The following is a 72,089-nucleotide window of genomic DNA, read 5'->3' as shown; positions in this document are numbered from 1 at the left end:
CCCACCTGTTCCCCTTTTCTGCACAAACATGTTGATTCCTTGTTTAGTCTTTCTTCGCTTCTCTCTCTTGCTCTTCTCTGCCCTTCCCTTCTTTTTTCCTTTCTTCGTTTTACCAACAAATAGTTTCGGAGTGCCTAGCCAGTGCTAGTCTCTGGAGATACTGGTAAGCTGAGACGCAGGTCCTGCCCTCGTGGAGCCTATGCACTGGGTTACAATTGCTTGTGTCTGTTACGTTCGTTTATGTCTCTGAGTCTTTTCTCAGTCTGTTTCATGTGCCTGAAAGCTCTCTTTTCTTTCCTCTACCCAGCTAAACTGTGTGCCTAACTCTAAGGCCTAACTCAAGCTTTACTTCTTCAGGCGCATCTCCATTTGCTTCCATGCACTTCTCTTTGTGAATGCCTTCAGTGCTCAGCCACTGCAGACTTTTTTTTTTTTTTTTAAGATAGGGTCTCACTTTGTCACCCAGGCTGAAGTGCAGTGGCACTATCTCGGCTCACCGCAACCTCGACCTCCCAGGTTCAAGCCATCTTCCTGCCTCAGTCCTCCAGGTTGCTGGGACTACGGGTGCATGCCATGAAGCCCAGCTAATTTTTGTATTTTTAGTAGAGACAGCGTTTCGCCATGTTGGCCAGGCTGGTCTCAAACTCCTGACCTGAATTGATTCACCTGGCTTGACCTCCCAAAGTGCTAAGATTACAAGTGTCAGCCACTGTGCCCAGCCTACTGCAGAATTGTTCTTTTTCATGGTGAGCTAATGGTGTGAGACTCTTGAGAGCAGGAAAAATATGCCTTATCTATATTGATATTCATATATAGCGGCATATAGACCCCTGTTTCTTTCTGTGTGTCTAACAACCTTGACATCCCGGATCTTTCAGAATTCTCTAATTTGTAAAAGTGGAGTTGTTTTTGTTCAGGCTCCTCACCTATTCCGATGTGTATTCCATTCAGAGCCAAGTGTAATCTTTGTGTGTACTCATACCACAAATAGATCTTTCTTTCAGCATTCACTAAAGGTATCTCTAGCACTTAGTTAGTGCCATTTTCCACGTGGCAACAACATTCTGATGGCTTCATGACCATTGCTGTGTGCCCTGAAGTGAGGAGAGAATGACACAGGAGGGAGAATTGAGATGGTTAACTGCTTGACCTTTGGAGTAAGACAGACCTGGGACCAAATTCCTGCTCAGCTAGCCCCAATCATGCTAACTCTGTGATCGCTTAATCACTGTAACTAGCTCTGTGATCTTGCTCAAATCACACCAAATAGCTATGTGATCTTAATCACACTAACTATAACAGCTATGTGATTTTAATCACACTAGCTCTATGGTCTTGCTCAATCACATTGACTAGGTGTATCATCTTGAGCAAATTTCTTAACCTCTGAATCTGTTTTCTCACCTATAAAATGGGAATGAAGTTGCTATAATCATGGCTAAGTGAGATAACATAGAGGCCATAATTAGTATAGTACCTGGCATGTGGCAAACTGGAAAAAATAATTATAACATTGTGATTTTAGAATAGCTAACTAGGGACCGGGCGTGATGGCTCATGCCTTTAATCCCAGCACTCTGGGAGGCCGAGGTGGGCAGATCACCTGAGGCCAGGAGTACGAGACCAGCCTGGCCAACATGGCAAAACCCCGTCTGTACTAAAAATAGAAAGAGCAGCCGGGCATGCAAAAAGTGGTGGGCACTTGTAATCCCAGCTACTTGAGAGGCTGAGGCAGGAGAGTTGCTTGAACCTGGAAGGCGGAGGTTGCGGTGAGCTGAGATTGTGCCACTGCACTCCAGCCTGTGTGACAGAGTGAGACTGTGTCTCAAAAAAAAAGCTAACTAGGCCAACTAGGCTACTTACCAAGTAATTGCCTCCCACCAGTGTTGAACACTGGTGTTATGGTGTTCAACATTCAAATTTGAGTCTCAGCAAAAGACAAATTGCTATAGGTCATGGGTCTTTGGGACCACTGTGAATGCTAAATCCATGAATACCAGAGGTTTGGTAAGCTCTGTGGTCCCTCAGCTTCTTCATGGTGTTGGGTCTTTAGAGAGGCTCAGCATATGATTTATTGATTCATGATGGGGGATAATTAGGTAGGATAAGAATTAGAGTAGACAGACAGAGTAGTTAGAAAGACAGACTGTTCAGGGCCCTTATAGCCACCTGCATCCAAATGAAACTATATTCTGGGTTGGAGCACAACTTGATCCTCTCTGTGAGAAAGCAGCACGTGGCCTTCTCTAAAGATTTTATGAATGGGAGTGAGAAATGGAGGAGAGCCAAAGATAGCAGCTGGGCTATTCTCTTGGACCATGCAACATAAAAAATCTTTTATGGAATAGGTTCTACGTTTGTCTGGCACAGTACAGGAAGGGTAAATGTTCTCTTGTGGCATTCTCCACTCCCTCCCCCATGCCTGCTCTCCTTTGTGATCCCTGGGAGAGTGCAATTCTCCAAGCACAAGCCGAGGAGTAAATGGTGCAGGCAGAGAAAAAGAATCCTCCCCTCCCCTGCAAGCCCCTCTGGAGGTTGCCGGCCCAGACAGGGCAGGACACAAGGCAGTTGCACAGAGAATAAAGGTATGCACATGTGGCTCAGGGATCTGAACAAAGCTCCAGTGGTGACAAGCGTCACAGGAAACCAGACTGAGAGCTAGTCACAGGCCCACAGTGTACGCCAAAGTGTAGCAAATCTGTGGCAGGAGAATATGTGTGGTTGCATGGAAGCAAAGCTCAGATGATCCAGTTATGTAGTCATCCATGGGAAGGCCGGGTAAGAGCGGTGTGAGCTGTGGACCATTGGAGTTCTGCGGGTCGGAAACAGGCACCAACAGGAATTAGGGAAGCTGCCCTGCTATGAGGCCAGGTGGTTTAATTTAATTTTTTTTTTTTTTAATAGAGACAGGATCTCACTGTGTTGCCCAGGCTGGTTTTGAACTCCTGGGCTGAAGCAATCCTCCTGTCTCAGCCTCCCAAAAGTGCTGGGATTACAAGCATGAGCCACTGCACCCAGCCTAAATTAAAACAAAAACAAAAACTAAATCCACTAGCAGAGTCAGAGGAATTGGTTCTGAGATTTTTTGGTTGGGAGGACCCCCACCCCCTGCCCGCCGAATACCTTGAGAACCAATTTGTGTTATGAAGCCCAAAAGACTCATTTCCAGGTTCCTTACTAATGTAATCCTATGTAACCCTATACCCTTTTCCTGACCCTCAGTCACTTTTCTTCCTGGCTGAGAGCTGACCTATCACCTTTGGAAGAGCACGCAGGCAAAGGAGGAACAGCAGAGGGGGCTGGGGGTGGGGCTGGGGCTGGGATGTCTGGTACACACACCATCTCAGGGTGGCTGGTGGCTGTGTGCGTGTGGGGTGCGCTCTGACCCTCGCCTGCAGGCCACTTTTTCATACCATTGCGATCTATGCCTTTGAAGCAGAAAAGAGATCCCACTTTCCTCTGAGGCCCCTTTTGTAATAGGGCTTTCCTCTGGCTGGTTGGATTAGTTAAAATTTCATCAGCTTCCTTTAAAAAAAATTGCATATCATGAAAAGTGAGGGTATCTCTTGAAGATGTTTGCCACCTTCAAGAAATAAAAGAATCTGATGTGCTCTTCTTCTAGAAACTTAGTCTCTCTTATAAGCTTAAACCAGTCAGATGATGTGCTTTAGAACTGTATAGATACATTTGTGGTTGTTCAGTGGTTGCATTAAAAGAAAAAAATGAGATTCCCACTCCCTTCTCCACCATCCCAATGTTCTGTGTTCTTCGGGGTGTGAGAGTGGGCAGGTTTACAGACCCTGGCAAAAAAAACACACATCCTGAAAACCGACTCAAAATAATAGCAGCCAGCATGTGATGCTGAGACCAGAGCAGTAGGGGGCAGTGTGACACAATTGAACAGAGGTTGCTAGTCTAGTAAAACATCAGAAACAAGGCTCTTTGAGACAACAAAGGCAAAAATTGTGCTAAGAGCTGTAAATCTTGCATGCTAAATTCTGGTGCAAGAGACAGTCGTGGTTGTATCATAATTAAACATGCTAGTAAAACATAAATTTCTTACTGATAACTTCCTCTTAGTGGCCTCATTTCCCAAGGAGTGAAACAGAGCTGGTCACCCATTAGCATTAATTGGAAAGATTTCTGGTGTCTTCAGCACAGATTTGCCTTTTGTGTACCAGAAACGACAAAGGAAAAATAAATCACTATTGTCATAGCCATCAGTGTTCCCTAATCATCTTTATGAATATGAGGCTGTGTTAGTGCTGAAGGACGGGGTTTGTTGGTTGACTCCAGCATCCTCCAACCTTGGAAGGCAGTGGGTGGAGAAGAAGGACCATTTATAGGTACTGTATTGGTTTCTTTGGGCTGCTATAACAGAGTACTACAAACAGAGAGGCCTTAAACCACAGAAATTTATTCTCTCACTTTAGGAGGCTAGAAGTCCAAAATCAAGGTGCTGGTAGGGCTGTGCCTTCTTCAAGTCCTGTGGGGGTGATACTTGGTTGCCTCTTCTTGGCTCCTGGTGGTGGCCGTAGATCCTTGGTGTTCCTTGGCTTGTGGCAGCATAACTCTGATCTCTTCCTCTGTCTTCATATGGTGTTCTCACTGTGTCTGTCTTTACATGGCTCTCTTCTTATGAGGACACCATCTGTATTGGATTAGGGGCCCACCCTAATCCAGTATGACCTCATCTTAACTAATTATATTTATAAGGATCCCATTTCCAAATAATGTCACTGATATGGTTTGGCTCTGTGTCCCCACCCAAATCTCATCTTGTAACTCCCATAATTCCCATGTGTTGTGGGAGGGACCCAGTGGGAGATGACTGAATCATGGGGGCAGGTCTTTCCCATGCTGTTCTCATGATAGTAAGTCTTATGAGATCTGATGGTTATTATAAAGGGGGTTTTCCTACACAAGCTCTCTTCTCTTGCCTGCTGCCATATGAGATGTGCCTTTCACCTTCCGCCATGATTGTGAGGTCTCTCCAGCCATGTGAAACTGTAAGTCCAATAAACCTCTTGCTTTTGTAAATATCCCAGTCTCAGGTATGTCTTCATCAGCAGTGTGAAAATGGACTAATATAGTCACCTTGTGGGGTACTGGGGATTAGTCTTTTTTTCTGAGACAGAATCTTGTTCTGTTGCCCAGGCTGGAGTGCAGTGGCATGATCTCAACTCACTGCAACCTCTGCCTCCTGGGTTCAAGTGATTCTCCTGCCTCAGCCTCCCGAGTAGCTGAGATTACAGGCAGCCACCACCATAGCTGGCTAATTTTTGTATTTTTAGTAGAGACGGGGTTTCACCATGTTGGCCAGGCTAGTCTTGAACTCCTGACCTCAAGTGATCTGCCCACCTAGGCCTTCTAAAATGCTGGAATGATGAGTGTGAGCTACCGCACCGGGCCAAGGCTTTTGATATATTTTTTTTGGGGGTGACGTAATTTATCCCAACAGGTCATAGATATTTTTGAGTTGTTTGGATTCTGCCACCTGATCTGACCTGTTATTATATCATAGCATCTCTCCAACAGGGCCAGTCAATTCTGGCTGCCTACCAGCCTACTATATCTTCCTATAGACTATTTGCTAAACAGCTACTTGAGTAATCCTTTTAAAATGCAAATTGATCAACACAAGCTCCGCTCAAAACCCTCCAATGGCTTCCTATTCCTTTTAGAATCTCCAGGCTTAAGCTTAAGTGATTTGGCCCCTGGTGTTTCTCTGATCTTTCCTTTTTTTTCGGAGACAGGGTCTCGCTTTGTCACCCAGGCTGGAGTTCAGTGGCATGAACATGGCTCGCTTCACTACAGCTTCGACCTCCCAGGCTCAAGTGATCCTCCCACCTCAGTCACATACGTAGCTGGGACTATGAGGATGCACCACCATGTGTGGCTACTTTTTGTATTTTTTTGTAGAGATGGGGTTTTGCCATGCCCAGGCTGGTTTCAAACTCCTGAATTTAAGCAATTTGCCCACCTCAGCCTCCCAAAGTGCTAGGATTATAGGCATGAGCCACTGCACCTGGCCTCTTTCACCTCTTTTAACTTCCCTTTCTCCAGCACTTTACTTCAGGTACTTCTCCTTTGATATGACAGGCTCATTTCACCTGGGCCTTTGCCCTGCTGTCCCTTTTGTCCAGAATGCTCTTGCCAGAAATGTGCATGGCTCCCTCCCTCATTTCCTTAAGGGCAATGCTTATATATCACCATTTCAAAAACAACACACTCTCTTTTCCCTGCCTTTTTTCTCTTCACTTATCCCAGTGTGGGAGTTTGTCATATATCTATTTGTTTATTATCTGTTTCCTCACTATAGTATAATCTCTATTAGGAGTGAAACTTTGTTTTGTCCACTGCTATATCCTCAGTGTCTAGAACAGAGCCTGGCACACAGTAGGTACCCAATAATTGTCTATTGAATGAATGAATGAATATATCTCATTTAAACCTCAACCTATTTCTCAAGCTATGTCACATAGCAAAAGACCTATCAGCTACTTGAAGGAAAAGCCAGAAATCAAACCCAGGTTGGCCTGACTCTTTCCAAGATGCAAGAATATCGAATATTTTGCTTATTATTACTGTTATTGTAAAAACGATAATAACTACCATTGATCAGTTGTTTACTTTGTGCAAGGTTGTATTCTAAGCCCTTTGCATGTGTTACTTTATTATACTCAGGATACCTCTCTCAAGTAGTTTTTATTTTCCTCATTTTACACACGAGGAAATTGCCACTAAGGAAGTTTGAATAATTTTCCAAATTCATACAGTAAGTGGGGAAAAAGAATTCACATCCAGTCAGGCTGGCTTCATAATGTTACTGGTGGCAAGTCTGGGCAGGCTCCACAGTCCTTGATCCTTGTCTTCTTGGGAAAAAGAATTCGGCCAAGAGACAGAGTAGATTTAAGGCAGAAAGGAGAGTTTATTGAAGCAAAGAAAAGTACACTTGGAAGGAACCAAGTAGGCAACTCGAAAGATTAGGTGCCTTGCCTGATCATTTGTTCAGGGCTCTATAGATTTACCATTTTCTGTTTTTTTTCCCCTGGTCTCTTCCTTTCATCCCGCCCTCCGGGCAGGCTGTTGGCTAATCAGTGCCTACACAGTGTTTTGCCATTATCTGGGTGGGGCCACATAAGCCATTTGGTGGCTGAAGTTATGCACATGCTCTCTTAGGGCAATTTTGCCTTACAGGTCTAGTGTTCCCGGAGGAAGGTCATATCCAGGTCAAACTCTGCCACTTTGCCCCTTTCTGTGCATGCCTGGACATGTCCCCAGAGGAAAGTCAAACTCTACTATTTGTAGTTCTTATTAGGAAGTTCTTGCCCGTAAGCTCAAGATATGTCCTGTTAGGAAATTTCCCTCTCCCTCTTGCCAGCTGTCTGATAATTGCCTGACAGTCACCTGACATTCTTTGGGGCCCTATCCTGCCCTGCTCATATCTGCCTATCTACCTACTCTAACATTAAACATCTCATATCCCCATAATGACACTAGCTATGTCTGTCTCCCTGTCTATCATTTATAAATTTATCCTGCCATTATTGAGCTCCTATCCCATACAGAGGACAATTTCAGGTGGACAGGTTTTCAGAGAGTGATTCTTTTTACAGGGAGAGGTTAACATGTATTTACGATATACATCTTGATTTTGGTGGTGGTCACTCAACTCTATACATTTGTCAAAGCTCATTGTCCTGCCCACCTAAAAAGAGTGAATTTTACTATATATAAATTATATTTTAATAAGCCTAACTTTTAAAAAAGTTAATTGTGACCTCCTCTCCCCTAACTAAATGATGTTTACAGAAATTTTAATGCTTATGTAGAAAGGTAAATGAGTCAGGATAATAAATACTATACTTTAATAAAAATATTAATGATCATTGTCTCCTGGAGGTGGGATCATGAATGGTTATTTTTATCTCTCTCATGAACACATCGTACTTTCATAAAAAAGAAAATTAAATATTTTTACAAGAAATATTTATAAAAATTAAAAATCCAGTATCTTTTAAGGTTGTGAAAATGTACAGAAAAAAACTAGAAAGAAGAATATTAAAATGGGCTGGGCACAGTGGCTCACACGTGTAATCCCAGCACTTTGGGAGGTTGAGGTGGGCAGATTGCTTAAGCTCAGGAGTTCAAGACCAGCCTGGCCAACATGGTGAAACCCCGTCTCTACTAAAAATACAAAAAATTAGCTGGGTGTGGTGGCGGGCGCCTGTAATCCCAGCTACTCAGGAGGCTGAGGCAGGAGAATCGCTTGAACTTGGGAGGCAGAGGCTACAGTGAGTGGAGATTGCACCATTGCACTCCAGCCCGGGTGACAGTACAAGACTCTGTCTCAAAAAAAAAAAAAAAAAAAAAATGGCAACAATAATACTAACTTTGGGTATTATTTTTTCTTGCTTCTTTATACTTTTCAGATTTTGAAAATATAAAGTAAAAAGATTAAAAAATGTTCCTATATTAAGCTTCTACTACATTTATAATCGCTAAAATACTACAAAAGTTTGAGGTGACTTTACATACTTAATATGTAAAAAATTCACTTTAAGTCTAGCCAGTCCTTTTGAAATACAAGAGACACATGATTGTGAGACGTGTGGCAGATCTGGATGTTGTAGGCAGAGGCATTGGGTGGCAACATGTTATTTTGCTGATTTGGTGGAGCATCCTGGGTTGTCATTCCTACTCAGATCAGTCACTTGCTTTCTGTGCCCTGTCAGTTATCAGAGAGGAGGTGGGCAAGTCCATCACAAAGGCTGCCACTGGGTTTTATCTGAATTCTGTCTTATACCATGGTACGGCCATGATACTGTGTGTTGGCAGCTGTTTCTGTTCTGCAAAGCAAGAAGCAGCAAGTCATGGGGACTGACTGAGACCATGCAGTTCAGACATGGTAGGATGGGACTTTCTTACCCCTTTTCTTTTCTTTCCTGTCCCACTTCCTCTCCTTTAGGTAGGGGCAAGGTCTTTGGCAAGACAGAGGAAGGGAAAATACAGAGATGTTGGATAGTAATGCTGTGACAAATTTCCAAGCTGTGAGTTGAGGAAGATTCCACTTCCCACTCTTGCTAGAAGTACCCAGTTCTTTTGGTCACAAGAGACCTCTCTGCAAAGGATCCCTCAATCCAGGAGGCGCTTCACTGCAAACAAAAGCAGTTGTTGGAAAAGACTCCTGATATGGCTTACTCAAGTCACCAATCTAGTTCTTCATATTTGTTCCACCTGAAAATATATAAAAGGGTATCCTGAAAGGACCCACAGACCCTCTGAAGGAAGCAGACTGCTCCTGCAGGACCCAGGAGACACCCCAAATACTGTGCTGGTATCCATGGCTGTGAGACCCATAGATGGTTCACATCACAGGACTCTGTGCGACAACCCTCAGTACAAGCTTGGAGCTGGGCAGACTTGCTGGGTGGCTAGACCCAGAAGAGAGACAATAATCACTGCAGTTCGGCTCACTGAGAGCCACATCCATAGGAAAAGGGGGAGAGTACTACATCAAGGGGACACCCCGTGGGACAAAAGAATCTGAGCAACAGCCTTCAGCCCTAGACCTTTCCTCCGACAGAGCCTACCCAAATGAGAAGGCACCATAAAACCAACTCTGGTAATATGACAAAACAAGGCTCTTTAACACCACCAAAAAATCACACTAGTTCATCAGCAATGGATCCAAACCAATAAATCCCTGATTTACCTGAAAAAGAATTCAGGAGGTTAGTTACTAAGCTAATCAGGGAAGCACCAGAGAAAGGTGAAGCCCAATGCAAGGAAATAAAAAAGAAAAGACACAAGAAGTGAAGGAAGAAATATTCAAAGAAATAGATAGCATAAAGAATAAATTATAAAAAATTCAGGAAACATTGGACACACTTACAGAAATGCAAAATGCTCTGGAAAGTCTCGGCAATAGAATTGAACAAGTAGAAGAAAGAAATTCAGAGCTTGAAGACAAGGTCTTTGAATTAACCCAATCCAGCAAAGACAAACAAAAGAATAAGAAAATATGAACAAAGCCTCCAGCAAGTCTGGGATTATGTTAAATCACCAAACCTAAGAATAATTAGTGTTCCTGAGGAAGAAGAGAAATCTAAAAGTTTGGAAAACATATTTGGGGGAATAATTGAAGAAGACTTCCCTAGCCTTGCTAGAGACCCAGACCTCCAAATACAAGAACCACAAAGAACACCTGGGAAATTCATCACAAAAAGATCATCACCTAGGCACATTGTCATTGGGTTATCTAAAATTAAGACGAAGGAAAGAATTTTAAGACGTGTGAGACGGAAGCACTGGGTAACCTGTAAAACAGCAACAACAACAACAACAACAAAAAACCCTATCAGATTCACAGCAGATTTCTCAGCAGAAACCCTGCAAGCTGGAAGGAACTGGGGCCCTATCTTCAGCCTCCTCAAACAAAACAATTATCAGCTAAGAATTTTGTATCCAGTGAAACTAAGCATCATATATGAAGGAAAGATACAGTCTTTTTCAGACAAACAAATGCTGAGAAAATTTGCCACTACCAAGCCACCACTACAAGAATTGCTAAAAGGAGCTCTAAATCTTGAAGCAAATCCTGGAAACACATCAAAACACAACCTCTTTAAAGCATAAATCACACAAGACCTATAAAACAAAAATACAAGTTAAAAAGCAAAACCAAAAAATCCAAGGTACACAGGCAACAAATAGCATGATGAATGCAAGGGTACCTCACATCTCAATACTAACATTGAACGTAAATGACCTAAATGCTCCACTTAAAAGATACAGAACTGCAGAATGGACAAGAACTCACCAACTAACCGTTGGCTGCCTTCAGGAGACTCACATAACACATATGGACTCACATAAACTTAAAGGGTTGGAAAAAGGAAAAATCATGCAAATGGACACCAAAAGTGAGAAGAGTAGCTATTCTTTTTTTTTTTGAGACAAAATTTTGCTCTTGTTGCCAAGGCTGGAGTGCAATGGTGCAATCTCGGCTCACTGCAAACTTTGCCTCTCAGGTTCAAGTGATTCTCCTGCCTCAGCCTCCTGAGTAGCTGGGATTACAGGTGCCCACCACTATGGCTGGCTAATTTTTTGTATTTTTAGTAGAGATGGGGTTATGTTGGCCAGGCTGGTCTTGAACTCCTGACCTCAGGTGATCCACTTGCCTCTGCCTCCCAAAGTGCTGGGATTACAGGCGTGAGCCACTGTGCCTAGCCAGGGGTAGCTATTCTTATATCAGACAAAACAAACTTTAAAGTAACAGTAGTTCAAAGAGACAAAGAGGGACACTATATAATGGTAAAAGGCTTTGTCCAACAGGAAAATATCACAATCATAAACATATATGCACCAACGCTGGAGCTCCCAAATTTATAAAACAATTACTAATTGACCTAAGAAATGAGATAGACGGCAATACAATAATAGTGGAGGACTTCAATACTCCACTGACAGCCCTAGACAGGTCATCAAGACAGAAAGTCAACAAAGGAACAATAGATTTAAACTATACCTTGGAACAAATGGGCTTAACAGATATAAACAGAACATTTCATCCAACAACCACAGAATACATATTCTATTCAAGAGTGCATGGAACTTTCTCCAAGATAGACTATATATGATAGACCATAAAACAAGCCTCAATAAATATAAGAAAATTGAATTTATATCAAACACTCTCTCAGACCACAGTGGAATAAAACTGGAAATCAACTCCAAAAGGAACCTTCAAAACCATGCAAATGCATGGAAATTACATAACCTGCTCCTGAATGAGCATTGGGTCAAAAATGAAATCAAGATGGAAATTAAAAAATTCTTCAAACTGAACGACAATAATGGCACAACCTATCAAAACCTCTGGTATATAGCAAAGGGAGTGCTAAGAGGAAAGTTTGTAACCCTAAATGCCTACATAAAAAAGACTGAAAGAGCACAAACTGGCATTCTAAGGTAACACCTCAAGGAACTAGAGAATCAAGAACAAACCGAACCCAAACCCAGCAGAAGAAGGGAAATAGCCAAGATCAAAGCAGAACTAAATGAAATTGAAACAAAAAAATACAAAAGATAAATGAAACAAAAAGCTGGTTATTTGAAAAGATAAATAAAATTGATAGACCATTAGCAAGATTAACCAAGAAAAGAAGAGAGAAAAATCCAAATAACCTCATTAAGAAATGAAACAGGAGATATTCAAATTGACATCACTGAAAGACAACAGATCATTCAAGGCAACTATGAACACCTTTATGCACATAAACTAGAAAACCTAGAAAAGATGGATACATTCCTGAAGGAATACAACCCTCTTGGCTTAAATCAGGAAGAATTAAATATCCTGAACAAACCAATAACAAGCAGCAAGATTGAAATGGTAATTAAAAAATTACCAACAAAAAAAGTCCAGGACCAGATGGATTCACAGCAGAATTCTACCAGACATTCAAAGAAGAATTGGTACCAATCCTTTTGACGCTATTCCACAGATAGAGAAAGAGGAAACCCTCCCTAATTCATTCTATGAGGCCAGCATCACCCTAATACCAAAACCAGGAAAGGACATAACCAAAAAAGAAAACTACAGACCTATATCCTTGATGAACGTAGATGCTAAAATCCTTAACAAAATACGAGCTAATTGAATCCAACAACATTTCAAAAAGATAATCCAACATGATCAAGTGGGTTTCATACCAGGGATGCAGGGATGGTTTAACATACGCAAGTCAATAAATGTGACACACCACATAAACGGAATTAAAAACAAAAATCACATGATCATCTTAATAGACGCAGAAAAAGCACTGGACAAAATCCAGCAAGACTTTATGATTAAAACTCAGCAAAATTGGCATACAAGGGACATAGCTCAATGTAATAAAAGCCATCTATGACAAACCCACAGTCAACATAATACTGAATGGGGAAAAGTTGAAAGCATTCCCTCTGAGAACTGGAAAAAGACAAGGATGCCCATTCTCACCACTATTCTTCAACAGAATACTGGAAGTTCTAGCCAGAGCAATCAGACAAGAGAAAGAAATGAAGGGCATCCAAATTGGTAAAGAGGAAGTCAAACTGTCACTTTTTGTTGACAATATGATCGTTTACCTTGAAAACCCTAAAGAGTCCTCCAGAAAGTTCCTAGAACTGGTAAAATAATTCAGCAGTTTCCAGATACAAGATTAATGTACATAAATCAGTAGCTCGTCTATAGATGAAGAGCAACCAAGCAGAGAATCAAATCAAGAACTCAAGCCCTTTTACAACAGCTGCCAAAAAAAAAAAAAAAAAAAAAAATACTCAGGGATATACCTAACCAGGGAGGTGAAAAACTTCTACAAAGAAAACTGCAAAACGCTGCTGAAAGAAATCATAGAAGACACAAATAAATGGAAACACATCCTATGCTCATGATGGGTAGAATCAATATTGTGAAAATACCATACTGCCAAAAGCAATCTGTAAATTCAACACAATCCCTATCAAAATACCACTATCATTCTTCACAGAATTAGAAAAAGCAATTCTAAAATTCATATGGAACCAAAAAAGACTCTGCATAGCCAAAGCAAGACTAAGCATAAAGAACAAATCTGGAGGCATCACACTACCTGATTTCAAACTATACTATAAGGCCGTAGTCACCAAAACAGCATGGTACTGGTATAAAAATGGGCACATAGATCAATGGAACAGAATAGAGAACCCAGAAATAAACCCAAATACTTACAGCCAACTGATCTTCAACAAAGCAAACAAAAACATAAAGTGGGGAAAAGATACCCTTTTCAACAAATGGTGCTGGGATAATTGGCTAGCCGCATGTAGAAGAGTGAAACTGGATCCTCGTCTCTCATCTTACACAAAAATCAACTCAAGATGGATTTATGACTTAAATCTAAGACTTGAAACTGTAAAAATTTCTAGAAGATAACATTGAAAAAACCCTTCTAGACATTGGCTTAGGCAAGGATTTCATGACCAAGAACCAAAAAGCAAATGCAATAAAAACAAAGATAAATAGTTGGGACTTAATTTAACTAAAGAGCTTTTGCATGGCAAAAGGAACAGTCAGCAGAGTAAACAGACAACCCACAGAGTGGGAGAAAATCTTCACAGTTGCTACATCTCACAAAGGACTAACACCCAGAATCTGCAAAGAACTCAAACAAATCAGTAAGGAAAAAACAAACACTCCCATCAAAAAGTAGGCGAAGAACATGAATAGACAATCCTCAAAAGAAAATATACAAATGGCCAACAAACATATGAAAAAATACTGAACATCACTACTGATTAGGGAAATGCAAATCAAAACCACAATGCGATACCACCTTACTCCTGCTAGAATGGCCATAATCAAAAAATCAAAAAAACAGTAGATGTTGGTGTGGATGTGGTGAACAGGGAACACTTCTGCAGTGCTGGTGGGAATGTAAACTAGTGCAACCGCTAGGGAAAACAGTGTGGACATTCCTTAAAGAACTAAAAGTAGAACTACCATTTGATCCAGCAGTCCCACTGCTGGGTATCTACCCAGAAGAAAATAAGTCATTATATTAAAAAGATACTTGCACATGCATATTTATAGCAGCACAATTTGCAATTGCAAAATCGTGGAACCAACCCAAATGCCCATCAATCAATGAGTGGATAAAGAAACTGTGGTATATTTATACAGTGGAATACTATTCAGCCATAAAAAGGAATGAATTAACGGCATTTGCAGTGACCTGGTTAAGATTGGAGACTATTATTCTAAGGGAAGTAATTCAAGAATGGAAAACCAAACATTGTATGTTCTTACTGATATATGAGAGCTAAGCTATGAGGATGCAAAGGCATAAGAATGACACAATGGACTTTGGGGATTTTGGGGGAAGTGTGGGAGTGGCGTGAGAGATAAAAGACTACAAATAGGGCGTGGTGTATACTGCTCAGGTGATGGGTGCACCAAAATCTCACAAATCACCATTAAAGAACTTATGTAACCAAATATCACCTGTACCCCAATAACTTATGGAAAAGAAGATATATAAAAGAATATTTGTTATTGAGACACTGCTGTGTGGGTGTGCTTTCTTCCTCCTCCCTGCAACTTTAGTGAACAACAGAGCCTTACTTAAAATTTTGAGTCTGTTGTCTTTATTTACAGAATAGGGTGTTTTTTAAATTGTAGTATGTGTACCACTGGGGTGATTTCAGGTGGTACATGAATGAAAATTTTTAATTTTAATAGTGATGTATTTGTTTTAGTAATCATTAGAAAAATGTAACCACAGAGGCCAGGTGCAGTGGCTCATGCCTATAATCCTAGCACTTTGTGAGGCCGAGGCAGGTGGATCACTTGAGTCCAGGAGTTTGAGACCATCCTGAACAACATGGTGATACCCTGTCTCTACAAAAAAATAAAAAAGTTAGCCGGGCGTGGTGGCACATACCTGTAGTTCCAGCTACTTGGGGGGCTAAGGTGGGAGGATTGCTTTTGTTAGAAAGATTTGATAACTTTCATTGTCAAATTTATGTCTAAGATTTGGTAGGGGGCTCACAGCTTAGGGTCAGGGTTTCCAACTGCTTCTGTTAAAGGAGGTTAAACCATAGTTTCTGTGAGAGAATTATTCTATTAAGCATTTTTATTCTGGGTGTGCATAACTTTAAAAAATACAACTTTTCAGTAATATGTCATTAAATAAATATAATATAAAAACGACTTCAAATTTAGGTATTATTTGATGATTAACTTTAAATGTGTATATTCTAATAAAAATGTGATACTCAATTAAGCAAATCTTTCATACAACTCTTACTACTACTAATAGTGCCACTATTTTACAATGCTTTAAAATTGTTTTGCATTAATAAAATGAACATTGGCAGAAAACTCTATCATATTAGGCATTAACTCTTATCTAGCCAACTCAACTTACTTGGAAAACTGAGTTATCACATTTTAATTTATGTTTCCAATTATTAATATTCAGATTGGTTTGCAATTATGATCAAACTGTGTGGCTTGAAAGGGATCCAGTAACAAAGGCCCCAGAAATAAATTCGTTCAATAATATGTATTTAGCATTGACAATGTGTGTGGTGGAAAGATACCACGCAGGGCTGAACTAGGACTTGTTGGTTTCTAATTCCAGCTTGGCGACTTGCTTAGTCTTTGCCTTAAGTTTTCTTATCTGAAAAATTCAATAAATATATGTATAATTCTGTGCTAGACATTCTGTAAAACCCCAAAATGCTTTCAAAGAAGTCACAGTGTAGAAGAAGAAATGGGTAAATACACAATTATCTACAAGATGAGGCAGCTCATGGCTATTGCCTTATGGACCAACTCAAGGAAAGTGGTTGTTAACGGCAGCAACTGGATGTAGGGGGTGAAGGGGATAGTGAGGCAGTGAGCTGGGTTCACACCTTAGCTCTGACACTTGCCAGCAGTGAAACCTGTGTAAGTTAAATAACAACCTCACAGACCCTCAGTTTTCTTTTTTTTTTTTTTTTAAATTGGAGTCTCGCTCTGTCACCCAGGCTGAAGTGCAGTGGTGCGATCTTGGCTCACCTCAACCTCTGCCTCCTGGGTTCAAGTGATTCTCCTGCCTCAGCCTTCTGAGTAGCTGGGACTACAGGCACATGCCACCATGCCCAGCTAATTTTTGTATTTTTTAGTAGACGTGGGGTTTCACCATGTTGATCAGGCTGGTCTCAAACTTCTGACCTCGTCATCTGCCCGCCTTGGCCTCCCAAAGTGCTGGGATTACAGGCGTGAGCCACCGTGCCCAGCCTGACCCTCAGTTTTCTAATCTGTAGTTTGGGAACTCATAGGTTGGCTGTGAAGAGTAAATGAGGTAGTATATTTATATGTAAACTGAGCACAGTGGTGGGCTTGTAGTACATGTGCGATAAATGTTTGCTATTATCATTATTAACATTTCTCTCATCTGGGTAATTATGGTGGAAGTAAAATTTAAACTGTGTTTTCAAAGATGGGCTAAATATTTTTTTACATATGTCTTTTGAGATGGAGTCTCACTCTGTCACCCAGGCTAGAATGCAGTGGTGCAGTCTTGGCTCACTGCAATCTCCGCCTCCTGGGTTCAAGCAATTCTCCTGCCTCAGCCTCCTGAGTAGCTGGGATTACAGGCGAGCACCACCACGCTCAGCTAATTTTTGTATTTTTGGTAGAGACAGGGTTTCGCCATGTTGACCAGGCTGGTCTCGAACTCCTGACTTCAAGTGATCTGCCCGCCTTAGCCTCCCAAAGTGCTGGGATTACAGGTGTGAGCCACTGTGGCTGGCCCAATATTTTTAAAAAATTAAAAATAGTTTAAAAAGTAGTATAAGTAATATATATTCATTACAGACAAATAAGGATTGAAAAAAAAAAAGAAAGCCAAATAAAAGAAACACATGTAACTCTAGCAGATGGGTGGGACTTTGGTAAGCAGAGATAGTAAGGAAGACTTTTAGGCAGTGGACCAGGACAGGGAGATGGAAAAGTGGTGCTCACTCTGATGGGCAGAAGCAGAGGGTCCTTCTGGGGAGTGGTTAGAGATAAAGTTGGGTCAAACGATAGAGGGCCTGAATGCTGGCCTTTATCCAGTAGGCGTTGGGGAGCCCTTGGCAATGTTTAGGCAAGAGCGACTACATGAAAGAAATATTTTAGGGAGAGCAAATGCTTTTAAAGGACACTCTTGTCTACAAAGACAACCCCTCTACAATACAAACTGGGCCTACACTACAGAAAGTTCCTTTTGCTTATACCACTCTTTCTCCCATTACTTATGAAGACCTCAAAGCAAAGATACAAGCTGTGTTAGTCAGGGTTCTCTAGAGAGAAAAACCAATGGCATATCTATATCTAGATATATAAATATATGAGAGGGGATTTATTAGGGGAATTGGCCCTCAGCCTTGATTATGGAGACTGAGAAATCCCACCACAGGCCGTCTACAAGCTGGAGAATCAGGGAAGCTGGTAGCATGGCTTAGATCAAGTTGAAGGCTCTGGAACCGGGGAAGCCAATGGTATAACTCTCAGTCCTAGGCCAAAGGCCTGAGAAATTGGGGAGCTGCCGGTGCAAGTCTCAGAGTCCAAGTCCAAAGGCTATAGAGCCTGGAGTTCTGATGTGCAAGAGCTTAAGAAGGGTGTCCCAGCCCCAGAAGAGAGAGAGTGAATTTGCCTTTTCTGTGCCATTTTGTTCTATCTGGGCTCTTGGGAGATTGGATGGTACCTGCCCACATTGGGTGAGGGCAGATCTTCATTAGTCCACTGATTCAGATAACAGTCTGATTTGGAAACACTCTGGCATACATACCCAGAAATAATGCTTTACCAGCTATGTGGATATCCCTTAATCCAGTCAAGTTGACACCTAAAATTAACCATGGCACAACCTAATCTTGCAAATGCAGTGATTCTAATTTCCTATGTGACTGGATGATTTTTCGTGAGGGCTGATTGTGGGCATAACTTTGCTTGGCCACAGGCTTGATGCATCTCCATAAAGATAGGTAGGACACTTTGTATAAGACCAAGGGAGTATGCATAATGCTAACCCTCCCTAAAGAACAATCTCTGTTTTCCTGTAACAAGATACTTGAATTCATCAGAATTCCTTTTGTGGAATGCACAGTTTGCTTGTTTGGGATAAATATGCTGATAAGACATTTGGGATAAGAACAAGGGGCCCTGTGTTTTCATTTTGCCCTGGACCCCACATATTATGAAGCAAGTCCTGGGGATACTTTTTCCTCACCTGATTTAAGACTTCTTCCCAAAGTCCTCAGTTTTACTATTGGGTTGATGCCACCTCAGGCCAATTAACAATGTAAATAACCAATCCCATCAAGGGGAAACCCCACCTTTACCTACAGGGCAAGGCTGGATCTTACGGTACCAACAAAAGAATCTTACAAAAATTTGATATTAGACACATCCCCAAATCTCAGAACCCAATCTGGATATTTTAAGAGTTCAAGAAGTCCTAGAGTCCATTTTGACCTAGGATCATTCTGTTACAATGCTATTTGTGTCAGTTTTTACTAACTTATCTTCAAGTTTAGAAGCACACCCAAGTGAGGTGTATTAGTCCACTCTCACGCTGCTATAAAGAACTGCCAGAGACTGGGTAATTTATGAAGGAAAAAGGTTTGACTCACAGTTCAACATGGCTGGAGAGGCCTCAGGAAACTTACAGTCATGGTGGTAGGGAAAGCAAATACATCCTTCTTCACATGGTGGCAGCAAGAAGTGCTGAGCAAAGGGGGGAAAAGCCGCTTGTAAAACCATCAGATCTTGTGAGAATGCATTCACTATCATGAGAACAGCATGAGGGCAACTGCCCCCATGATTAAATTACCTCCCACCAGGTCCCTCCCATGACATATGGGGATTATGGGAACTACAATTCCAGATGAGATTTGGATGGGGACACAGCCAGACCATATTATGAGGGAAATATAGAAGTACTTGCTTATACAATCAGCCTTCCCACCATATCTGAGTCCACAGATTCAACCAACTGCAGATAGAAAATATTTGGAAAAAAATCCAAGAAAACTACAATGCAACAATAAAAAATAATATAAATAAGTCAGTGTAACATTGATTTATAGAGCATTTACATTGTATTAGGCATAATAGGTAATCTACAGATGATTTAAAGTATACAGGAAGATGTGCATAGCTTGTGTTCAAATATGACACCACTTTATGGAAATAACTCAAACATCTGCAGATTTTGGTATCCAAGGTAGGTCCTGGAACCCATCCTCCATCGATTCCAAGGGACTGTATACTAGAGTGATTCAGAATTTCTATTCATTTAAATCCTAACTAGTGTAGTGCTGGGAGATACTTTACAGTTCTTCTAAGCCCAGTGGTTTTTAAGCTGAGCCCAGTTGTGTCCTAAAAATTCCATGGGGAGTATGTGAGGTGGGCACTGCAGGGGACCAGCTGGAGGCCATTGAGCTTGGGGGTTGGGGTCTCCCACCTTGACTTTCAAGAGAATTGTGCTGACTTTTTCCCCCTTTACATTTTGTACTCACACAAGGGTTCTTTTACTAAAAAGAAATCTTGATGTTGCAGGAAGTCAGGGACCCCAAATGGAGGAACTGGCTGGAGCTGTGGCAGAGGAACATAAATTGTGAAGATGTCATGGACATTTATCACTTTCCTGATAATACTCTTATAATTTCTTACTCCTGTCTTATTTTAATCTCTTAATCCTGTTATCTTAATAAGCTGAGGATATACATCACCTCAGGACCCTGTGATGATTGCGTTAACCGTACAAATTGATTGTAAAATGTGTTGGAACAATATGAAATCTGATTGAAAAACATGAGTGTTTGAACAATATGAAATCAGTGCACCTTGAAAATGAACAGAATAACAGTGATTTTAGGGAACAAGGGAAGACAACCATAAGGTCTGACTGCTTGCGGGGTCGGGCAAAAGTAGCCATATTTTTCTTCTTGCAGAGAGCCTATAAACGGATGTGCAAGTAGGAGAGATATTGCTAAATTATTTTCCTAGCAAGGAATATAATTTTAAGACCCTAGGAAAAGAATTGCATTCCTGGGGGGAGGTCTATAAATGGCTGCTCTGGGAGTGTCTCTCTTACGCGGTTGAGATAAGGACTGAAATATGCCCTGGTCTTATGTGGCTGAGATAAGGACTGGTCTCTCTCTTGCAGTACCCTCAGGCTTATTGGGGGGGTAAAAATCCTGCCCTGGTAAATTTGAGGTCAGACCAGTTCTCTGCTCTCCAACCCTGTTTTCTGATGTTTAAGATGTTTATCAAGACAATACGTGCACAGCTGAACATAGACCCTCATCAGTAATTCTTTTTTTTTTTTTTTAGGTGGAGTCTCGCTCTGTTGCCCAGGCTGGAGTGCAGTGGCATGATCTCGGCTCACTGCAAGCTCCGCCTCCCAGGTTCAGGCCGTTCTTCTACCTCAGCTTCCTGAATAGCTGGGACTACAGGCGCCTGTGACCACACCCAGCTAAGTTTTTGTATTTTTAGTAGAGACGGGGTTTCACTGTGTTAGCCAGGACGGTCTCAATCTCCTGACCTCGTGATCCACCCGCCTCGGCCTCCCAAAGTGCTGGGATTACAGGTGTGAGCCACCGTGCCCAGCCATCAGTAATTCTAATTTTGTCCTTTGCCTTGTGATCTTTGCTTTTGTCCTTGCCCTATTTCCTCAGAAGCATGTGATCTTTGTTCTCCCTTTTGCCCTTTGAAGCATGTGATCTTTGTGACCTACTCCCTGTTCGTACACCCCCTCCCCTTTTAAAATCCCTAATAAAAACTTGCTGGTTTTGTGGCTTAGCGGGGCATCATGGACCTACCGATATGTGATGTCACCCCTGGCGGCCCAGCTGTAAAATTCCTCTCTTTGTACTCTTTCTCTTTATTTCTCAGACCGGCCGACACTTAGGAAAAATAGAAAGAACCTACATTGAAATATTGGGGGCAGGTTCCCCCGATATCTTGATAACTACTGATCTGATTCATATCCTTCTACTGTCATTTGATAAAAACTACTGAAGCTTAGAGAGATTTAGTGGGTTGCCCTCAGGTAACCCAGATTATTAAATGGCAGAGCCAGATCTCAAATTTGACCTCTTGGCTTTCAGTGATATTTTGGTGTTTTATTATTATAGTTGTGTCAGACTGGTTAAATAATTTTGCAAGCATAGTGTTAGAAAAGGCAAAGGAACAGGTTTACCTGGCTTATTTTTCCAGAGGAAAACTTGAATTCATTCTCAGAAATGCCACCTCTAACTCCATCTGAACATCTCACAGATCCGTATGGTTGGTTGCAGAGGACTGAATGAGAGAGGGTGGAAGGTGCAAACTAATGGACTATCATTGCTAGAAAAACAAGTGTATGTTCCTGAGTAGCCAGCTACAGAAGAAGAAATATAAGTACCTAGTACATTTATGAAAAAGTGTTCAACTTCACTGGTAGTCAAAGACATGTAAATTTTAATCTATTGGATGATATGCTGATAATAGATATTAAAACATGAGGGTAGTTGACTAGGAGAGACTAAAACACCCTTGATGGGACTGTAAATTGATACTACATTTTTGGAGGGTATTTTGGAATATGTTTCTAGATTTTAAATAGATCTATCCTTTGATCTAGCAGTCTAGGAATTTGTCCTACAGCAAAACTCGAAAAACAACACAAATTTATTTGCACAAAGATATTCGCTATAATTGTAATAGTTTGGGATGGTGAGGGCAGAGGCCTTCTTTCTCTTGACTTTGTGCTTCCATGTGGAGGGAACTCCACCAGGCTAACATTCCTGGGTTTTTACCCCATCCCCTCATGTTTAGTTCCTTTATTCCTCTCCCTTTGGTTGGATCCACCTGCCTTCAGAGGTAGTGGTTTCATTTGCTCTTGTTTGTAGGGTGAGCTCTGTCCTTGTGGGGAAGCCTGCAGTTTTGGAGTTTAAGTTAAATTTTGGTGGTGGTGGGCATCTTCTTAGCAATCTCATTTGGCTTTCACACCTAAACTATATTCTCCCAAATCACCTTGACTAGAAATGAAAGTGATACTTAATTTTTATGTGTCTGAATCCCATGTCCTCATCTTTCAGTTTGTTCTGAAATCCAGTAGGAAAATGGAGGATATTATTGATGACCCCTTCAAACTCAGTAATACAGGAAGATTCTTTTTTTTTTTTTTTTAAATGGGGTTTTGCTTTTGTTGCCCAGGCTGAAGTACAATGGCATGATCTCGGCTCACCACAACCTCTGCCTCCTGGGTTCAAGTGATTCTCCTCCCTCAGCCTCCCGAGTAGCTAGGATTACAGGCATGCACCACCACGCCTGGCTAATTTTGTATTTTTAGTAGAGATGGGGGTTTCTCCATGTTGGTCAGGCTGGTCTCGAACTCCCAACCTCGGGTGATCTGCCCGCCTCAGCCTCTGAAAGTGTTGGGATTACAGGCGTGAGCCACTGCGCCTGGCCAGAAAAATTCTAAATAACTGTAATGTCCATTAAACAAATTGTGGTATATCCGTTCACTAGAACACCATGCTGCCATTAGAAAGAATGAGGTAAACTTATATACAGACATAGAAAAATGTCCACAATACAATGCCAAGGACGGGGGTGGTGGGAAGGAAACTTTTGTAAGAGTTTACATAGCAAGAGCTCATGTCTGTTTTAAAAAGTTTGTATATGCCCTAGTAGAATGTTTTGGAAAATGCACACGGATTTGTTAACAGTGGTTACTTGGATGGACTGGTGTGATAGGAAACATTTTCTTCTGTAAACTATTCTGTTTTGCTAGATTTTTTTCTTACTATGAGCAAGAGCTACATTTGTAAAAATAATATATTTTTTTAAAAGAAAAAGTCATAATTGTTCTGTTACTGGTGAGGATAATCCAGTTATCAGAAATTGCACTTAATTCAACAATTTTTCCTTCTCTGGCTAGATCAGTGAGGTCCTTGGAGGTGATCAATATTCATGGCCCCTAGGCTAGAAAATGATACTTGGCCATATTAACCCTGGGTTTTATTTTTGAACTGGTATATAATCTCTCAGTTTAATTCTCTGAATTCACAGGAGCCTTTTTTGGCTTTTTTGTTTCTTTTTTGATGTGGAGTTTCGCTCTTGTTGCCTAAGCTGGAGTGCAATGGGTTGATCTCAGCTCACAGCAACCTCTGCCTCCTGGGTTCAACCGATTCTCCTGCCTCAGCCTCCCAAGTAGCTGGGATTACAGGCATGTGCCACCACGCCCCATAATTTTGTGTTTTCAGTAGAGACAGGGTTTCTCCATGTTGGTCAGACTGGTCTCGAACTCACCACCTCAGATGTTCCACCCTCCTTGGCCTCCCAAAGTGCTGGGATTACAGGCATGAGCCACCATGCCTGGCGGTCTTTTTTTTTTTTTTTTTTAATAGATTGTTGCTTCTGATAATAAAAGCAATGTATGCTCTATTAGTTTGTTTTCACACTGCTATAAATATACTACCTGAGACTGGGTAATTTTTAAAGAAAGAGGTTTAATTGACTCACAGTTCCACATGGCTGGAGAGGCCTCAGGAAACTTATAATCATGGTGGAAGGTGAAGGGGAAGCAAGCACCCTCTTCACAAGGCAACAGGAGAGAGGAGCTTCCAAATACTTATAAAACCATCAGATCTTGTGAGAACTCACTATCACGAGTACAGCATGGGGGAAACCACCCCCATGATCCAATTATCTCCCTCCCTCCATGTGTAGGGATTACAATTAGAGATGAGATTTGGGTGGGGACACAGAGCCAAGCCATATCATATGCTGACTGTATACAATTTGAAAAATGTATAAAAATACAAAAATGGGTAGGTAAATACCTTATGATCTCATTATCTAGAGAAATATATATAATATATAAGTATATATTTCTCTAGATAATGAGATCATAAGGTATTTATATATAATATATATTTTATTTTTATATGTTTATATAAAATATATATATATTAAATATATAAATATATATTTTATATATTTCTCTAGATAATGATATCATAAGGTATTTATATATAATATATAACTATGTATATTTCTCTAGATTATATATTTCCCTAAATGTATACATATATGTATACGTGTGTTACATATATTCTCTAAATGTGTATCTATATACATATATAAATGTGTATATAGATACACATTTAGAGAAATACATATGTGTATATATATTTCTAAATGTGTATATATATATATATATATATATGAAAGTGTTTCCAGGGTTGGTCAGGGTGGTAGGTTGACATCTCTGTGACTCATTAGGAGTTTTTTATATTAGTTTCAAGATGACTGCCACAGTTCCAAGCTTTGGGTCTGTATTAGTTGAGTCTCAAACAGGAAGCAGCGGACAGGTAGAAAAGGGACTTTTAAAAAATGTGCTTTTTAGGGAGTGGGAGGCAGGAGAGGAAAACTTTGCAAAATATTGAGAGTCTTACAAATACTTAAACCCTTTGATTTAGTTAGTTCTACTGCTGGGGATCCTTCTAAGGGAGGCTTTCTCTTATATCTCCTTGGCCAGAACTGGGTCTTATGCCCATTCCTGGACTAATCATTGGCATGATTTACATCTGAGATTGGGCCATTGCCACCTAAACAAATTATTGAAAAGATAAGAAGGTAAATTATTAAAAGAGCAGTTCCTCCTTTTGTATTGGTAATAATCTTTTACATAAAATATTTGAGCTTAAGTTGTTTTGCATTTTAGGTAATTTTCTTTGGGGAGATTCACACAAGTAGAATCATTAGATCAAAGGGTATAAATATTTTTATGGTACTACATACTTATTACTGACAGGAATTTTAATATTTTTATTTTTACAGCATTGTAAATTTACATTTGAAACAAGACACAGCAAGATAATAGATTCCTCCCACAAACCAAACAAAAAGCAAACACCACTAAATGGCCCCAAAGCCAGATAGTCTCAAGGTTTTCTTTCAGTAATTACTGAATAAACTGAAATTGAACAAAATCACAATTGCACTTTCTGCCACTGAGAGCAAACTTTGAGGTGAACATCAACTCCCATTGAGGAAGATGGAGCTGATGACCGGGTTGAGCTATCTCCCAGTTTTTCTTCTCATTCTGTCTCCTTTAGATTGTTTTATTGTTTACCATTTTCATATGAATGTAGAAGCTATGGAAGGGAAAATGAAATTCAGTTAATCTTTTTGTTATTGATTAAGCAGAAGATTGAAAGTGTAAGAAGTTAAAATTTAGTATAAAGGAGGAATTTTAAAATATTTCTGCTCTCATTATCTTTCCACTCTCTCTGCTTCAGATGATTTGGTCAACTGCAATCAGATTTTCCCTCCCATAAAAGTGTTAGTCACGCTGGATTCTTTTAGGAGACAGACAGCAATATAGTTAAAGACCTAGGAGAACTATTTTGAATGTTAGATAAAATTCAGATTCTAAAGAAAAGTAGAAGGATTTGTTGGCATGACTCTCTAATGGATTAAGGCTTTGCCGGTGGGTGTGCTAATTAAGTCCACTTCGTTCTTTTTTTTTTTTTTTTGAGACGGAGTCTCACTGTCGCCCAGGCTGGAGTGCAGTGGCATGATCTCAGCTCACTGCAAGCTCTGCTTCCCAGGTTCTTTTATTTGTTCCTTTTCTTACCTACCTTGAAAAATTACAGCACCAATAGCACTTTAACAAAGACCTCTTCCTTATGGAATTGACAGGACCCATTGATGAATTTGAAGTTTCACCCCCTTGAGAATTAGTTGAGATTTCTCTCACATATTTTTCAAGTTTTATCTGAATCTTATATAAAATATAATCTTTAGAAATTCTTTCCTTAGTAGACTGGTCTGTTTTCCCATTAAATACACTTGCTAATAAGCCTGCAGATTTTTCAACACAATGCCTGCAGCAACATCCGTGATAAATCCGTTTCTGGCCTCGGCTTTCTGTAACCTTCTCCATCCCTCACAATGACACACACTTTCTCTCATTCATCTTTTATTACAATTCAATATTGTGCTTGAATATCATTAGCTTGGATGCAACATTCTCCCCCTCCCCTTTTTTTCTTTAAAGGACAAACTGCCGTTGTTGTGCACATTTCATCTGAGAATTGACTTTGGTGTTACAGGTTCTAATATATTTACACAACAGGTACAGAAAGGTATTGGAAAAAAGAAGAAATTTTTTAACATCGTAAACCTCTAGCAAAAATATGTGTGTAATAGAATCTGGTACTGTGGTATTACACACATTACAACTGTCACTGTGACTTAGAGCCTTAGTTTAGCTGAAAGAAAATCTATAACCCCAGAAATGCAACAACGTCTGAGTCACAGTTCAGGGTAATAAATGTTTTTCAGAGAATACTGTAATCCATATTTCCAAAGCTGATGCAACAAAGGAATTTCTACTAGAAATCTTTCAATTTCATGGGTGGAGGCTCCAATGCAGAAACAAACAGAGAAAGAGAAAAAAAGTATTTAGAAAAAAATCATACACTTGAGTGACATGATAAACTGCCCGTATGTTCAGAAACCTTAGCCATCTGGCCATGGAATTCGGTTGCGGTGTACTCTCCTCCGATAAAAGGCAAGAGAGGGCAAACTTGTAGCTAACTTTATTTGAATAATTTTAAGGATGGATTTTTTTTATTTTTTATTTTTTAATTTTTTAAGGGAAGTTCCCTTCAAGAGAGAGTTGTTTCATGACTGGAACAAGAAACGGGGAAGAGGAATCCCAGACTTGGATCCGGGAGGGCTTTCCTCAGCTGGGGAAATGAGGGCACATCAAGGCCTTGCTCTTTGATTGCCTTTGTATTGGCCTGGGCAAGGATTGCTGGTCTGAGGAACATTCTCAAGTGCCTGCAGCTGCCAGTTGTGTTCTCCTGGCTTAGTTGTGGGTGGGGGCAGGTAGAGAGGACTAGGAGGGCAGATGGGATGGCAAACAGCGGGACTGATGGGAACACTGAAAAGATGGCTGGTTTCATTTGGCAGGCCTTGTTCTTGTGCTTGTTTCTGACTGACTAGAACAGTCATTTTTGAAATGACAGCAGGAACTAGAATACTTTTTAGACCATCTGAGGGAGCATGGATAGAGTCTCTATCTGCTCGAACTTTGGAATTTGCTGTCACAAAATAGTCCTGGCACTTTGCCACTTCTGTGTTGTGCCACTACCTTCCTTTCTACGACTGTTAAACTCCTACTCATTCCTCGAGACTCATTCAAGTGTCCCTGTAGGAATTCTTTTCTCTCATCACCAAAAGAAGCTTATTTATCTTCCTTTTTATTCCTTTTATACCATTATGGTATCCTAAAGTTAGTTGTTCACATGGCAGCAGATTGATTTTCTGAAGATCAATTCTCCAAAGCCATTTAGCCAAATAAAATTCACCAAAAGTTTATTGAGGAAACTGATTTGCCTAAAACAATTTTTTTATTATTATTTTTTATTTTATTTTAAGTTCTAGGGTACATGTGTACAACGTGCAGGTTTGTTACATGTGTATACATGAGCCATGTTGGTGTGTTGCACCCATTAACTCATCATTTACATTAGGTATATCTCCTAATGCTATCCCTCCCCCCTCCCCCGACCCCACGACAGGCCCCGGTGTGTGATGCTCCCCTTCCTGTGTCCAAGTGTTCTCATTGTTCAATTCCCACCTATGAGTGAGAACATGTGGTGTTTGGTTTTTTGTCCTTGTGGTAGTTTGCTGAGAATGATGGTTTCTAGCTTCATCCATGTCCCTACAAAGGACATGAACTCATCCTTTTTTATGGCTGCATAGTATTCCATGGTGTATATGTGCCACATTTTCTTAATCCAGTCTATCATTGATGGACATTTGGGTTAGTTCCAAGTCTTTGCTGTTGTGAATAGTACCACAATAAACATATGTGTGCATGTGTCTTTATAGCAGCATAATTTATAATCCTTTGGGTATATACCCAGTAATGGGATGGCTGGGTCAAATGGTATTTCTAGTTCTAGATCCTTGAGGAATCACCATACTGTCTTCCACAATGGTTGAACTAGTTTACACTCCCACCAACAGTGTAAAAGTGTTCCTATTTCTCCACATCCTCTCCAGCACCTGTTGTTTCCTGACTTTTTAATGATCGCCATCCTAACTGGAGTGAGATGGTATCTCACTGTGGTTTTCGTTTGCATTTCTCTGATGGCTAGTGATGATGAACATTTTTTCATGTGTCTGTTGGCTGCATAAATGTCTTCTTTTGAGAAGTGTCTGTTCATATCCTTCACCCACTTTTTGATGGGGTTGTTTTTTCCTTGTAAAGTTGTTTGAGTTCTTTGTAGATTCTGGATATTAACCCTTTGTCAGATGAATAGATTGGAAAAATTTTCTCCCATTCTGTAGGTTGCCTGTTCACCCTGATGGTAGTTTCTTTTGCTGTGCAGAAGCTCTTTAGTTTAATGAGATCCCATTTGTCAATTTTGGCTTTTGTTGCCATTGCTTTTGGTCTTTTAGACATGAAGTCCTTGCCCATGCCTATGTCCTGAATGGTATTGCCTAGGCTTTCTTCTAGGGTTCTTATGGGCCTAAAACAATTTTTTAAAACAAATCTGTGATTTATTCATCATACATTTCTTGAAGGCAGAAACCTTGTCTTATTCATGCTTGGTGCTCCTTCACAACTTATAGCATGTTGCTTGGGGTATTGAAGGGGTTAGTGGATACTTATTGCTTATTGAATTTAATTGAATATGATTATAATCAAGATGAAATAGCTTCATATTATTTTTTTCTTCCATTTATATTGACTTTTGCTATCTTGGTAATAAGGTGCAGACCACACATAGCTGGAGTATATAGATCTTGAGAAGTTTTTCTACCAAGCTTGTCCTGCAGACATAGAATTTGCAGAGACTTGTGTGAGAAATTCAGCCATTTTTTGGATTTAGAACTTCTTGGCTCCTCAATAGCTTGTGTTCTGCTTGCTTTACTATCACTTCTTAAAAAAATTCATCTTTGCCTACATTTATTTTTCTGTCCCTTTCATTTAGTCTCATTGTTGCTTTGCTACATAGTCAATTCATCACTATTGGTTATTATTGTAGACTGAATAGTTGTGTCTCCCCAAAATTTATGTGTTGAAACCTAATCCCCAGTGTGATAGTATTTGGTGGTGGGAACTTGGGATGGTGATTAGGTTGTAAGAGTGGAGTCTTCATGAATGGGATTAGTGCTCTTATAAAAGACCCCAGAAGAGCTCCCTTGGCCTTTCTGCCACTGAGGATACAAGAAGGTGGCTCTCTCCAAACCAGGAACAGTGCCCTCACCAGACACTGGATTTGCTGGTGCCTTGATTTTTAACTTCCCGTCCGTCAGAATTCTGAGAAATAAATTTGTTGTTTATAAGCCACCCAGTCTGTGGTATTCTGTTATAGCAGTCTGAATGGACTGAAAGACAGAAATTGATACCAAGAAGTTGGGTGCTGTGGTAATAAATTCCTAAAAATATGGAAGTAGTTTTGGAACTGGATGATGGGTAGAGGTTGGAAGAGTTTTGAAGTGCATGCAAGAAATAGGGATGTGAAGAGCGATTCTGGTAAGGGCTCAGAAAGAAACGAGGAGAGCTGGAGAGATAGCCTCAAACTTAGAGAATACCTAAGTAATGACAAACAGAATGTTGGTAGGAATTTGGACAGTAAAGGCCATTCCGATGAGGTTTCAGATGGAAATGAAGAACATATTATTAGAAATGGGAGGAAAGATGATCCTTCTTATAAAGTGGCAAAGAGCTTGGCAGAATTGTGTTGATGTTCTAGTGTTTTGTGTAAGGTAAAATCTGTAAGAAATGAAATTGGATATTTGGCTGAGGAAATCTCTAAGCAAAGTGTTGAAGAAGAGGACTGGTTCCTCTTGACTTCTTAAAATTTGTTTTTTTTTTGAGACAGGGTCTCACTACAATGCCCAGGCTGGGGTGCAGTGGCTAGTCACAGACATATTCACAGCATACTACAGCCTTGATCTCCTTGGCTCAAGCAATTCTCCCACCTTGGCTTCCCAAATAGATGGGATTACAAACATGCACCATTACAGCTGACTGACTTCTTATAGTAAAATGTGAGAAGAGAGAAATGACTTAAAGATGGAATTAAGCAAAAAGAAACTAGAACTTAAGATTTGGAGAATTATCATCATATCCATATGGAAAGAATGCAAACCTATTTGGGAGAGAACACTAATGGTGTGGCCAAATGACCTTTTGATAAGGAGATTAGTTAGCCATCTCAACCAAAGCCAGGAGCTATTGTTCAAGACAATGGAAGAGTGACCTTGAAAAGATCATAAGAGTTGCCACTCCTGTCACAGGCCTAGAGTACAAAGGCTTGGGAAGCAGAATGGTTTCAAAGGGAGAGGCCACGTCTCTGATTCAGGAGTACCCTGGGCTAGGGTCCTCCTACTAAATGCCTCTTGGGAAGGGTCCCCTCAGAGAGCTGGGGCATAGACCGTGCCTAGCAGAGGCATGCAGGCATGGCTGCCACCACCTAGACTTCCAAGGACAAGACCAGCTGGGACTACCATGGGCCCAGGACCCCAGCCTGGGAGAGCTGCTGTGGGGGCCTTCCTGCTAAGCCATGAGGGTGACATTGTCACCTCCATGAGCCTAAAAGGCAGAACATTGAGCTAAAGAAGATTATTGTTGAGCCTTAAGGTTTAATGTTGTTTGCTGTTTAAGTTTCGGACTTACTTGGGATCTGTCATCCCTTTGTTTCCTATTTCTCCTTCTTGGAATGGAAATGTTTATCCCGTGCCTATCTCATGATTGTATTTTGGAAGGACATTACTTGTTTGTTTTCACAGGTTCACAGCTAGAGGGAAATTTTGCCTCAGGATACATTGTACCATGAGTCTCATCCGTATCTGATTTAGTTGACTTTGAACTTTAGAGTTGATGCTGGAATAGGGAGAGACTTTTGGGGCTTTGAGATGGAATGAAAATATTTTACATGTGAGAAGGACATGAATTTTGGGAAGCCAGGGGTGGAATGCTATAGGCTGAATGTTATGTTGCCCCCTCAAATTCATATGTTGAAACCTAAACCCCAGTGTGACAATATTTGGACGGGGGGGCCTTTGAGAGATGATTAGGTCATGAGGGCAGAGGCCTAATGAATGGGATTAATGCCCTTATAAAGAGACCCCAGAGAGCTCCCTCAGCCCTTCTGCCATGTGAGGCCACAGTGAGAGGACAACCATCTATGAACCAGGAAGTGGGCCCTCACCAGACATGGAATCTGCCAGAGGCTTGATCTTGGACTTTCCAGCCTCCAGAAATGTGAGAAATAAATTTCTGTTGTTTATAAGCCAGCCAGTCTATGGCATTCTGTTACAGCAGCCTGAATAAACTAAGATGGTTAAGAGAAATGGATTCACGGCTTTTCTGTTCTCTCTGAGAACTCATATCTCAGACCTCAACAATACACAAAGTTCAGTGATGTAGACGTGGCCACACTGGCTGTTGCCCACCACCAGTCACTTTACCCCTTCACTGCCAGAGAACTCCCCACCTCCAGAGAGTGAATGACGATTAGTACGAGTCAACCTGGCACCCTGGGTAGTCCATTCCTGTTTGCCAGCGAGTGGTTTGGGAGTGGGCATAATAAAATAAAACTGGCCAATGAGATGTAAGGGGATGACTGCTGGGGTCCCAGTTGGGAGATTTCTTTCCTGCTTTGGGTGTTGTTGTGTGAAGATTTGGTGCTAAAGAAAGCCATGGGAAGCACTAAGAAGTGGAGCCCAGACAGACCTCTGACACTGAGTCACCAATGCACCACTGATCCAGCTGCTTTACCTCAGACTTCTGTGCTTAAGTGCGGTTCTTGAATTTTCTGCTATTATGGGCTGAAAACATCCTAGCTAAAACAGAAGATGTTATGCTTTAATGAAATAGTTGTTTCCTGACTATGAATATTTGGTAGACGTCCCCTTTGTCCTCTAATCCTAGGCTGGCATGAGGCCTATATGATTCTAGTGTCAACCAGACCTGTGATCCAACTCTGGTGCCACCATTTACTAGCTGTGTGCCCTTGGGCAAGTTGCTCAACCTCTCTGAATCTCATTTTCTTATTTGTAAAATGGGAATAATAAAAGTCACACACATGTGCACACACACACAACAGACACACACACATAACTCAATTTAATTGTAGATATCTTGAAACACCACACAGATATTGGAACTGGGAGGCAAGCAGATGTAAAGTGTGAAAAATTGGATTTTCTGTATGGTATAAACCCATGTCCACACTGCTGAAAATCTGAGTGTTTTACCAGCCCTCACTCTGTCTCTGACCCTCATCCAGCCCTCACTACATTTCTGACCCTCATAACACCAAGGCTGAGGATTTTGGAAAATTTTGCTCCAAATGTTGTATTCCCATCATTCTGGCTTTTGGGGTTTATGTGAATCAGCTGCTTAGCTGAGTGTGGAGGAGCAGACACTTCTGATCAGGGTATGGAGAACCTTGGTGGAGAAGCAAAGACAAGTACATTATTTAACAGGCATAATGCAAACACTGCTCTCTGGGTGCTGGGGTTGCTCTTGTGAGCTGGGAATTGTTCTAAGGAAGGCAGGAGAAGCCCAGCTCTAGTCAAATAGCCCTGAGCCACCTGGCTACCCTGGAGTCACTTTCCTAGCACCCCTGGCCACATTATACCTCCAGGAAATGTTTTATTGCTTATCTCACTTCTCAAGTATCCCCTTGGTAGTTCTTATTGGTTAAGAGTTAAACAAAGACCATTTTATTTCTTCCATTACCTTAATGGTTTGCTTTTCCAGCCTCTCAAAGGCTATTATTTTTTGGGCCAGTGTCGCCTAGAAAAGGCTCTTGTGGTAAGCTCTAAGTTCCCATAGAAAGATGGATGGGCACGAAGAAAACAGTCTAATCTTGAGTGTATTCCTTGGCTGTTGTGCTTAAGTTGTTGTGGCTGCTGCTTGTCAAAATTGAGCTTGCTCCCTTCACTCCCATCTGCTGAAGCTAAGCAACAGGGAAAATACAGGAGTCAGAGCCAAGCACCTTCTTGCTGGTGCCCGTGGGGTTTTCTTCACATAAATTGAATGACTAATTCTATCATTGTGGAGTACTTCCTCTTCATTTCTAGCTAGAGAGGAAGGTCTAACCCCCCTCCACATTCCCAGGACTTCTGTGTTGGTAGTAGCCCAGAGGTAAGGTGGTGACCCTATAGTGGCCATGTGCTGTTTTATCTGCCTAGACTTTTTTCTTTCTCCTGGGAATATACTCTCGCTTCTAATTTCTAGGGGTATGGTTGGTTTTGTTATACTGAGACTATTGTGAGGACAAATGAATAATTATGTTGGTTTCAATGAGAAATTGAGTTTTTGATATTAAAAAGGGAGGTAAAGATATACATTCTAATGTGTTAAAATAAAAAGCCATGGTCTTTAATTTGAATTGGAAGTATCAGTAGAAATGCACAATGTGTTTTATCATATATATGTTTGCATTTGCCAGTTCTATTCATGGAAAAGACATGAAAACAATGACCAACCAAGTAATGGCATTGACCATCTCTCTACAGCCCGTGCTGTAGTCTCTAAATACCATTTCCCACTAAAGGAACTAGGGGGTTCTTGGAGAAATGGCAGACTCCAGGTCTGAGGCAGGAAATACACAGGATGAGTCTGGAACATCATCCAGAGTATCATCTAAGTGTCAAGGATGTCATAAAAAATTGTTAGAGACCTGTCAAAAGAAGTCATGAACTAACTTAAAGAGGTTCCACCTGGCCAATGATGGGACAAATTGAGCATCAATAAGGATAGTAATTACGATGGATTTAACAGAAAAACCATCTTTAAATCCATGAGCATGAATACTACTTGAAGAAAAGCCCTAAATAGTCGTCTTTAAAGAATGCTAGGGAACAAACTGATTATTTGAAATCAGGCAAATAAACAGAAAGAATCAAACACTTATGCTACTATTCCCTTATGAGCTGTCCCTTCAGTGGAAGTTTCTCTTTATACAGTTATTGCTGCCATACATGAATAAAGAATAACAAAATTGGAATATTACCTTTTTGCAGCCTCTAATAGATTAATGAATTTTGACAATGATGATAACTGGCTGCTAATATTACAAAAAGAGAGCCGACCAAACAACATATCACCACCTACAAAGTGTTCTTGATTAAAAAAAATTAAATGTGAATCTGATCAAGCCTAGATCTAGCTGCCAAGTCACAGGGAATACAGGGGAGAAAGGAACATGTTAAATGATACCATTGGGATGCAATCAGCAAAATCCAGACTGTGAGAAACACTACGGGGCAAGCTGGTTTCTCCCACAAACACATCGCAAGGCGTAACAGATGAAGGGGAATTTATAGACTAAAAGCGACTTGAGTGACCCTTACTAGGATCTTGGTTCAAACACACTTAAAAAATTTTATGAGACGGTTGGAGAAGGTCAAATATTGACTGGATATCAGATGATATGAAGGAATTATTGTTAATTTTTTAGTTGTGATAACAATGTTGTAGTTGTTTAAAAAAAGAATCTTTTAAAATTTATGGATGAAAAGATACAGTGTCAAAGATTTGCTTCAAAATAATTACAGGGGAGTAGTGAGAATAAAACAAGATTCACCATGAGCCCATAATTGTGGAAGCAGGATGATAGGTGCTTGGGGTTAATTATACCACCCTTTCTATTTCTGAATATATGTTTGAAATTTTCTGTAATAAGTAGGAAAAAAGCTTACATTTGCTGAGCTCCTTTTATATATAGGCTGTACTGTGTTATAAACGCTTTTAACTGTGATCCTCTGAAGGGGTCCAGAATATGTCATTGTGGCATAAGGCTTATTTTGAGTTGAAGTTATTTCAGAATCAACATACAGGAAGAGACTTTCTCTGCACTCCCCCTATATACCTGAAAAAGCAGAGCCTTCCAAAAGAATTCAACTGTTATGAATTCTCCCCTCCCCTTGTAAAAAAAAATGTGGTGTGTTTGTGGAAGTAACCATTCTTTGAATTCTTACAAATTCATCCAAGCTGGAGTGAGTGGCATGATTTTGGCTCACTGCAACCTTGACACCCCCAAGCTCAAGTGATCCTCCTACCTCAACCTCCCAAGTGGCTGGGACTGCAGGTATATGCCACCATGCCTCGTATTCATTCATTCATTCATTCATTCATTCATTTATTTAGCGGAGTTGGGGTCTCACTATGTTGCCCAGACTGGTCTTCAACTCCTGGGCTCAAGCAATCCTCCCACCTCAGCCTCCCAAAGTGCTAGAATTACAGGTGTGAGCCACCATGTTCAGCCTGAATTCCCTTTGAAGGGAGGTTTCCTGTAGTAGGAGGAAAGAATGACTCCTGTCACTGGAGATGAAAAGTCAGTGTCGGGATGAGAAATTGCATAAACAGCCTTTACTAAAATGAACCTTACCTTCTATTAGTTTCTCCCCTATATTTCTCAGTCATTTCCCACCATTTATTGTCCCTTAAAACCTTAACTAACTCCTTTTTCTTTGTTAGAGGGCATATAAGCCCCAAGTTTTAATCACTTCTTTGAGTCACAATTTTCTGTGACTCGAAGAATCTGCCATTTCTCAAATACTATGCAAATAAAAATTTGTATTTTTCTCTTGCTATTTTATCTTTTGTTAGTTTAATTCACAGGCTCCCAATCACTAAATCTAAGAGCCCAATCTATGACCCTACAGGAAAAATAAATGCACAGATCTCGCACTCGCTCATGCTGTAGTTTCTTGCCAGTACCTTCTACTGACTCAACTAGAAGCCAAAGGACAAGGGTACTCATGGATGGAAGCTATAGAAATCAGCCTCCTGTGGTACAGGCCAAGGTGGTGAAGGATGGAGAATGGACTTGGAAGGGCTAATGAAGAATAGTCAGCACAACCAGATTTTAGTGAGCAGTGAAATGTGTGTCACATTCACTAACTTTCCCAAGGTTCCATAGCTAGGAAGTGGGGATCTGGCATTGGATCCTGGCACCTTGCTCCAGAATCATTGCTTGGTATTCTATGTTATGCTACCTCTCAGTGAGTCCCAGGTTTTCCTTGGACTATTGAAAGCAAAACATGCTTACTTTTCTGTTAGAGTTCAACGTGATAAGATGTGAACCTGAAATCGGTGGGGGTACCATATGGAGACAGAGGCCAACGTGAGGTCAAGGACATGAGTGCTGTTTTTATGGTGTGGTCACAGGGGCCAATAATTCTGTTTGCCTGGGGATTCTACCACTTTTAACTCTAATTGGAAGGAAATATTTGCTCCTTCCTAGTATTCCTGGTGGCCAGCCATAGCTCATTCCTGGAAGCAAGTTTGGGGGTTTTGACCCTGTTCTGTCCATGTGGATTAAAAAGTGGGAGTCAGATTCTCTGCACCAAAGCCGTCCCTCTTGACTCTTGTTTTCCCTACCTATACCTGAATATCTCAAAAGTTAAGTATTATAGATACTTAATTTCATCTTATAATTGAGAATGTCTTTGTTACGCAGTTTAAGATTTATTCATATTTTTAGCCTAGAAAAAAGCTGCATAGGTAGGGTGCAAGATTATTCTAAACCTTCTTAGCAGATAAGTGTCAAATTAAGAAAGTGAATTTAATTGCCTTGTCTAACTTCTAGATAACTTTGTTCCCCAGTCTGGATGACAGTGATTTTTGCACTAGAGGTCACCAAGGGCCTCATAAGCATTTTCAGTTCTACCACTTTTGTCCAAAACTTTTATCCCTAGGGAGAGGCTACCTTCTTCACGTTTCAGAGGAGTTAAAGAAACCCTGGAGGAACCAAAGACCATGGGCAGGAGGCTGACTGAATCTGTAGGTGTGTCTGGAGAATCGTTCCCATCATTTTAGAAAGCATGCTTTTCAGCAAACTCTTTCTGATTCAAAACCTGCCACTCAGGCTCCCCTGTGAGCTGTATGTGACACCACCATTGTGTCCACATGACCAGCCTAGCCGTGGCTGGGTGACCCTTTGGCCTGTGAGTCTGTGCTCACTTGTTTTTGCGGTTACTTGTTATCCCTGCGCCAGTGTTGCATGTCACATGACCCTGTGCCCTGCTTCCCTGGACATCTGTATAGCCTGGGTCCACAGCCCTATAGCCATGGTTCCAGTCTAGTGCCTTCCACCCTGTCCTGACCTATCCCAGCTGTCTTTAGGCCTAGGCCTGGCTTCATTGAGTTTTAGGGGTTGCATGACCCCTTCTTCCACCATCGGCCTTAACTGGCCCTCAGGACTTCCCTTTACCTGGGACCACCCTGCTGAGGCAGAATAAACCGGATCCTGTCACAAAAAAACCTCAAACTGCCATGTCCATGTACTGTGGACTTCAGTGGCCTCCAGGGAATGGTTATCAGCTCTACAGTCTACTTCCATGGCGTTTATGTTGGCCGGAGAGACCTTTTCTATGTTAAACAAAAAAGAGAATGCGAATTGCTGGTATCTTTAAAAATAATTGTGGAGTGAAAAGGAGTAAAATTTTTAGAAAGCTTTTATGCAAGCTGTGAAAATCTGAATGAACATCTTTCAGTGAGTCTTGGAATAATGAGAAGTGAAAAATTGGAGACTTTCCTTTGGATCTCACAGTAGACTATGCGAAGGTCTAAAATAGATGTCTCTTGCCCCTTAACTCTCCCCTCACCTGAAGTAGATACAAAGAAAAAAAATTATCTTCAATTTCGGTTCTAATGAATAACATATTGGAGCCTTCAATTTTGGATGTGGTAAATAAAATAGAGCTAGGATTAAAGTCCAAGTTTCCTATGGTCTATGTCCAATAATACTCACTTCAGTGAAAAAATATTTAAGTTTCAGAAAATCCTATATTCAAGATGATAACAAATAATTCAAATGAAAAAAATGAAAGTTCATCATGATAGATGCTATAAAGGCATTTGATACAAATCAATAGTTATTTTTGATAACATCTAAGAGGGTAGATGAGATTTTCTTTTCTTTCTTTTTTTTTCAGACAGAGTTTTGCACTGTTGCCCAGGCTGGATATGCAGTGGCACGGTCTTGGCTCACTGTAGCCTGGAACTCTTGTGCTCGAGCAATTGTCCCGCTTCAGCCTCCCCAGTAGCTGGGACCACAGGTGCATGCCACCAGGCCTAGCTAACTTTTAAATTTTTTTGTAGTGATGAGGTCTCACTATGTTGTGCAGGCTGATCTCAAACTCCTGGGCTCAAGCGACCCTCACCTCGGCTTCCCAAAGTGCTGAGATTACAGGCATGAGCCATTGCATCAGACCAGCTAAAATCATTCTTAATGCAAAATACTAAGGCATTCTCATTAAAGTCAGAAACAAGGTAGGGATGTCTCCTGTCATTATTATTTAACTTTCTATGTTCTAACCAATGCATTAAGACAAGGAAAAGACATAGGAGGCATAGTTATTAAAAAGAGAAAATAGAAAATTCTCATTTTTTGCAGATATCATACTTGTCTATTCCAAAAACCCAAGAATCATTAGTCTTAACATTTGAATCAAACTTTGGGTGAAGATCCCCCCTGGTTTTACCAGGTGACCAAAACAGATATATAGCAAATATAAAAAGACTGCAATGAATAGTAATAGCTAACATTTATTAATGCTTATTATGTTTTTATATACTGATTGCAGTGCACTGAGTCATTTAGTCTTTGCAACAACCCTACGAGGAAGGTGACATTGTTACCTTCATTTTATATATGAGAAAATAAAGGCCAGAAGTTGGGTATTCTGTACTAGGTTACACAGCTGATCAAAGGCGGAATTAAGATGTTAAGTCCACAAGTCTGGTTACAGAGCCCTCTCTAAGTCACTATATATTTTATGTACTCTGCTATGAAAGATGTACCTTGCTGTACTAGCTATCCCATGTTTGGCTTAATATTTTCAATGACAAAACCACACCTTATAGGTCTTCCCCATGGTGGCTACAATATACATTCATTTTCTCTTGGTTGGTGGTTAGGCGTTTTTGCATTTACATGCTGCCTTGTGAAATATGGCACATCAAACCAGACATTTTGGAAGAGGAAATGGAGGCACAGAGTATTAAATTAAACTTGCTTAGAGTCATACATTCATAATGAGGCAAAGCCAAGATCTGCCTCTTTTGTCTCTCTAATATAATAATTGACATTGATATATTGGTTTACAACTTAAGAAGACAGCTAAATACATTATTTCATTTGATAACCTCAAGAATTGTGGGAAGGTAAATTAGTAGAGGTATAAATCCCCCATTGCTCAATTGAGGAAACTGAGACTCAGAGAGGTTATGTAATTAACTCAAGATGGTACACGTTACATGTGTGTAGTGAGATATAAACATGGTCTTGAGTGTTGCATTTTTCATGGTCCCAGTTGGTTCTTGGGTTCAAAGGTGCTCCTCAAAATGTGCTTAGATATGAAGAGGACTGAGGTACCACACTTGGTTCCAGATGTGAGTGAACCAGACTGCAGTTTCCTAGGAGTCTGTATCTGATCTGTAGGTGTTCTTTTGGCTTGTAGAAAACCCCAAGCTCTGATAATAAGCCCTAGACATGGTCAAAGTCTTAGTAGGTGCTTTATTGACCTGGGACTTTTAATTCTGGTGTGGCTGAACTGGGGGATGCTTTGCTAGGAATGACAAAGAAGTTATGGCAGAGTGTATCTTCCAGGGATGATCCCAATAGTGTCTCCCATTCCGCATGCTGTTCTGCAATGTGACTTTGCCACTCATCTATCAAAAGGTGCAGTTGATTTCTCCACCCCCTTGAATATGGACAGGCCCTGTTTCTGCTTTGACCAGTAGAACATGGCAAAAGGGATGCTGTCTGATTTCTCAGCATAGCCCTTAATAGGCCTAGCAGCTTTTACTTCCTGCCTCTTGGAAGCCAGACACCATGGAATAAAAGCATCTACCCTGAGACCATAATGCTGTGAGAACCCTCAACCATGCAGAGAGCTGCTGGAAGTTGAGATACCATGTGGGAGAAAGGGATGCTGAGAAATGCTGAGGAGTCAGACATATGAGTGGAGAAGCCATCCTGGATGCAGATCCTCCAACTCCACCTGCCCCAGCTGACTCCAAGTGTGGTAGAGATGAACTGCCCCAGGCAACACCTTTTTGAATTTTTGATTTATAAAATTATGAGCAAAAGAAGAAGATTGCTTAAACCCACTAACTTTTGGGGGTGTTTTGTTATGCAGCCAGAGATAACTGACGCAGAAGTAATATTAAGCTATTCCTAATAGGACACACTGGGCAGTCAACAGCAACAGGCACACACCTCTGCCTCCTGTGTGCATGAAGTTTCTTTTGATTTAGAATGATGAACAAAAATATGAGTAACCATTAGTCATTAACAGTCATTTTTAGTTCATAGGTGCTTAAGTCTTTAAGGGTGGTCTGTTTTACAATTAGGAAAAGATAAAAGCCAGCGACCTTATTTTTACATATCTGAGCTAAAATCTAGGGATTTGTTTTTAGCAAGAGGAATATAGTAATTCAAGTATGTGATTATATTTGTTCAGCCTTTTGCAGTTTCCAAAGTGCTCTTTCATGTCTATCTTCTCTTTAGAGCTTTCCAATGAGTCTAAGATAGATGGAAGAGGTGGTGCTTTTATTCTCATTTCTTTTTCATAAGGAAATAGAGACTCAAAAAGGTGATATGTTTTGCCTAGAACCACGTGGATAGAACTGGAGGTGAGGCTGGAATCCAGATGTCTTGACACAGTCCGTTTCCACTCCAGCAGCCAACCAACCTGTGAGTTGGGCAAGACATGGAATGGATTGCGGGGGATTTGTGCCTCTAGCTGATGTTTTAACCACTGCAGTGGGTGTACATTGAATGAAATTCGTTTGTTTCCAAGACAACAGGATTCAAATGAAAACCTCAATAGCTCAGGAGGAGGCAGATTCACTGTCATTTCCATCCTTTTGAAGAGCTGCACATTTTGATGGGCAAAGTGCCAGAAATAATTAAATCAAATAGCTCCACAGAGCTCTGATGGAGCAAGAAAGCAGAAGAAAAGAAACATATTTGTATGTATATGAATGTGGGTGGTATTTCTGCTGTGAGTCTTTCAATAGAAATCATGACAATCCAGGAAAATCCAGGGATCAACACTTTATAGAAAAGAACAACAATCTGGAGAGAAAAAAAAAGGGAGCACCTTGAAGTGCAGAGATGGGAGGTGAGGGGAGGAAAAGAAGCAAGAGATGGGCAAGGGGGAGGAGCAGTCCCGGCCCCTCAGTCCATTCCCTGATGTCCAGCGGGAGGAGCAGTGGGCAAAGCCATCAGATTTTAACTTGCATTCCCTGCATTGAGTCAAGTGGCTTGGAGTATTCTGTTTGTTTCTATTTGCTTTTCTTGTGATGCACCCTCTGTTGGTCTAATACTCAATTTCTGCTGTAGAGATCGAGAGATTTTGAGTGGAGCAGAGAGAGAATACATTTTTCTGCACTGGCCACTTGCCAAATTTTATTACAATTTGTTGTTAACTTATTATGTGATGGAAAGTTGGTCTCTCAGGTATGTGAGAAGGAGGAGGCTTTTTTTATTTCTTCCATTCTGCTCTTCATTCAACATTTATTGAGTGATTATTCCATAGAAGACCCTTCCCTAAGAATTAGGGGTTCAGAAATGAGTAGGATATATGGTTTAATGGGTCATATTTAATGTGCCTACTTGCCTGGTCTTTATAACTAAGTAATGAAAATACTATAACCCTGTTGTGAGTCATAGAGGGATTCTCCACTCTATGGCGCTTTTGCCAGATTCAGTTATTCATGTAGTCAACAAATAACTTCTACTTCTTACTAGGAACCAGGCATTTTGCTAGGTGTCGGTGTTTCAAAAAGTAAACAAAAGTAACATGCATAACAGGGAATTAATATTCAGAATATGTGAGGAACTCTACAAATCAATAAGGAAAGAGTAAGCCAACAAATGGGTAAATGATACAAATATGGGCTTCACAGAAGAGGAAAACATAAAAGGCTAAATAACATTTGACAACTAAGCTAGCGAGGACATGCAAATTAAGACACCACTTATTTTTTACCTATTAGTGTGGCAAAAATGGAAAGTTTATTAATATCGAGTGTTGCTGAGTTGTGGGGAAACAGGCTACTCTTCTGTGCTTCCGGTGGAAATGGTAAAATGATCCCTGATTTTGGGGGCGGGTGCAATTTGATATTGCCTCTTAAAATGGAAAATGTCCATATCCTAAGTTCTAGCATTCTCCCGTTAGGCATCTGCTCTAGAGAAACTGGCACACAAGCACTGGAGAGAGCAAAGAGGTTGATTGTTGGCATTGAGAACAATTGCAAGCAGTGTAAATCTTATCAGGGAGTAGATAGGTAGGAAGTGGTACATTTAGATGGTGAAATATTGCACAGAAATTTGCAGGAAAAAATTAGAGCTATTCATATCCACACGGATTGATCTAAAAATATATTGTAAAATAAAAAGGGCAAGTGGTAAAGTTATATGTATTCTATGATCATTTATGTGAAAAAGAAACCACAAAAAAATCAATACTGTATCTATTCTATGGCACAGGTAAACAGCCTGGGAAAGATACGGGTCAGATTATAATAGTGATTATCTCTTAGTATTTGGTGGGAAAAAGACTGAAGAGCTCCAAGGGGGAAGGAACTTCATCTATCTCTATAATATTGTATATTTTAGGCAAATAGATCATGTATAATTTATTTGCTAAGAATTAACTAGAGGGAGACAGTGGACAGTAGGACACGATCCCTATTTTTGAGGAATTTATTGACTAATGATGGCCTTATATACGGGCACAGCTGGGATTCGAACTCAGGTTTTCAATTATCTAGTGCAACAGTTTGTCTCTTAGATGTACAATAAATGTAACCACCTGTGAAGAATGTACTCTCTGACTTACTTTCTGCAAATCGATAGCTTTGTCAGTTGGCATAAAAGTTAAGGCATTTTACTTCTTTCTTAGAGGGTGGGGATACATGGAATTTGCATTAAAACTTTTTTTATTAAAATATCAATAGATGCCAAGGATATTTATAATTTCAGTGTAAGACATACAGAATAACAATAAAATGGACACACTGATGAGCTCACCACCCAGTTGAAGGAATAGAAGCCTGCTGAATTTTCAAAGAGATACTGGTAAGAATATTTGGACTGTCCCATCAGAGGTGAGATGAAACCTGAAGGGCTTTGTGGTATTCTTTCCCAGTCCACATTAGCATCATTTCCACAATTCCCCAGCAGCCAAATAAATTAAACAAATGGCCCTGTTTGGAAAATTGAAATCTTCTCCTCTTTGTGTGCTAAATGGCTGAGCAGTGATTTATCTGAGCTGCTCCTAGAGGGTTGGAAGCCACATAAAAGTCTCAGAGTTGTGGCCAGAGGTAAATAGAATGTCTGGGTGTATTTAGCAAACAATAATGCTAACCACAGAAAATATATAGCATGGAGGAGGCAAACTGTGCATTTGCTGTCTGGGAAGTAATTGAACATTTATAGTTTGGGAATAGCTAGTTCAGAGCTGGAGGAAAGGAGATCTTTATTTCAGTTAATGGAAGAATCAGTGTTGTTTTGGAACTCCGTGGGGAACTAAAAGGAATTTACCCATTTAAGTAGCTCATTTTTGAGGTTCCCTAAGTCTTTATATGAGAAGGGATTTAAGCAGAAACTAGGTAAGACTGTAACTAAAATGCAGAAAGACATAGAGTTTGAAATAGGGAGGAGGGAAGAGGGAAGGAAGAAAGGGATACAGGCAAGGGGAGAGGAGGGAAAGACAAAGACAGAGGGAAGTTTGTTGCCACAGCCTTATCTTCCATGTTTTTTTTTTTTTTTTTGAGACAGGGTCTTGGCCCATCACCTAGGCTGGAGTGCAGGGGCGCAGTCCTAGCTCACTGCAACCTTAAACTCATGGCTTCAAGTGATCCTCCCTACTTGGCCACTGAAAGCACTGGGACTACAGGCGTGAGCTGCCGTGCCTGGCTCACGCCTGTAATCCATGCTCTTCTAAGGCATTGGGGGCCACAGACTTTTACCCACATGAAATCTAAGGCTTTCATGGTATGAAAGCCTCACAGTACCTGGTGCCTTTACCAATTGGCAAATATTTATTTTACATGAAGGGTAGAAAAGTGCTACCCTTCAGTGTAAGAAATCAGAACTAAAAAGGGATGCCTGATGAGTGCCCAGAAGCTCTGGGCAACCATCTCCTTCCCAAAGTCCCACTTTCCTCTTTGCAGACAGAGCTGGGAGACCTCAGCTCCTTCCCTCACCACAGCCTGTAGGGTTGCCAGATAGAGCACAGGATATAATATTTGGGACATACTTATACTAAAACATCATTTATTGTTTTTCTGAAATTCATATTTAACTGGGTGCTTTTCTATTTTCTAAATCTGGCAACTCCGTGTTTTTGAAATGTGCTGTCTTAGTTTCTCCCCTGGTTTCTTTTCTATTTCTGATCAAGTCAAAAAGTTCTGCATCCCCTTAAGACCCCTGACTGCTGCAGCAGAACATGTGTTAGGTGATGGTTTTCCTTCTTGGTGACCCATAGTCTAATTCTAAGGAGGAAAGGAATGTATGTCTCCATTTTTCATCTACTTTAAGGCTTTCTTTTCTTCTTATGTTTGAAGGCTGTCCCACCATTTCAGAGTAGGCACCATTTCTGTTGCCTACTAGCCAAGAAAGTCTTTCCCTTCAATGTCTTCATGCAGTGGAGAGATTGGAATGATACCTTTATAAATCTCATTTTGCAAGAATATTTAGGAATGAGAAATAATTAGAATCTTATCTCTAAGCCCTGCAGTGTCGGGATGGGCATGGCAGGAAGTATCTGTTTTCAGAAAGAACATAATCCTACTCATAGCTTATCCCACACACACCTGCAGTTCAGAAGAAGGGCAGAGCATTTGTTTTATTTTTTACTCTTCCCATTGGACTGTTTCCTCATCCAATCATAGTTAGAGTAAAGCTGGAAAGTCCCATCCACTTTGTTTGCCCTCCTTGTAATTGTAGCCAGGGAGACCTGTTATCTTTCCTGCCCTGGGAAGGCAATAGAGGATCATCACTTCACCCAGAGACGAGGATCTAAGCCAGAGGTTGGCAAACTCAGCCTGTGGGGAAACTCCCACCCACTGCTTGTTTTTGTACAGCTCATGACTGAAGAATGGGTTTAACATTTTAAAATGGTTCAAAAAATCAAAAGAAGAAAGATAAGTGGCATGTGAAAATTACACAAAACTCAAATTTGTGTCCATGGTTTGATTGGACCACAGCCACACTCATTCTTTTACGTGTTGTCTGTGGCTACTTTTGTATCGTAGGACAGTTGAATATTTGCAACAGAGGACATGTAGCCCACAAAGTCTAAAATATTTACTCTCTGGCCCTTTTCATTAAAAGTTTTCTGACTCCTGATTGAAGCAATAAGCTTTTCTTGCTAATAGTGGCTGCCCCTCTGAGAATGTAACTTGCAAGTGTATCTACTCTCTAGGTTACAAGACCCCTTCCCACAGGAATGAATCATTTAGAATCTTTTTGGTTGCCAAGGACAGAAAACCCAACTCAAACTGCTGCAGGGGTAGACAGGTGTGATATGGTTCCTCATGCATCATAAGGGACAGAGCCAACACTGATAACGAAAGACAGGTTAGCAAGAAAGAAGCATTACAAATTTATTTACTCAAAGTTTTGTGTGTCTCAGGACCCTTCAGAAATGAAGACCCAAATACCTAGGGAAAAGTGTTATGCTTAGGTTACGTTTTATGCTTAGGTTACGTTTATGCTTAGGTTTGATGAAGAATGGACAGCCATGTAGAAATGTGATTGGACAAAAGGGTGTGATCTAATGGTAATAGACTAAGGGGGAAACCCAGCAAGTCCTGTCTGCTTGGATTCTTTTGGCCTCTCTGTGCAGCATTCTTCCCCTCCCACCAGGTATGGGGCAGGAACCCTCTGGAATGAGAGTCTTCAGGGGAGAAGGGAGGAAGGAGAGAGCGACCTTTCTAGGTTTTATGGCTTACTTTGGTGAAGAGGAATTCTAGTTTCTATGACCTGCCTTGGGGAAGAGAAATTCTAGTTCTATGATTTGCTTTCAGGGGAGAAAGAGGGGTGGCAGACAGGAGGACGTGAGAAGGTCAGAAAGACCTTGCCTCTGAGGTGCTTCCCATCTTCTTCAGTTCAAAGTACAGTCATGTGCCACATAATGACGTTTTGATCAGTGACAGACCACACAGACAATGGTGGTCTCATAAGATTATACTGGCCTGAAAAATTTATTTTCTATGTTTAGATACACAAATACCTACCATTGTGTTATTATTGTCTGCAGTATTCAGTACAGTAACCTGCTGTATGGGTTTATAGCCTAGGAGCAATAGGCTACACCATATAGCCTAGGTGTGTAGTAGATTATACCATCTAGGTTAGTGTAGGTACACTCTGTGATGTTTGCACAACGACGAAATTGCCTAGTGACACATTTCTCAGAATGTATTCTTGTAGTTAAGTGACAAGTAATTGTATATATAACAAAATTTTCCATTTTAACAAATTTTTTTTTTTTTTGAGACAGAGTCTCACTCCGTCTCCCAGGTTGGAGTGCAGTGGTGCGATCTTGGCTCACTGCAACCTCTGCCTCCCAAATTCAAGCAATTCTCCTGTCTCAGCCTCCTGAGTAGCTGGAATTACAGGTGTGTGCCACCATGCTGGCTAATTTTTGTATTTTTAGTAGAGACGGGGTTTCACCATGTTGGCCAGGCTGGTCTCGAACTCATGACTTTAGGTGATCTGCCCACCTCAGTCTCCCAAAGTGCTGAGATTGCAGGCATAAGCCACCATGCCTGGGCCGTTTTAATGATTTTTAAGTGTACATTTCAGTGGCATTAATTACATTCACAGTGTTGTGAAACCATCACCATTGTCTATTTCACTTAGAATGATGTTTTTAAGGTTCATCCAAGTTGTAGTATGTATGAGAACTTTATTCCTTTTTAAAGGAATTTAATTTAAAGGAAATACTATTTCACCTTAAAAGGGTGAAATGGTTAATTTTATTTATCTGTTTATCTTTTGATAGACCAGCTAATTGTCTTTTAAGGAAATGAAGAAACAAGGAAAGGCTAGGCACAATGGCTCAAGCCTGTAATCCCAGCACTTTGGGAGGCTGAGTCAGGAGGATCGCTTGAGGCTGGGAGTTTGAGACCAGCCTGGGCAACATAGTGAGACCTTGTCTCTACAGAAATAAAAAAAAAGTAGCCATGCATGGTGGCATGTGTCTGTAGTACTAGTTTGTAGTAGTCCTAGCTACTCAGAAGGCTGAGGTGGAGGGTTGCTGAAGCCTGGGAGTTCAAGGATGCAGAAAAATAAGGAAAAATGCTGCTATACTCACCCATAGATTTATCACTTATGGAATGTTTCATTTGTTTATGCAGAACTGAATCTCGATCTAGTATTATTTCCTTTCATTCTGGAGAATGTTTAATATTTCTAAATGCAGCTCAAGCATGCTGGGTCCCAATTCTCTAAAATCTGAAAATGTCTTGATTTTTTCCTTCATTTTGGAAGAATATTTCGTTGGATATGGAATTCTAGGTTTATGGTTTTTTCTTTGAGCGCTGTATAAAGATGTCAACCCATTGTCTTCTGGCTTGCATTGTTTCTGATGATAAATCAATTATAATCTTTATTGTTGTTCTCTTGTATGTAATGCATCTTTTTTCCTGTGGCTGCTTTAAAAGTTTTCTCTTTCTTGGCTGGGCACGGTGGCTCATGCCTGTGATCCCAGCACTTTAGGAGGCCGAGGTGGGCAGATCACGAGATCAGGAGATCGAGACCACCCTGGCTGACACAGTGAAACCTCGTCTCTACTGAAAATACAAAAAATTAGCCGGGCGTGGTGGCTGTATTTCATGAGTTTGGGAAACTCAAACAATTTGTACTTTGTATTTTAAAATAAGATGGGGTTGTCAAACTGCGTAGCTCATAGGCCAAATCGGGCCTGTGGCCTGTTTTTATTTTTTTTTTTATTTTTTTTTTTTTTATAATTGTGTGTTTTCTTTTTTTTTTTTTTTTTTTTTTTTTTTTTTTAAATTTTTTTTTTTTTTTAATTATACTTTAGGGTTTTAGGGTACATGTGCACAATGTGCAGGTTTGTTACATATGTATCCATGTGCCATGTTGATTTCCTGCACCCATTAACTCGTTATTTAGCATTAGGTGTATCTCCTAATGCTGTCCCTCCCCCCCCGCCCCACCCCTCAACAGTCCCCGGAGTGTGATGTTCCCCTTCCTGTGTCCATGAGTTCTCATTGTTCAATTCCCACCTATGAGGGAGAACATGCGGTGTTTGGTTTTTTGTCCTTGCGATAGTTTACTGAGAATGATGTTTTCCAGTTTCATCCATGTCCCTACAAAGGACACGAACTCATCATTTTTTATGGCTGCATAGTATTCCATGGTGTATATGTGCCACATTTTCTTAATCCAGTCTATCGTTGTTGGACATTTGGGTTGGTTCCAACTCTTTGCTATTGTGAATAGTGCCGCAATAAACATACGTGTGCATGTGTCTTTATAGCAGCATGATTTATAGTCCTTTGGGTATATACCCAGTAATGGGATGGCTGGGTCAAATGGGATTTCTAGTTCGAGATCCCTGAGGAATCGCCACACTGACTTCCACAATGGTTGAACTAGTTTACAGTCCCACCAACAGTGTAAAAGTGTTCCTATTTCTCCACATCCTCTCCAGCACCTGTTGTTTCCTGATTTTTTAATGATGGCCATTCTAACTGGTGTGAGATGGTATCTCACTGTGGTTTTGATTTGCATTTCTCTGATGGCCAGTGATGATGAGCATTTCTTCATGTGTTTTCTGGCTGCATAAATGTCTTCTTTTGAGAAGTGTCTGTTCATGTCCTCTGCCCACTTTTTGATGGGGTTGTTTGTTTTTTTCTTGTAAATTTGTTTGAGTTCATTATAGATTCTGGATATTAGCCCTTTGTCAGATGAGTAGGTTGCAAAAATTTTCTCCCATTTTGTAGGTTGCCTGTTCATTCTGATGATAGTTTCTTTTGCTGTGCAGAAGCTCTTTAGTTTAATGAGATCCCATTTGTCGATTTTGGCTTTTGTTGCCATTGCTTTTGGTGTTTTAGACATGAAGTCCTTGCCCACGCCTATGTCCTGAATGGTATTGCCTAGGTTTTCTTGTAGGATTTTAATGGTTTTAGGTCTAACATATAAGTCTTTAATCCATCTTGAATTAATTTTTGTATAAGGTGTAAGGAAGGGATCCAGTTTCAGCTTTCTACATATGGCTAGCCAGTTTTCCCAGCACCATTTATTAAATAGGGAATCCTTTCCCCATTTCTTGTTTTTGTCAGGTTTGTCAAAGATCAGATAGTTGTAGCTATGCGGCATCATTTCTGAGGGCTCTGTTCTGTTCCATTGATCTATGTCTCTGTTGTGGTACCAGTACCATGCTGTTTTGGTTACTGTAGCCTTGTAGTATAGTTTAAAGTCAGGTAGCGTGATGCCTCCAGCTTTGTTCTTTTGGCTTAGGATTGACTTGGTGATGCGGGCTCTTTTTTGGTTCCATATGAACTTTAAAGTAGTTTTTTCCAATTCTGTGAAGAAAGTCATTGGTAGCTTGATGGGGATGGCATTGAATCTATAAATTACCTTGGGCAGTATGGCCATTTTCACGATATTGATTCTTCCAACCCATGAGCATGGAATGTTCTTCCATTTGTTTGTATCCTCTTTTATTTCATTGAGCAGTGGTTTGTAGTTCTCCTTGAAGAGGTCCTTCACATCCCTTGTAAGTTGGATTCCTAGGTATTTTATTCTCTTTGAAGCAATTGTGAATGGGAGTTCACTCATGATTTGGCTCTCTGTTTGTCTGTTATTGGTGTACAAGAATGCTTGTGATTTTTGTACATTAATTTTGTATCCTGAGACTTCGCTGAAGTTGCTAATCAGCTTAAGGAGATTTTGGGCTGAGACAATGGGGTTTTCTAGATATACAATCATGTCATCTGCAAACAGGGACAATTTGACTTCCTCTTTTCCTAATTGAATACCTTTTATTTCCTTCTCCTGCCTGATTGCTCTGGCCAGAACTTCCCCTCTGAAAACTGGCACAAGACAGGGATGCCCTCTCTCACCGCTCCTATTCAACATAGGCCTGTTTTTATAATGGCCTGTCAGCTAAGAATTATTTATACATTTTAAAAAGGTTTAAAAACATGAAGAAGAAGAAGATTTGACAGATTTAATGTAGCCCACAAAGTCTAAAATATTTGCTCTCTGGCTATTTACAGAAAAGTTTACTGAGTTTCATAATAAAGGCTGAAGGCATAAGGATGCTTCTGTCACAGAGGAACTGTAACTCAAGTGCTTACTTTTGCCTTTTCTTGGGTTCAAGGATGTGCAGTGGGTATCATAGCCTGTTTTTATTTAAATTAATTTTTCTTTTAAAGAGACAGGGTCTTGCTCTGTTGCCCAGGCTGGAGAGCAGTGGCATGATCATAGCTCACTGTAGTCTTGAAATCCTGCGCTCAGGAGATCCTCCTGCCTCAACCTCTAGAGTAGCTAGGACTACAGGTGTGCAACAACATGACTGGGTATTTTATTTTATTTTATTTTTGTAGAGATGGGGTCTCACTATGTTGTCTAGGCTGATCTTGAACTCCTGGGCTCAAGCCATCCTTCCACCTTGGCCTTCCAAAGTGCTGGGATTATAGACATGAGCCACCGTGCCTAGCCCTTGCCTGTTTTCGTGCTTGTACACTGCTGTAGAGAGTGATTGTTTGTATGTGTGGTGGTACACTGCCTTTCTCTGTTAAAATGGGCATGGCAGCATGGACCTCCCTATGTGGGGCAGATGCATCTGAAGTCCCAGTGTGTAAGTTCTTGTGAGAGGAGCACCTCTCCAGCTGAGAAAGGCTGGCCAGAGCAGAGCCACCTTGTGCAGAGGCAGAGGGCTGAGCCCAACACGGCCATCTCAAGGCGGGGCTCTTCTTTCTTTTTATTGCTATTTGTCCACTTGTGAGGACTTGTGCTAGTGAGAAAACAGAATGAGAATATCATTTTCCTGCTGGGTGATTCTTCGAGTCTTCTCCCAGGCCTTTGGGACACCCATGTGGGATGGCGGTGTGCTTTATGTTAGGTGCTGGTCGTGAGAAATGCCATTCATTGTCTGTGTGGCTTTCAGACTGTCAGCCTTCTTATGGCAATAAATAAGTGACTGTGGATCTCTAGAGATCGAAAGTCTTCTCTTTTTGTGTAACGGCCTGGTGAAAAGGGGCTGAAAGATAGCTCTCTTCCAGGATTCCTTTATCATCCTACTGTTCCATATTTAAGTGCTATTATCTGGAAGTCATTCTTCTCAGCAATAATTTGAAAGAAAGTTGCTTACAAAGGCATCAAGCAGAGGGGACAACATGGATGGAATCAAAATGGGAGGGAGATTGAATTCCAGGCTAAATCCCCAGTCTGTCCCTTGAAACTAAGGCATATAGATGAGAATACAAACAGAAAACAGTGGGTAAACATACTGGAATGTACAGTGGGTAATGGATATCGAAGGATGATCTCACCATGCATGCTAAACAGGCATTTTTATGAGTTTAAATTTAATTAGCATCTGGAAATTAACAAGGCTAGAAAGAAGGGCAATGTGTTTTTAAGTGATGGCGATGGATAGGTACTATTTGGAGCATATAGATAAATGAAGATTTAATTTGTAGTGCATAATGAGCCAGGTGCCTATTAAATAATTTGTTTCTTAGGTTGCTATCACAGAACAAAACAATAGGACCATCCAAGGTCAGGTGATTACTGTTACTACTGTTTTTCTTTGGGTAAATGTTAAAATCGGTGGTAAAGATAGATATTAACTTATATCGCTCAAGATGGATAATGTGATTTTTTTCATTGTCATATCTTCTATTTCTTTTTTAAGGATGGGACATAAAATAATTTTTTTGGTCTCACATCTTTTGTAAATCTACCTTAGGTATACAAATATGCATATATTGGGTTAGAGTAGGCTCTTGGAAGAATGGGAAATGGACTTCTGTATCTTCTATTTTGGTAACTTTTATTATTTAGATCATTTGTTTTTTTTTTTTTTTGGTGAACCTTTTGTAGGAAGGCCTGAGAAATGGACTTTAGCTAGAGTTCAATTTGAAAAAGGATACAATTCCTCATCTTCTTTGGTCACAAAACATATGAATCTCATTAAAGCATAAATTGAGCTGGCCCCTTGGATCCTAAATGGTGCTGAATTTGGGTCGAAGTCAGGGTGCTGTGGCAGAACCACATGGGTTTGGATTAAAGTCAGAGCTAGTTCCACTAGGGGAGTTTGTTCTGAGGAAGTTAGCCCTTGGGGTTGAGCACATCATGTGTGTATGCACTGAGCATGTAGATCTTCTACTCATGGACTGAGGGAAGTGACAGGGCAGACTCAATCAGGAGTTAAGTAGCTCAGGAGTTATATGGGCCACCCACGTCTAGAGTGGCTCATGGGGAGGAGGGTGCACATTTGTGGCACAGGTCTATGGAGCAGAATCCACTTCCAGCATCAATCTTGCAGCAAACTGCCTTTCTCCCTCTCTGTTCAACATGGTATACTCTGAGCTGGGGGAAGAGTCATCTAGGCCAGAAGTAGAGGCCGGGGCTGTAATGTCTTTACTTACATTGGGAATGAATTTGTGTTTCTGTTTTATCATTTTCTTTTTCTTATTTATTCTCAAGGAAGTGCATTTTAGTGTGTATGTCTGGGAGCATGTAGGCAGGCTGTATGAAACTCAATAACTCACATAGGTCTCTAGGATTGTGGAAGAGTACATGGAAGGTGACCTAGGGCAGCGTTTCTAAACCTGGTTCTGCAACTAGGCTCCTCCAGGGAGCTTGGAAAAATTCAGATTCCATGCCCCATTCCTGGAAATTCTGATTTAGTCATTCTGAGGACCTAGGAATTTATGTTTCATGAAAAGCAGTCCAGTGGGTTCTTAGGGGTAGCTGGGTTGGGTAACCTCTGAGCCAGTACAACTCTAGCCTGTAGGTGGGAGCACACTTAAATCTTCCTAGTATGTGGACGCCATAAATGCCAGATGATGCCTAAAATCCTGAGTTTTGACATTAGAACCACTTTGCCATCTTTGGGATTTCATTGTCTCTTTTTGGCCTTTTAAAAACACAAACTCTAGCCTCTTTCTGCTTCTCACACTAGGAACCTTCCACCTGACCCAGGGGTCAGGGGTATCAGTCACTGTGGTTCCCACACTCTGAGACCAGGTTCTGCAACATGCAATTTACTTAAGAGGGAGTGTGAGTAACCCAGACCAGGCCAGGGGTTACACAGTAAGACCTTAGGTGGCTTCCTGCACCAGGCTCTGACGTGCCCCAGGTAATCGAGGCAGCTTTCCTGCCAGCCTGAGGTGCTGAGGTCAGTATGATCAAGAATCCATTCTGGAAAAGGAGAAGGCAGGAAGGTGACTGGAAAATGTTGTTTTAAAATGAGTTGGACCCTCACAGAACTCTAGAGGAAAAATACATTTAGTCATTTTGTTTTTGCCATCATTTCTAAAACTTTATGGTGATGAATTAGGGGCTATTTTCTAAAGTGGAGATGCTTTTTACTTTTGGATATTTTGAAATGGGATCTCTGGAGTACCGAGACACACAGAGGGAAAGTTGGGGAGCAGACATCAGCTGCCACTTGGGGAGCACCTGGAATAGGGCCTGGGAGATTTACGTGGTGTTCATGTGTTGTTAAAGCATGGTAGGGAAGCAGTCCAACTCTTCATTGATAATGTTTTGTGATAAATTGAAACTAGGCTGTAAAGAGAGGTTCATGTCTATACAAGTGCCTTTTATGAACAATAGTTTCCATCCATTTAATAATGACCTTGGCACTTTCATAAGAAAAGCACATTTCTCAGTCTGTCCCTGGCTTTGCTGAGGAGAGGTCACACTTCCTGTCCCTTTAATCGCTTCTCCCATCTGGGAAGCACCGGGCTCTCCGGAAGACACCTGTTTTCTCGCTGGTTATTTTCAAAGCTTGGGTCTCTGCTGGTCCTGAATGGTTGTGAGTGGGGAGAAGGGGCACTGAGGGCCAGGCCTGTCTGTCCTGAGGGACAGAAATCCTGATATGCCTATGAACGACCCCCACCTCCTCAGTGCTGACTATGAGTTCCCGAGGGAAGCTGGGCATTGTTTCTATACTTTTTCTTAGTACAAGTGATAAATGACTCGAGTTCATTTTGTGAAAGAAGAATTCGTGGAGAATTTAAAAAAAGAAAATTTTGAAGAAGAATTAAAGTTGGAACTAGAAGAAAAAGAAACAGAGTTAGAAGAGGAAAAATAAATCTTACTCAGTTTAGAAAAATCCTATGTGTCATCAGCAGACTAGTCCCTGTATTTTAGATTATCGTGGTTGTACCCTGAGTAGGTTTCGTGGTATTTGGTAAAGAGAATGAGGCTTAAATGAGTAAGGAAGGGAATGGCCACACTTTAGATAAAGGGGTCCCATGCTTGTGGGATCTGAGGCCTGGACGTTATAAAGGCTGAGGTGAAGGCTGGAGATAGGGTGGCTTCGTGTTAATTTTTGGCCTTTTCCCAGTGCTTGTGTTACAGTTCAGCAGAGGTTACTGATGAAATGGCCTCAGGTAACCTTCAGCAAGGGGTTCCTGGCTGCATCAATCTTTCCTGGCAGCAAGATTCACTTCCCAGCATTGGCGATTCCCATCTGAATAACTACCCACGAGAGTCTCAGTGGCCTGCACCTCCCATTCCTCTACAAAGGGAGGCTGGTGTGGGACAACAGTGTCCCCCACACACCCAGGGTTCATGTAGGCGTGGGCATTGCAGAAATCCTGATGGTGCAGGTCTGGGAGGGCAGCAGACAGATGGTGCAGGAAATACTGAGACAATGTCAAACCCAGCCCCTACTCCCTAGTAGCATACTCCCCATGTAAGAATTTACCAAAAAAAAAAAAAAAAAAAAAGTCCATAAAAAAGAATTGAGAATATTTATTCAAGTAAGTTAAAAGCAATATGCTCTTGTACAAAAACAACAAGATCCACTAGTGATAAAAGTGTCATAGGGCTAATAAGTTAAAATATCCTAAAAAGGAGAGCTTAAAATTCAAAGCCGGGGAATATAATAATCATCATCATACCAATAATGATCAGGCTGCAACATAAAAAAATACTATGATGCTTTTTTTCCCCACAACTCAAAGGTCATTAAGAAGGTGATCTCATTTGTTAGAACATTTGTGAGAGACAAGCATGATTAAATCCATGTTATGGGCAAGGAAATGGAGGCTCAGAAGGACTGAGCATTTGTTCCTAGCATATTTGCTGCAGAACAGGACTCAGGATTCAAACTTCAGGATGATTCCTTAATGTGTTACAGGAGGCCGGGACTTCACCAGCTTCCTCCACTGTGGCTTTACTCTGTATTGATCTCCAGTGTATCTTAAAACTCTTTCTGAGGATAAGCATACTGTATTAACTATGTCATCAAGCTAGCGTGGTTGGGGGGATACATAATTTTTGGAGGGTTATAAAACAGTATTTTTGATATGATTCCATTTTTATAAAAACCAAATATATACATGAAAAATGATATCTACTAATTTGTTAACTGGTTATTTCTGATACGTATAGTTATGGGTTATTGTTACATTTTTTAATTCCCTTGTAAATTATAGAAATAAGTATGCATTGTTTTTTGTATTAAATAAAATAAACTCCTAAATAGTAAAACAAAGGAAAAGGTTCTGAGATTTTGAAAAAACTTTCTGATTTATCTTTAGTGAATTAAACCTGTTTTTTCATGAAATAAAACATTTTCTATTCAGTGTTAGAAAATTCAATTTGAATATCAGTTTATATTTTATAATTTCTGTGTATGTTATACGTACTATTTTGTAACTTATAATTTGTTTAATCAGTTCCCTACTGTTGAACAGCTATATTTTCTAACTTACTGTTATCACAGGCCACTTAGAATAAAAACAAATGGCTAAAATTAAAAGTACACACCCCCTTCCCATTCTGGAATATAGGCAAAAATTGTTTCTAGATTTTATTTCTAACCAAGTTATTTTTTTGACCAGATTGTTATGTTAACCAAGGAAAAGAAAGAAACTCACATATGTTAAGTACTTACAGCCATCTTTATAAGCCAACAAATCTTTATAACATTTCTTATTTTTGTATCTTAGTAGATTTTAAAATGAGAAATGAATTCAAATTCCAATAGGAGAGAAATCTCTTTTATATGGATGTTCTTACTTACTATAGGGATGATCTAGCACAACAATAGATGATTTTACAGAATCTTTAAATGGAATGGATGAAGAAACTTTTTTTTTTGGAGGGTGGGGAGGAGATTATCTGTTCTTCACCTGCCTGGTCGCTCCTGGAAAGAGCTGTTCTGTTTCTTGTTGAGTGCTTCTATAGAGCAACAGAACAGTTTCATTCTCATCAGGAAGATTCTGAGAACCAAGTGTCAAAGAATAATTATGTTTTTTATTCAGCAAATATTTGCTTTATTTCTGGTACTGGGGATTCAAAGATGAATCAATTCAAAGATGTCTCCTTTGTGACATCTTATAGAAATCCTCCAGGTTCCCACAGGTCATTTTTATTCCTCTATACAACACTCACCACATGATTTCACAATTATTTGTTCATAGGTTGGTCCCATGCAGTAGATGGTGAGCTTCCCTAAGGAAGGCCCTAAAAAGTGCTTAATGTTTATTGAATAAATGAATGAATGAATGAGCTGGCACATGAAAAGTGATTAACACTCTGTCATACAAAAAATGGACAGAAAGGAAAGGAAAAGTCCAGAGTAAATAGTTTATGGAGATGAATGATGGCTCTGGGAGCTGATGCTTGTCACGCCTGCCCCACGTTCAGTTTTTGTCACCATGGACTGAAGATCCCTGCTGAATTTAATTCCTGCAGAGAGGTAGCTGTGGAGTCATTTTAAAAGAGGGATTTCCTGAAAAGCTGAAAATATAATTAGTAAACATTTGAGAAAGCTTGGTTGGCGACAGGCAAGCTGCTGGATTTCTATTTTCTGACATAGTAGGATGGAAGTCATCATCATTCCCGTTTCTCCACGGCTTGACCTGTTTTTCAGAAGACAAACTGGCTTTTTTTTGGTTTGCATCACAAAACAAAAGCAAAAATTATTTAAGGAACCAAATGAACCATTTATGTGAGAGACTCTGGTCTCAGTGTTGGCAATTACCTTTTTTTTTTTTTTGAGACATAGTCTTACAGTTGCCGAGGTTGGAGTGCAGTGGCATGATCTTGGCTCACTGCAACCTCCAGCTCCCGCGTTCAAGTGATTCTCCTGCCTCAGCTTCCTGAGTAGCTGGGATTACAGACACACAGCACCACACCCAGCTAATTTTTGTGATTTTAGTAGAGACGGGGTTTTGCTGTGTTGGCCAGGCTAGTCTTGAACTCCTAGCCTCAAGTTATCCGTCCACCTCAGCCTCCCAAAGTGCTGGGATTACAGGCATGAGCCACCAGGCCTGGCTGGCAATTATCCTTTGATACGTGTCCTCCCTTTCTTCCACAATAATAGAAACCCAGGTTTTTGTTTTAGCACAGAGATGCCCACAGTAAAGCTATGGTGGACTGCTGGTTCCATTCGTCCTGGACCATTAGTTCTGTCTAATGGATATTAGTGAACGTGGTGAGTGCAGCTTACAGGAGATGTCCTTAAAGGGACTCTTTAAATGTGTGCTTTTGTTGTTCCTTTTCTTCTTCCTGTTGGTAGGAGTACAGATGTGATAGCTTAACTCCAGCAGCCATTGTGGGCCATGAGGTAAACTTGGGAATGGAAGCCGCTTGCAGGGAAACAGCAAGATAGGAGAACCCTGGGTCCCTGAGAGTGTGGCACCCCGTTTCAGCTCTGGACTAACCAATCTCTATACTTTTTTGAAAGTGAAAGAGAAATAAACTAATTTGTTTAAATTATACTTGTTTTAGATTATTCCATTACAGCAGAACACAGTTTTACTTAATACAGCAACTGTGAGTTGAGGGGAATATTTTGGTGATTTCCTTCAAATAGGCAGACCACAGGTCTGTCTTTGAGAAGGGTGCCTAGACTTAGCATGTGTATAACCTGAACCCAGCACTTCCCCTGGGAGCTTGACTTGTAGCATAGTGTCAACTGGAAGCCTAAGCCCCAACCAGAAGTGTGTGGCTCAGATTATGGCGAGGTCTTTAGACAGGGAGGAACATAGCACAGGGGAGAGAGCATGGGCTTGAGGGCAGAAAGAGTTGGGTTAAAACACTGCAACTGCCAACGATTTGTGTAATTTGAACTTTGGTTTCTGTGGTTGTGAGGATTAATCAGATATCAGATACTGGGAATATATCAGTAACTGACACACAATAGGCACTGAAGGTATAGCTATTATTATTAAAATATATTAGGTATTAATAGGGCCTTATGTATATGTGTAGCAAGGCTCATAAAAGTCTTGCTTTCTTGATTAATAGCAAGTCATTTATTAATGCTATCTAAATGAATCCGCATAGATAGAAATCTAGGAGCTAAAAACAAAACCTCCTGGTATAAAAACTTCTTTCAACATACAAGATATTTTTGCTCAACAGTAACTGTAAAGTGATGGCTTCTCTCTTTTCTAAGCAACCCAAAAGAAATATCTATCATTAAATGAGACTTTAAATGATTATATTGGGTCAGGATTCTTAATCTCAGAAAACAGAATTATGAAGGCTAATTTTAGCAGAAAGGAATTTGTCATGGAGTATTAGTAGCTTTTGGAAATTCCAGGAAGACCAGAGAACCAAGGTTGGACAGTATCAAGCCAGGAGCAATGCAGCTCAAAGAGGTTCCAACCGTATCAGGTAATGGGGCTTCCAGAAACCCGACTAGAGCCTCTGCTCATCACTTGGCACCTATGAGCTGAGAACTGGGGACAAGAATCTCAGCTGCAGCTACTGCAGAAGAACAGAGCCTTAGCAGCCACACTGACCTGTCTGCCTTGTGTCACCATCCCCCACATGGCTCATTTAGGTCCTTAAAGTCTTATGTGATGCTTGGTAGAATTTAGGTCATTTGAAGCACTCATGGGAAAGTAAAATGTAGCTTTGAAGCTTTCCAGACTATAGGACAAGAGATCTTAGCTTGGGTTCCCCTAGAATGCAGAGCCTGAGACAAGGGTTTGAATGTGGATAGTTTATTTGGGGAAGTCATCCCAGGGAATAGGAGTTGGGCATTAGGAAGAGCTTCAGGCCGGAGATGATGGCATTACTGTAATTTAAATTTGGCAAGTTTAAGTTTTCCTACCATCAATGGCAATAAAGCCTCAAGAACTATACACAGTTTTGCATGGAAATGAATTCAACTGAGTTGTGAGGATTAACTGTAAAAACCAGACCTGCCACTTGTTGGAGATGGGGAAAGCAGTGAGGGGGCTGTCGTAATAGTCGTACAAGAGAATATAGAGCCTGAGATAGAACAGGGACTTTGAGAAGCAAAAGAATAAGACACATAGGATCTAACTGAAGAACCTTAATGATGAACCGCATCTGGAGGAGGAGGATAGTTTGAGATAGGACTGCGTGTCTGGCCTTGGTGCTTGGGAGATTGGCAGTGTCTTCCACTGAGATCAGGAATACTGGAGAAGGGAGAGATATGGGAAGGATGATGAGTTCATTTTGCATATGCTGAGCTAGGGGTGCCTGTGTACAGTAGGTCATCAGGAATGTGGGTCTGGAGTCAGGAGAGGGGGCACGGCTGGGGATATAGATTTAAGAATCTTAAGCATTTAGGAGGAGGATGAAGGAAAAGGAACTGGCAAAGTACACTGAGAATCTCACTACCTGCCCTTCCGCATTCTTGCTAGACCAGACCAGTTTGTCATTTGCAAGTTCCTTGCAAGAGGTCTTAGGCATACAACTTGCTGCCTCTCCTCCTGGGTGCTGGCTTTGCCAATTCTGACTCCTTTGAGGTTCTGTCTCTCAGAGGGACGTGGTGTCTGCAGCTCCTTCAAGCAACCAGGCCGTCTTATTTACTGTTGGTTTATTTTTGAAATAAATTTTACTTCTAATCACTACTGCCTAATATAATGGGAATAATAAAACTAACAAATCCGTAAGATTTAGAGAATCTTGAAACATTTGGCCGGGCACCGGCGCAGTGGCTCATGCCTGTAATTCCAGCACTTTGGGAGGCCGAGGCGGGCGGATCATGAGGTCAGGAGATCGAGACCACGGTGAAACCACATCTCTACTAAAAATACAAAAAATTAGCCGGGTGTGGTGGCGGGCGCTTGTAGTCCCAGCTACTCGGGAGGCTGAGGCAGGAGAGTGGCGAGAACGTGGGAGGAGGAGCTTGTAGTGAGCTGAGATCGCGCCACTGCATTTCGGCCTGGGTAACAGAGCGAGACTCCGTCTCAAAAAAAAAAAAAAAGGAAAAAGAATCTTGCAACATTTATATAGTTTTGATTCCCACTCTGTTCCTGACTCCTTTCCTGAGATAGTGGCTAGAATTTGCCTTGAATCCCTGCTTTCATTCCTGAGGTAGACAGTATTAATCCTTCTCTATTCTTCTAAGTCCCTCTTCTCAGGGGAAGGACAGGACTCTATAATAACCCACTTTATGGTATCCATCTATATATCTATACATGTATTAGACAAAAAGATATGTGTCTCTTATTCCTATATGGGTAATTTGTAGGCTCAAGAACCTCCAAACCCAGTTCCATATACATTCTCTTGATTTCTATTCAGCGTAGGAACAGGACTGACTCTGAGTGGTGTCACCAAAGCCATGGATCAAGGGGGCATCAAGACAGAGTTAGTTGTCAACTGCTGTATGGAGGTTGATTAGGGTGAGGACAGAGAAGAGGCTGTTAAAATTGGCAGCCATATAGTGACTGGTAATCCCTGAGGAAGTGGCTTCAGAAGAGTGATGGAATTTGGTATGCTTACCAGCTTACCCTTAGGCAAGTTAATACCTTCAAGAATAACTGAAACCATTGATAAGTTATCCGTTCCCAAGATCATGTTGACAGTGAATCTCTAAGTAAGAAAATATCTCATTTTCTGTGGACAGTACAAGCATCATGTGTATGTGTGTATGTTGTGTGTGTAAGGATAAGGACAGATCCAAATTGGATCACCATTCTGTAGTCACAAAGGACAAAAAGGGAATCCATGGGAACTCAGGAAGTATTTACATACTGTCTAAAGCAGAAAAATGTGTGCGTTGAAATGGTAATATGGCTTCTGCTGGCATATCTGGAAGCAAAGTGCTTTGCTTCCTCAGGTGGCTGTTATATGTGATGAAGCCTCTCTTTACCATCATAACTTTAACTTTGAAAGGATATAACTACTGCACAAGTTCTCTGCTGAAGGAATCACAATATATGCCAATTTCACTGAAATCTACTTCGAAATCTCTTCTGACAAGTGGCCATTGGTGTTTTATGTGCCTCACTGGATGAACATTGCATGCTTTTAATTAATTATTTGTTTATAGCTTTTTGTTATAGATTCAGGGGGTACATGTGCAGATTTGTTACATGAGTATATTGTGTAATGGTGGAGTTTGGGCTTCTAGTGAACCCATCACCCAAATAGTGAACATAGTACCAAATAGTGAACCATCCAGGAGGTGGTTTTTCAACTTTTCCCCCTTCTCCGTTCCTCCCTTCTTTTGGAGTCCCCTGTGTCTATTGTTTCCATCTGTTCCAGTGTTTAGCTCTCACTTTTTTCTGCTTCTGTGTTATTTCATTTAGGATAATGGCCTCTAGCTGCATCCATGTTGCTGCAAAGGACATGATTTTGTTCTTTTTTAATGGCTGTGTAGTATTCCATGGTGCATATGTACTACATTTTCTTTATCCAGTCCACCACTGATGGACAATTAGGTTGATTCCATTCACTCTTGTGAATAGTGCTGCAATAAACATATGTCATGCTTTTTTTTAAAGAAAAATTATGATTTTTTCAAATCTTATTTAAATGTTCAACAGAAAAAACTGAAATCCCATTTAATAAATAGTTTAAAAATAATGGAAATTTACTGGGCTAATTCATGAGAAATTTCAAGCAATTCAATGTAGAATAATCTTAACATCAAAGGCAAGAAGATATAGTGGGAGGTGGGGAGAACCTGAATTGGAGAGACAGACAACCTTCATTTTCAGGGACACCACTCCCTGGTACACATCATATTGTGGGCCTGCTCTTGTGTCTTTGAAAGCTCTGTTTCTTTCTTTCCCTAGGTGGTTTTCTCTTCATTATTCCAAGTGAAATCTTTCTAAACATGAAATCTTTCTAAACTCCCTTCCTTTCTGCCTGCTGCCCTCCATTTAGGCTCTTTCCTCTGGAAAAATAAGACGCCAAGAGGAAGCAAACAGGTAGAACTGGCTTAGAAGAAGGCCCAATAAAACCTGAAGGAGCTGGACATGGGCCTTAAGGAGAAGTCAGAGGAGGAAATATTTAAGGTAAAGAGAGAAGCCTCAGGAGGCATTTATTACTTTCTTTCCATGAGTTGTAAACAACTATTCATGGGATTTCACAATGCTCTGAATCTCTAACCCTCAGAGCAAGCTGAGCACGACAGAAGAGGCAAGTATGTATGGGTCTGAGTATTTGACACCTCAAATATAAGCTCATAAATAGTACGCAAAAGAAAAACTTATAAGATGAAAAATGGACCTTTTCCAAAGGAGAGGTTTCTTCTTTTTTCCTTGCTTGTGTCACTCTTTCCTTTCTTCCCTACCTCCTCCTCTTTTTTTTTTAACCAGGTTTTTATTGCACACACTAGATACCAGGCACTCTCCTAGGTACTGAGAGTGTAAAGATGGTTGTGTTTGAGGCTCGCAGCTACCCCACAGCATGATGGTACCAGCACAGAGATAACTACACATTGCTGTAGCCACGCAGGTCATCTAGTTCAGAACTAAATTGGTGCAAGGCAAGACTTGAGGTGAGATCTCAGTTGTGAGTAGTTGCAAGGATAATGAAGAGTAGGCGATATGTGGGAGGAAGAAGTGCATGAGGGGAATAAGGCATGAGAAGGAGGCTGGGAAAGTTCCTAAGTTCTTGGCTTGCTCATCTGGGTAGGTGGCAGATAGAATAGAAGAAATAGTTCTATGAAAAAAGATAATCAATTTGGTGTTAGATATATTGAGTTTAAAGTATAGTAAGACATTTTAGTGGCTGTAAAGTTGGCTATTGTATATTCTAGTCTGAAGCACAGGGGGATGTTTGTTCTAAATGTATGTCTCTGGATATATATTATCATACTTATTAATTATGATGGAATAATAATAAATACTAATATGGCAGAATAAACCTCTCTGTCTTCTTTACCTTCTTTGTCCCTTCTGACCTTCACCCCAGATGCAGAGAATCTTATAGTATGAACAAACATCAAGCTATGCTGAGAGAGGTAGTCATTATTAGCTAGAGATAGGTTTGTGGGACCTGCTTCTATGGAGGGTGCTAGAAAGGTGCCTACCAAGGAGAGAGCCGGCAACAGTCCATGCCACATAGGGTGATGCTGGCAGGGTGGAGCTGGGACCCGGACAGAGGACAGAGGTGTAGAAAGGAAAGAAAACTTCAGACTCGGCAAAGAAGAACATCCTATGATCCCACCCAAGGCAGACTGTGTCTGGACTAGAAGGAAAGCTGAGGAAGAAAGAGCGGCTATGCACCATCTTCTAGTGTCAGTGATCGACTAGTAGTGAGGCTGTATTATTTCTGGTAATGAGCTATACATGTTTAGCTTTCCAGATGTTCTGGAGCTCATTGCAAGACAATAATAATAGATAACACTTACTGGGCTAATTATTAGTGCATTTCCAAGCATTATGCTAATTGTTTACATGCATCATCACACTTGATCCTCACAATAACCTTCTGACATAGGTATTATCACTCCCATTTTACAGACGAGGAAGCTGACACTTAAGAGGGTAAAAGAGTAAAAACAGCTAGTGAGTGATGGCAACAAGGAATTCAAACTCAGCCTCCACATCTTTAACCATTGAGCTCTGCTGAAGGTCGCAGGATAAAGGTTGGCTGTGGTGGCTCAGGGAGGCTGCAGAGGGAACAGAGCAGAAGTGTGAAGAAGGGGGTTAAGAAACAATGGTCTTCAAAAGGTGAGTGGGAAAAGAAGAGCCCCCACAGGAGATGGAGAAGGAAAAGAAAGGTCAGAAAGGTTAGGTGTCATGGCAGCCAAGGAAATGAGGTTTTGCCAGGAAGGGAATACTTGGCAGCCAATACTGCAGAGAAGTCAAGTAGGGTGAAGCACAGAAACCTGCCCGTGGAATGTGGCAGAATGATAACCACTGGCCTTGGCAGTCTTAGCCAAAGCCAGATTGGGGTTGGTCAAGGAGAGAATGGGAAAGGAGCAGGTAGAAGCACAAAGAGCTGACCACTCCATATAAAAGTTTGGCTGTGAAGGGGAGGAAGGAATGGGTCTGGAGGAGAATGTCAAGTCAAGAGTCCTTATCACCTTAGTATGAAGAGGCTTATGATTGTTTACATGCCCATGCTGATTGAGTAAAGGAGAGATTGATGGCATAGGATAGAAAGAGGGTGATTATTGGAGGGACAGAGAGAGAGACAGATAGAGAGAGAGAGACAGATAGACAGACAGACAGAGAAGCTTCAGAGCCCAGGAGAGGAAGAGCTGTGGCGAAAGGCAGAGCCTTCCATTGCAGAGACAGAGGCAGGTAAGGTTGCAGATGGCCCAACAGGAACATGAGGCTTCGTGCCTGGTGCTCTGTAAAGAAGGAGGCAAAGCCATCTGTTGAGAGTGAGGGTGAAGGAGGTGGGACTGGGGTGGGTGGAGGACAAAGTGAAAGTTTGCTGGCTAAGGTTGAAGGTTATGGATTTTAGTAGCAGCCCAAGCGTGGGACTCCTCCTATCATTAGACACTTAGTCAAAATTTTTACTATCACAAACGAAACAGAGAAGGAATGATTGGCTAAAAATGAACCTGAGTTTTTAAAGTTAAACAAAATCATAATGATTCTCAAGAAGAGACCCAGGGAGGGCAGCTTCAGAGTTAGTAATATTTGAAGAAAAATATCGGTAACTTGTGTCAATATTTTTCAATCAAATTTTTATATCAACTACATTCTTTCATTTTGACAAATTTACTTTTGGTCAAATTGCTTTCTACCAAATTAACCTTTGATTAAGTTACTTGCAGTTGGGTTTTATAGGACAGATGCAAAGTTTGGACAAATAAATAAGAGAGCTTATTGGCCCATCGTATATATCTTCCTCAAATTTAATCTTTTAAGCCACAGTACTTACTTTTTGGTGTGAGGTAGAAGTATTTTGACAGTTGAAATAACGAAAACTTTAGGTAACTGTTTAGGTAGCTATTTCTTGTTTAGAATCAGAAGTGCCAGTTTACCCATCCAGATAGCTCAGAGACATCAGCATCACAAAATTGTGGATTGTTCAGTGGGTCTGATTGCTAGAAATTTCCCAAAGCTCCCAAACTCAGTGTGAGAAATACCATTGTAAGTAAATTATCTATATTCTAAAATTTGAACAGCACATAATTCCACCAGCAAATAAAAAGAGATAAAAACATAATCACAAATGATACTAAAATATCAAATTTTAGTAAACTTTAGGGACTTCTAAAATAGCAATTTTTTTTTTTTTTAGTCTCCCTCTGTCACCCAGGCTGGAGTGCAGTAGTGCCATCTTGGCTCATTGCAACCTCCTCCTCCTGGGTTCAAGCAGTTCTCCTGCCCGGCCTCCTGAGTAGCTGGGATTACAGGTGCCTGCCGCCATGCCCAGCTAATTTTTGTATTTTTAGTAGAGATGGGGTTTCACCATGTTGGCCAGGCTGGTCTCGAACTCCTGACCTCAAGTGATCCACTCGCCTTGGCCTCCCAGAGTGCTGGGATTACAGATGTGAGCCACTGTGCCCGGCCAATAGCAATTGTTTAAATGATTTCTTTTTTTTTGAAATTCAGTTCATAAGAATGGTGGCTAAGTTAGTGCAGGAACGAGCTTATAAAATTTTCTGTTTCCTGGAATTTGTTATATAACCCAATTAGCTTATACTTTATTTCTTTTCACACCCCCTCCCCTGCCCCAAACTAGCAGAAAAATCACAAGAAACAGAAATCAAATACAAATACATAGCCCATGTATCCATGGGCAAGAGTTAAGCCCCTAGTTCACAGTGCTTCCTAGGATGATGTATAAAGCCCACATAAAGTCCAGAACCTCCTGGATGGTGGTAGAGGCATCTCAGGCGGTAACCCACCAAGGAGGAAGCAGTAGCTCTTGCTGCCAGCATCCACTCTAGTTTAGACTGAGGGCCCCTCTTCTGAGTCACCCAGTCTTTGATTTTGACTAAGTCTAAACAATTTTAAAAAATCATCCTTTGCTTGTCTTCCACCTCTTATCCAGCTACTTGAGTTATCTGTTAATCTAGTTTTCTCTAAATCAGAATCATCTGCCCTTTGCTGGAGGGATCCAGACATCACTTTTGTTTACCTACTCGCAATGTTGCATATACATGAAAGAGTTCAGCAGAATTTACTCAAATATGCAGCACACACGGGTGGGCTTAGTGGGAAGCGAGGGTGGGAGCAAAGGGACTCTAGAAGGATGGGGACCCACGGAGGCTTCTAGGAGCCCAGGCAAGGCTCGTTCTCTGTTCTTCCCACATCCCCTGGAGTCTTTCTGCTTCACACATTTGTATCCTTCAAAGAGCCTCCTTTGGCACTTAAAACGGAAGCAGGATGTGCACTTTCCACCACTACTTAAGATTTGTTTAAAGGTTTTATTTTGGAAATTTCCTCTCCATGTCTCTATATTCTTTTATTTAAAGAATCTGTTCTAAACATTCAGAGAGTTTTATTTTTAAATCAAAGAGTGTGTGGCAATCATAGCCTTTGTGCTCATATTTAATACCAGCAGGGTTCAAATAAATTTCCTTAGCAGCAGTTCTTATTTAAACTTATTACTGTGACCTGATTATCTTCTGCTTTGCATCTTGGCAATTTCTGCCTTAAGTCCTATCTAGAAACTTCTATTTGAAGGCAATAATTTTCTTTATAAATTTTCCATAATGTTTCATGTATCATAGTTTGTTGCCATAAACCCCCCTGTCCTGGCCCTAATATTTACTATTCTTTGAGCATCTGGGCCAGCAAAGTCGCAGTTGTGTTGTTAATAAGAGTGGCATGAGATTAAATGTAGTGGACACCATGGGCCTCAGGGCTTTTTAGTGATGATGCTAACTATTTCTCAGCAAGTGGGACCCAGCTCAACATTGTGCATGGTGACTGCAAGGAAGCGTTTGAATTATGTTTCCCCTGGGAAAGGGTGAAAAGTCAAAGTGAGATTGATGTTGGATTCTCTACCTTTATTTTTTTCCCCATTGAGTGTGAATCAGCCATCAATCTCAAGTGAGGATTTTTCTTATAAAAAATTCTGCAAGGCAATTCCATCACTTGAGGTCTTCAAAGTTGTCCCTCTCTCATTATCAAATAAATTATTTGACAAATTATATAGGGTAAACCCAGCATTTAACAACTACCCCAAAATATTGCATACCACGAATTAAACCAGCTGTTGAGATAGATACAAACAGCATAAGATTCTTGGCCACAAGGAGCTAACTGTTTTTCGGAGATGGCAAATATGTTTTAAGTGCTGTAGTCATATTAACTCTGCTGAGGGTTCCCCACAGTCTTCACAATGGTGGTGGTATTTTAGTAGATTGGGGATGACGGCATGACTAGGAGTTTGGTTATCAATGGGAAAAATTGTGTTTGAGTCTTGGTAAGATCTGTTCATTCAATAACAAGAAGCCTTGTGATATTCCAGGTTAATTGCTTAAAATGGATAGAGTCAGACTGCAGGGTATATAGACACTTATTAGGTCATCTTCTCTAATAAATTCTTATATAATCTATAATGCATCCCCATTCTCTGGTTACTGATCTCCTCTCTGCAACCACATGGGCCTCATGGCAACCATATTTTGCACAGAACCCTGGAGCTCTGGATGCTCTTGACTGGACCAGAGCTGGCTGTGATCAAGCTCGGGTCAAGAGACTTTTCCCTGGCTCTGGCCATGTAGATTGGTTTATGAGTAAACACCTGACCCAAGCTCCCCAGTCAGAGTCTCACCCAGATAAGTAGGTCTGGGGGAGGGAGAGAAAGAGTGTGAGTCAGAGCAAGTGAGAGATGCACTATAGATAAAAATGGACTTAAAGGGGATCACTGATGGAAGCTGTAAGCTTCCAGGAGAAATCACAGAAAAGACTCTTTGTGACCTTGGATCAGACAAAGATTTCTTTGATTGGACACAATATGTAGGAAACATAAGAGAAAAAATGGATACATTTGGACTTCACAAAAATTAAAAGCTGCTTTTTGAAATGTACTGTTAAGAAAATAAAAAAGACAAGCCACAGTCTGGGAGAAGACATTTGCAAAACACATATTTGATAAGTGACTTATATCTAGAACATGTGAACACTCTTACAATTCAAGAAGAAAACAAAGAACCCTCCAAAACCTGACCGAGGAATTAAACTCCTTACCAAACAAGAGATATGGATGGCAAAGAAATACATGAGAAGATTCTAAACATTATTTATTAAGACAATACAATGAGATACCACTAGAATGCCTATTAGAATGACTAAAATTAAAAAGACTGACCATACCAACTGTTTGAGAGGGTGTGAAGCAGTATATATTACTAATGAAACACAAAATGGTACAGCCACTTTGGAAAACAAAGCCACTTTCAGCTTCTTATAAAGTTAAACACACACTTAAAATGTGACCCAGCAATCCCATGTCTAAGTATTTACCCAAGAGAAATGAAAACATAAACATATGTCCACACAAAGACCTGTACCTGGATGCCCATAGCAGCTTAATTCACAGTAGCCACAAACTGGAAACAATCCAAATGTCCATCGACAATGGATAAACCAATTGTGGTGTATTTACACAATGTAACATTACTGAGCAACAAAAAGGAACTAACCACCAGTAGTCCTAACAGGAAAATGGATATATCTCTAAAACATTATGTCGATTAAGAAAAGTCATACTACATGCTGTTATGATTTTATTTATATGAAATTCTAGAAAAGTCACACTGCTACTAATGGGAAACAGATTCCAGAGCTGAAAGTTGGGGAAAGAGATTAACTGATAAGAGCACAAAGGATTTTTGGGATGATAGAAATCTTTTACATTTTAACTGTGGTGGTGGTTGCATGACTGTATACATTTGCCAAAACTCATGGATTATACACTTGACAAAGAGTCCATTTTATTGTATATAAATGACATTCCATTAAAACTGACCAAAAAATGAGTGTGGGCTGGGGGGGCCAGGAGCCTCAGAACATAAACCTTGGGGGCTGGTAGGACTCTGTCTTCTGCCATATGAATAGCAAAGTAGAAAAGTCTGGCCTGCAAAAAGTAGAAGATGAAGCAGATGTGCAGAAAAAGCCAAAGTAGAATGTGGAGAGAGATTTCCAAAGCTATTGGCATCCTTGGTTCCAGTACATACCTGGGGTCCAGCTGTATTCCTGCCCCGAGTTCCATGAATCCCTTATAATAGAGTCTCCCTTTTTGGCCTAAGCTGTCTCAGTGGATTTCTGTCACTTGAAATCAAAGGAGTTCCAATTAATAAGGAAATGAGCACCTCTGCAGAGCGTTTCCCATGGGTGCAGTCTTCAGCAGCAGAGAATTTCTTGGTACTTTCCATGAGGAACGTGTATTCTGGAAACTATTCTTGTTTGGAATTCCTGAGAATAGTAGAAAGGACATTGTGTTGGGCTTTGGACCCTGAATTCTAGGCCTGTCTCCGTGACACATGAGCTATATGCAGTCTCGGGCAAGTCTCCTTGTCTCAGTGGACTTCCACTTTCTCATATGTAAAAGGGAGAATGAAGCTAGACACACAGCTTGTGAACTTTTCATTCAAATTAGATAAATAACCCAATATATAAAACAGGTCCAAGCGGAGCTGCTCTGGCTGATGTGGAGAGAGGCCACAGCCTACCTACTTGGAGGTCAGGAGTGCAGCAGAAATAGTTGATACGAATGGTTTGTTGTGTTTGAAGGTTAAAGAGTGAGAAGCCCTCTGCATTGGTTGGAATATAAATATAGAGACTAAGAATGTAAGCATACCTTTAAGATGATGGCAGAGGAAGCCTGACCTAAAAATAAATGTTTGGAGCTGAAGTATAAGCTGGAGGACTGAGCGTACCCAGAGCAAACCCATCTGTTATCCTCCGTCCTAGAGCTCTGTGTCTTTTCTGCATAGCACTTACTGTTCAACTCCTAATAGAGGCATTAGCTCTATGAAGGCAGAAACCAGATCCGTCTTGTTGACCAATTCTTTCATGCTTTCAAATTCGCCCAGTTCACCCCAAAGTTCATGAGAGCATTATGTCATCACCAGTTCACTTAAGGAGCCAGGACTCTTGTACCTATAGGAAGCCCCTTCCTCTCAGGAGCACCAAACAGTTGCTGTCAGCTTCTCCTCCTCTTCCCACCAGTCTTCGGTCTAAGATATGGGATGAGGAGGGAGAAATAGCCGTGCTGTCTAGAGAGCCATCAGGGGCTTTCTATTTTAATTAATTAATTAATTACCATGGTCTGTCCCTCACCAGCTTCATGTGAAAATGGAGCTGCTGGGTAGATTGAAAATCTGTTAAAACCCAACTGTGGCAGAGATGGCTTACGGTCCACTAAAAGTTTGAGATCCTTCTGTGATGTGCCTGTGAAGCAGCTGCCCAGCCAAGGATTACGTTCCCTAGCACCCTTGCTTTTCCGTGTGATTCTGTAACAAATCCTTACAGATGAAATGTGAACAAGGCGATGTGTGTCACCTACAGATCGTGTTTGTCATTTGCCCTCAGATCCTTTTCCTTGCCCATCACCTGCTCTGCTCATTCTGTAGGGAATCTGTCCCTGCCAACCACAATTTTCCAGGCTTCCTTCCCTGGCTTTGGCTAGGTTTGGCCAGTCTGCAGGCTGGCCGGAGACTGGAGGAAGGGAGGAAGGGAGAAGCTAGGATATTTTAGCTTTCTTCTCTTTGCTTCTGGTGACATCTTCGTGGTCTCAGCTCTTAAGTAACAGCCCCTTCTTTCATCGTCTCAGTTGCCCAGCAGCCGTCTCTGGTTCAGAGGAGTAAGTGATGAGTGAGCTACGAGTGGGAGCAGCTTTCTGCTGAATCTCTGGATTGCTGCACCTCCTCTATTTGGCTTTTTGGTTCTTGCTATTATCCATATTAAATTGCCCCTATTGGATTATGTGGCTGGGCTTTTTTTTCCCGGTAAGACCCTGACCAATATATAGGCCAAGGTGGTAAAGAAGCAGATGTGCTCCCTCTAGTCTCCCTTCCTGTCTCCTGGCTGGGGCTGTAGGTATGATGGAACATGGCAGAAGGAGGCAAAGGGCCACCAGCAGGCTAGAAACACCACTGACATCAAACT

Source organism: Nomascus leucogenys, chromosome 1a (genome assembly GCF_006542625.1).
Source record: "Nomascus leucogenys isolate Asia chromosome 1a, Asia_NLE_v1, whole genome shotgun sequence".
NCBI classification, from domain to species: domain Eukaryota; kingdom Metazoa; phylum Chordata; class Mammalia; order Primates; family Hylobatidae; genus Nomascus; species Nomascus leucogenys.
Note: the sequence above shows the minus strand (reverse complement) of the source record.